This window comes from Cyanistes caeruleus, unplaced genomic scaffold (assembly GCF_971803275.1).
Source record: "Cyanistes caeruleus unplaced genomic scaffold, bCyaCae1.hap1.1 HAP1_SCAFFOLD_229, whole genome shotgun sequence".
Taxonomy (NCBI): domain Eukaryota; kingdom Metazoa; phylum Chordata; class Aves; order Passeriformes; family Paridae; genus Cyanistes; species Cyanistes caeruleus.
The window spans coordinates 30579-99120 of NW_028256012.1; the positions used below are offsets into that span (position 1 = coordinate 30579).

Genomic DNA, 68542 nt, shown 5'->3' on the forward strand with positions numbered 1-68542 from the left:
CCCCAGCCTGGCCTGAAACGCCCAAAAGGGACCTGAAATCACCCAAAAAGGGCTCGGTTCGAGCGGCACCGGGACTGGGAGCGAGACCGAGATCGAGACTGAGACCGGGACTGAGACCGGGCCTGAGACTGGGACTGAATCCGGCACCGGCACCGAGAGCGGCACCGCTCCGGGACCGGGACTGAGACCGGGACCGGCACCGCTCTGGGATTGAGATCGACACCGGGACCGGAATCGGCTCCGGGAGTGCCCCGGGACTGCTCCGAGACTGAGAGCGAGGCCAGCACAGGGACTGGGATCAACACCAGGAGTGATCCGAGACCGAGACTGAGACCAGAACCGGGATCAGCTCCGGGATCACTCCTGGAGCAGCACTGGGATCAGCACCGGGATCACTCCTGGAGCAGCACTGGGATCAGCACCGGGATCACTCCTGGAGCAGCACTGGGATCAGCACCGGGATCACTCCTGGAGCAGCACTGGGATCAGCACCGGGATCACTCCAGGACCAGCACTGGGATCAGCACCGGGATTGCTCCAGGACCAGCACTGGGATCAGCACCGGGATCACTCCTGGAGCAGCACTGGGATCAGCACTGGGATCACTCCTGGAGCAGCACTGGGATCAGCACCGGGATCACTCCAGGACCAGCACTGGGATCAGCACCAGGATCACTCCTGGAGCAGCACTGACACTGGGACAGGAACTGCTCCGAGGCCCAGACTGAGACCAGGACTGAAACCAGCACTGGCACCAGCACTGAGACCGGCACCGCTCTGGGACCGAGACCGGGACTGAGAGTGAGATGGAGACAAAGACTGGGACTGGGAGCGCTCTGGGTCCGACACTTGGGACCACCACAGCTCCGGGACAGAGATCGACACCGGGACCGGAATCAGCTCTGGGATCGCTCCAGGACCACCGCGTTCACTCCGGGCAGTTTTGGCCCTGCCCCCAGGTGAGACTGGGGAGGGCTGGGAGGGATTGGGAGAGAACTGGGAGGGAACTGGGAGGGAGCCCTGGGCAAGGCGGGACCGCCTTGGTTCGCATCATTCCAGTGCAGCCATCCCGGTCCATGTGATCCCAATCCCTGGTGCTGATCCATACGGTCCCGGTCTGTGCAATCCCAGTCTGGGCAATCCCAGTCTGTGCAATCCCAATCTGTGCAATCCCAGCCCATGGATCCCAGTCTGTGTGGTCCTGCATGGCACACACTCCAAGAGTCTGGAATTCCAGTTGCCAGCAAGGAAAAGATGTTCCTGCCCTTGAAGGCAAAGCTCTTGAGAAAGGGCCGAGAGCCAAGTGCAGCAAGATCTTACAGTGACATTTCCCTGCCAGCCCCCAGAACTTCACTCATGCTTGTTGTAGCTCCTGGATTGGGAATTAAATCAGGGCAGGGTCTCTGGTGGGAGCTGCCCTGGGTGCAGGGAGACACTGATGTCAGCGTTCAGGAACACACATAATCACAGATTGATTATATGCAGGTGCTTTATTGAAGCACACGGGAACTCGAGGTATCAGCAACCCAAATCTAGCTCCATCATCTTTGTCCAAAGTGCACATATTTATACAATTTCAGCTGTAGCAGTAATCACTGTAACAACCTTATCAATATTGCCTCATTAATATTGCTTGATTAGCTTTATCAATATTGCTTCATGAGAGTTAGCTCGTCCTTGTACGAACATGTACGAATCTTATCTCTGGGTGGGTATCTTGGAATCCCCAAGTACCAGTTCCTGTTACCGTAAACATTTCAGCTTGTTAGACCATCCCCAATACCAGACATTCTTGTGGCCTACTTCTACATGGTTTTAAGAAACATTTTCAGAAACATTTAACCCCAGAGTAACAAGGGTTTCACTGCTGTGGTGTCACAGAGAGGGGAACACTGGGGCTGTCACTGCTGTGGTGTGTGATAGATTGACATTTAAGAAAAAAAGACGAACAGCTAAGGATGTTAAGGTTGCTGGAGGCTGATGGGAGTTTTTTCTCCTGGCCTATAACTGGTCATTTCCAAGAACTGACAGTAGTTTTGCCCATTGAAAAGTGACATCAACCTGTGAACATCACCCTTTAAATCTTAAGCCTGGGAATTTCTCTTTCTCTTTGGTTTCTGGCTTTTGAAGAGGTAACAGGGCTCTGGTTCATCCTCTTCCCCCGGAACAGGACAAGGCCGCAGGGGGAGCGGGGCTGGCCTGAGTTCTGCGGTTCCTGGCAGGGGATGGAGACTGTGAAGTGACAGGAGCCCCTTCCCAGAGGGAAGTACTCCCATCTGTCCTACTGGTCTGGCCTTAATGTAAATCTTTGAGTTGATCAAAGGGTCATTGCTAAACAAAACCTTGGTTTTGCCTGCTGACATTGCTGGTCAGGCAGTGTCCCAGGAGATGCTCTTGATGGTTGCCTCTTTTCCTGGGCATGGCACTGGAGGAGGTCCAGGCCCAGGTGATGCCACTGAAGGAAATGTGCCCTCAGCCCAGGGATGCTCAACACAGACTCCCCCAGCCCCTCGGGGCCCTGCCTCTGGTCACAGCAGCCCCTGCCTGGCTCCTGCCACCCACACTCTGGTCAGCCCTGCCTGCTCCTGGACATGGAGCTCAGCCAGGGCTGGTGCTGTGTGGGCTTTGCTGGTGGTACCAGCCGGACACTGGGGTGAGAGCTCCATCTCTTTATTGGAACAGAAGAGCTGTGCTGGGCCCTGCCCTGGCAGGAGGGACCCACCTTCAGTCCAGGCCACAGAGCAGGGCGGGTCCCTTCAGGGACACAGGGCCGTGCTTTGGGTGGTGGCAGCATCTGCACAGCAGCAAGCTGGTAATGCAGCTGTGACAGGGACATCACGTATGGGCATGGAGATGTGAAATGTGTGGTGCAGGTGTCCCTGAGGGAGGTGTTTGGCCTTTCCTGTGAAGCTGCAGAGGGGAACCTGTTGAGAGAGGAGATGGCTGAGGCCCCAGCTGCAGCTGGCACACAGGGACCCTCCTGCACACTGCGAGATTCTCACTGTGCTCAAAGTTTCCCTCTGAAGACTGGGAGGTGAATGTGGATGGGCTTAGCAGCTGATCTGCAGGCCAAACAATTGAGGTAGCAAAAGGAGAAGTTGAGAAAATACAAGTTTATCCATAGCAAGGAAGAAAGCAAGGCAGTTAGCATGGAAACCAATAAAAAGGGATATAAGGGGTATTTGCAGTTGTAATAAATGGAATTGGTTTGTGCTAACTAAATTGTAACTGTTATTAAAGTTATTATTAGAAACAATCAAGAATCAGTGTTACAAAGCAGATGTACCCCTTTACAGATGTTACATGTCAAAATTAAGGTACAGGATGTAGTTTAGAAGATAAATGGTGTCTCAAGACCAAAACTGCCTTGAGATGGACCAAAATTAGAACAAATTTAGGCATTGGGCCTAAAGATTAGTAAACATAAAGCTAATTAATAGACTTACATAACACAATGCTCAGTATGTATGCACAAACCTGTAAGGTTATCCAAAGGACAACAAGGAAGAGGAGAAGCCTTCACCAAAAGACCACCAAAAGAAGACTGAAGACCCCCCTAACAACAACTGAGGCATGTGCTGTGAAGAAAAGTGATGTAAAGTCAGAAAAACTTAAAATAGGAGGGAACTTAGAGGAAACATTAAGGAATATGTATAAGCATACAGTATATAAGTTTAGCTTGAAGTGCTTTGTTTTGAACTTGAGGCAGGGTGGGAAGCCTCTGTACCCTGGTCAGTTTTGCTTATGCTTTAATCATACTTAATTACTAGCAGATTATTTATATAAATTTTAATTTTTATTAAACTGTATTATTTTACTAAACTGTATTCTTTTATAACACATTACTATTCAATTTAGTAAATTGTATTCATTTTTAATTAAACTGCCATTAACCCAAGGGACCTAGTTGTCAAAATTCTAATTTCATTTATAACAATATTTTAACAAAGAAGGCTGTTACAACAACATTTGTATTTACCAAACATGACACAACATGAGCTATATTAACAAAGAAGGCCCCTTACGGTGACAACATTCTACTGCTCAAACTGTAAAACATCTTTGTGTACTGATCAGGGGGTAACGATTTACTCTTTACAATCCTGATGCTGAATGTCTCCTGAGGAGGTCTGGTCAGGGAGAAGAATGAGCCCCTTGTGGGCTGCCCCTGTTTGGACAACCTGCTCCTCACCCCGAGCCTCAGCATGTCTGACATCGCCCAGCTGGGACTGACATCCCAAAACATTGAAAACATTTCTCTTTATAATTTTTCTTTATAATTAAAATCTAATTAATTAATAAAAATAAAATTTTATTTTTATAATACTATTATTCTGTATTTTTATAACCTAATTTTTATATTTATATAAAAGAATTGCTACGTTTTTAGCAACTAAAAACATTATCGGTCCTTGGTTCAAAGTAGCACATTTCCTTTCATTAATTAATTGACCACTATTTCTCCCTCTTTATGCTAATTACACATATTTTTAGTCCTTTGATCATCATTTTTATCATTTTCTCAGACAGGGTAAAAGGGGCCACTTTGGGGTCCATGGGGACTTTTCTGAGGAACATTTGGGGCAGTTTTGGGTCGGGGGACGGAACTTAGAGAGAACTTGGGGGTCTGGAGGACACATGGGGAGCCGGGAGGGCATTTGGAGCGGCATTTAGGGATTCTGTGAGACAATTCGGCGTTCGGGGGAGCACTTGGAGGTCCAGGGGGGCACTTGGAGGTCAGGGAGGGGAATCTGGGGGCCCTTCGGGGTCCGGGCGGGCACTTGCGGGGCTGTAACGGGGAATCTCTGGGTCGCGGGGGATGATGGGAGTTGTAGGCGCCGGTATAATGAGGCTTAATGGCGCCGCGGAGCATCACGGGAGTTATAGGCGCAGCTCCAATAGGTTCCGGTAAGGCGCGGGGCATGACGGGAGATGAAGTCCCGCCCGGAATAGCGCTCTATGGGCGCCGCGGAGCATGATGGGAGCTGTAGTCCCGGAAGTGGCTCCGAAGGCGCGTTCGGCGGTGTGGGGAAGCGCTTGGAGAAGACTTCTGCGTCCGAGCTGCAGGTGCTCTGGGCGAATGTACACGGCTCGGGAGCACTTGGGGGGAACCTGGGGAGCTGTGACCGGGCTCTTTAGGGCGCGGGGCACGGCAGGAGGTTTGGGCGCGGAACTGTGTTGTGGGATGATGGGAGATGAATTCCCAGGAGTGGCTGGAAGGGGAATCTGTGGGGTCGGGAGCATTCAGCGATCCAGGGACACTTTGGGGGGCCTCGAACGGGCACTGAGGGGGCACTCGGGGATCCTGAAGGGTCTGGGGGACACATGGGACATATGGGGGGCGATCCCGGGGTTCTGGGGAGTGCAGGGCATATTCGCAGTTCCTCACAGCCTGGTCTCAATTGCCCCCTGGAGGCTCCTACTGACTGCCAGTCTGATCCCAGTCTGATCCCAGTATGATCCCAGTATGATGTCAGTACACAGCCAGTGCAATCTCAGCCACTGCCAGGATGATCCCAGTCCAAACCAGTCCCTGCCAGTGCTGCCACTCCTGGGATCCCCCAGCCCTCTCTGCGTTCCCCTCTCCCACATCTCCCCAGAGGAGCCCCAAGGGCTGGCAGTCCCCAGCCAGGGTCCCCAGCCAGCCCCAGGTTGGATCTGCAGCCCCCAATTTTCCCAGTTTCCCTCTCCTTTTCCCCGGGCCGGGTTCCCCCCGTCCCCAGCGGGTGGGAGCAGCGGAGAGCCCCGCGCTGCCCATCCCGACCTGTCCCGGCTCCATCCCCGCTCCTGCCGTGGGCTGTGAGGGGTTTGGGAACGGGGCACCGAGGGTGTCACTGCTCCTGGGGGAGGAGGAGGAGGGATGGAAGAGGAGGGATGAAGAAGGAGAGTGAGAGGGGATGGAAGTAGGAGCACGAGGTGGGGTTAGGGAGGAGGCGGATGAGGAGGGATGGAAGAGGAGGGACAAAGGAAGATCATAGAAAGGAGGAGGAAGCACGAGGTTGAGCACTCCCTGAATTCACAGCCCCCCAACCGTGGGATCATCACCCCCCATCCCAGAAATGACAGGAGAGGGGGAGCTTGGCCCAGATAACCTGGAGGGTTCCTGGGTTGGGTTTTTTCGTGGGTGATGTTTGAAGAATGAAGAACTAAAAAGCTGAGTGGAAAATGCCCCTTGGGGGGACACTGGGGGGTCCCAGCATCCCTAAGTGGGGAGGTCGAAACGGGAGGAACTTTTTGGATTCCTGGCACTTTCAGCAGGCTGGGGAGGGAAGGGACCGAGTAAACGGGGAACCCCCAGTACAAGCGTGACCCCCAGCAGCTGGGACAGGGGGGAACCCCTGAACACCAAAGGGGAGAGAGCAGAGACAGGGAACTCCTGGGAGATATTTTCAGGGCTGAATCTTGGTGTTTGAGGGGTTTATATGGGCACCAGCTGCCCAGTGACTTCTAAAGGTGGACTTGGAGAGAAGAAACCCCTTAATCGTATGTGCTTATGAATTGTATTTTTCCCCAAACCAGGATTTCCCATTCCCAGACCTTGGCCAGATGGAGAAGGAGGCTGTGAGGAAGAGGAAGATGTCCCAGGACACCCAGGCAGGTGAGGAGGAAGTCAGTGCCCCTTTCCCCCTCTCTCCTGCTCCATCTCCCAGCCCAGCCTGGCCCCCGGCTGCAGGACAACCCCGCTGCCGACGCCGTCCTGCCGGGGACGCATTGGGGGGATCTCCTTCCCCTTCCCTCTGGCACGGAGACAAATCCCATCCTCTCCTTGTCCTTCCTCCCCCAGACCAGGAGCTGAGGATGGAGACCAGAGAGGACAAATCCCCACGGCAGAACCTCATGGAAGAGGCCACTGTGAGCAGCTCTACGGTGCCGGAATCCAATGGGGAGGAAAATCCCCGGAGATCCCGCAGGAGGAGGGGCTCCAAACCCATCCCAGGGTGCTCTGAGGAGGAAAGACCCACCCTGTGCCGGGAAGGCGGCCAGAGATCCAGCCAGGGCTCTGAGCTGGTGGTCCATGAGCAGCTTCAGGATGGGGAGAAGCCCTACAAGTGCTTGGAGTGTGGGAAGAGCTTCAGCCAGAGCAACAGCCTGATCCGCCACCAGATGATCCACACTGGGGAATGGGCCTACGAGTGTGGGGAATGTGGGAAGGGCTTCTACTGCAGCTCCCAACTCGTCCGTCACCAGCGCATCCGCACTGGGGAGAGGCCCTATGAGTGTCCTGAGTGTGGGAAGAGTTTTCACAGCAGCTCCAAACTTGTCCTGCACCAGCGGATTCACACGGATGAGAGGCCCTTCTGCTGCCCCGACTGTGGGGAAGGCTTCAAGCAAAACTCCAACCTCATCACCCACCGGCGCATCCACACTGGGGAGAGGCCCTACAAGTGTGGGGAATGTGGGAAGAGCTTCAGAAACAGCTCTAACTTGATCATCCACCAGAGGATCCACACTGGGGAACGTCCCTATGAGTGTGGGGAGTGTGGAATGACCTTCAGCCAGAGGTCCCATCTGACCAAGCACCAGATGATCCACACTGGGGTGAGGCCCTATGAGTGTCCTGAATGCAGGAAGAGGTTTCAGACCAGCTCAGATCTCCTCGTGCACCAGCGGATTCACACGGATGAGAGGCCCTTCCGCTGCCCTGAGTGCAGGAAGGGCTTCAAGCACAACTCCACCCTCATCAGGCACCAGCGCATCCACACTGGGGAGAGGCCCTACGAGTGTCCCCAGTGTGGGAAGAGCTTCACCCAGAGATCTCACATGACCGAACACCAGCAGAGGCACCGGTAAGGGAAGCCCTGCGAGTGCCCCAAGTGCAGGTAGAGCTTCGTGCACTGCCCCAGCTCCATCCCCATCAGAGGACCCACGTTGGGCAGAGCTCTGATGACCCACGTTCCCAGTGATCTGTGTTGGGAACACACTGGGCTGGTGGACATTTTATTTTAGTTCTGTCTCTTGATTCATCTTCATCCCTATAAAAGAGACAAAATTTGGGTAGAAGTCTACAAATTCGTCAAAGGCATCTAAAGCCTCACTTTTTAGCAGTGCTTTAAGGGAATTTGGGATTCAAGTAGATACTTGGGAGGACTTGGGGATTGTGGGGGTATCTGTTGTAGTTTTCTCCATTTCTTGTCACTCAAAGAGATGAGAGGGTTCAATCTGTCACCTCAAAACCACTCAATGCCACTGAATTCTACTCATTCCCACCCAGAATTCCTGGATTCCACAGCTTTTCAGGGTATGATGTCTTAAGTTTTAGCTTTCATATTTTTCATATTCTGCACTGCCTTGGATTGTAGTTTTGAACTTCCTATTAAGTGTTAGTGAGCTCTCTTCACAGAGTAGGTAGACAAAACAATTCCTTTTCTAGCTTCATACCAAGGACAGTTGTTACAAGTTCCATGCCCAAGAGCATGAACAAGGGTGGACTGAAGAGAGAAAACAGGAAGGATGTGACTTCATCATCTGAAGCTGTAACTGGACAATGAACCCAAATATGCAGATGGACCTAAACTTCTGAAAATGTGAGACCTTGTGATCGCTTGTCCTGGCCTGGCTCTTGTACTGCCTATGGTGTATTTAAATCCTTCTAATAAACTTTATTCTTAACTCTCTTTGGGCTGTTCTAGGCCAGCCTTCTGAAGGCATCAGGTGGAATGGGGTTGGAAGGGGATTGGGTGAAGTGGGATGCAGATCAGGAGGGGTGAGATGGGCATTGGGTGGGGCAGGATGGGTGGGATGGAATTTAGGAGGTGTGAAATGTGGGAAATAGAGCTTGGGAAGGCATTTTGCTGTCCAGCAGGGATGGGATGGGTTGGGGTTGGGATTGGGGAGGTGGGGTGCGGTCTGCAAATGAGACAGCCGAAATTTGGGGATGAGAAATGGACAGGGTGCCCATTACTGAGTGAGGTTTTGTGTGAGGTGCCCCTGCCCAGGGAGGCAAGGATTGAGTTTCAAATGAACACTATTAAAGTGAGAGGTGTGGGCAAGAGTGAATTCCATCCCTCTGCCTCAGAGGATGGGCCCTGTGAGCCCAGGAAGAAACTCCACCCTGGACCCCTCGTGGGGTGGCAGCCCAGGGATTTCTGATTGGGTTTGGGCCCCTGGGGTTTTTCCCTTGCTGTGTTCCCAGTGGTTCCTGACCTTGAACTCCACCCTGGTTGTCAAACCCCATCTCCCTGCCTCTGTTTGGGGCTGTCTCTGGATCTGAGTTTGTTCCTGAGCTGAATAAATGGTTTCCTGAGCAGAATCCCGTCTTGTTGGTGTCCCATGCCTGTTCCTGGCAACTGTGGCTTCCCTGGACATGATCCTGCAGCCTGGCCCCAGAATGCAAGACCTCACAAAATCAAGACCCCCCAGACCCCCCCAAAAATCAAAAAATTCCCTAAAATTTGCCAAATCCCCCGAAATTCCCTTAATTTCCATAAAATGCCCTTCTATTCACCCTCCGCTGCCTCCGCAGACGGTGCCTTGGGGACACCTCAAGGAATTTAGAGGGGGTCTCTCCTCCCCCGCCACCCCGAAAAACCTGCTGCTTTTGGGAAAAAAATTCCCCAAAATCCTTTGGATTTGTCATGGGGTAGCTTTACCTTTAAGACAGCTTAGAAAGAGGGGAAGTTGAAGCTGCTGGTGGCTGATGCGAGTTTTTCCTCCTGACCAATTATCAGTCATTTCCAAAAATTGACAGCAGATCTGACCATTAAAAAGTGAATTCAGCTTGTAAACACCTCCTTAAGAAGTACAGACAGAATTCTCTTGCCCTCTCTGGTTTCCGGCGTTTGAAGAGGTAACAGGCTCTGTCTCGGCCTCCTCCCCCCTCTCCAGGCCGACAAGGCCACGGGGTGGAGGGGGGGAGGGGGAAGAGAAGCAGCGCTGGTCAGCCGAGCTTGGTTTTCAGTTTTTGCTGCTAGACTGAAACTTAACACCATGAACTCTTGCAGTTTTCTTAAAGCTTTTAATTCTTTTACTACCTGGATAAACATACAGATTACTCCTTTTCTCAGAAAGACAGAGAGAGAGACAATCAACATAGAGGAGACATCATAGAACTACCAAAAACAGTGAAGAAAAGAGTTAAGTTTAAATAAGAAAGAGAGAATAAGGAGATGCTTTACAGCTGAAATATCTTTCTGTTAAAGCTATGGAGATGGACAATAATAGTATAAAAGACTCCTTTAATTCATGATAAGAGTATTAGGAGGAATGAGATATTCAAAGTGTAACTTTTGAGCAAAAGAGAGAGAGTACTTGTGATACTGTGAGTTGCTGGAATTGAGTGAAGATTTTGAAGCTTTGGGGGGCAAAGAGAAAACTGTTTTCCAGGAAGGCTCACAGAGACAAATGAAGAAGACTTCTGCCTTTGAATAACTTATCCTTAAAAATAAGATTCCTAAACTCTGTGACCCATACACACCTCGGAGATGTGAAATGGGAGGAGAAGATCTAATGACAGATTTCCGGGCAGCTGGCATTAGAGAAATAGAAAACTATGACAAAAAATAGTTTTCTCGTGAGAAACTCTGTAAGTTAACAGAAAGAGACTTCTGTTTCTCTACAAAGACTGATGAAAAGACTGTAACCAGAATTGAGACTGTTTTTAACCACCAAAGTTCTAAAGTTATTTGTCTCTATGTTGTCATGTGTACAGAGAAATAGTTAAGATGTGGAAGATAAGGAGGTTTTCTGAAAGTTTATTCTGGTGTTCTTATTCGTGTAGTTTGTTAATAAACTGTCTTTATTCCTTTTAAGTTTTAAGCCTGTTTTGCTCTTGTTCTAATCCATATCTCACAACAAGAAATAAGTAATTTTTTTAGTTACTGGTTTAAAACCACGACACAGGGCCAGGCTGCAGGATCATGACCAGGGAAGCCACAGTTGCCAGGAACAGGCATGGGACACCAACAAGATGGGATTCTGCTCAGGAAACCATTTATTCAGCTCAGGAACAAACTCAGATCCAGAGACAGCCCCAAACAGAGGCAGGGAGATGGGGTTTGACAACCAGGGTGGAGTTCAAGGTCAGGAACCACTGGGAACACAGCAAGGGAGAAACCCCAGGGGCCCAAACCCAATCAGAAATCCCTGGGCTGCCACCCCACGAGGGGTCCAGGGTGGAGTTTCTTCCTGGGCTCACAGGGCCCATCCTCTGAGGCAGAGGGATGGAATTCCCTCTTGCCCACACCTCTCACTTTAATGATATTCATTTGAAACTCAATCCTTGCCTCCCTGGGCAGGGGCACCTCACAGAAAAACTCACTCAGTAATGGGCACCCTGTCCATTTCTCATCCCCAGATTTCGGCTGTCTCATTTGTAGACCCCACCCCACCTCCCCAGTCCCAACCCCAACCCATCCCATCCCTGCTGGACATCAAGACCCCCTTCCCAAGCTCTATTTCCCACATTTCACACCTCCCAAACTCCATCCCACCCATCCTGCCCCACCCAATGCCCATCTCACCCCTCCTGATTTGCATCCCACTTCACCCAATCCCCTTCCAACCCCATTCCACCTGATGCCTTCAGAAGGCTGGCCTAGAACAGCCCAAAGAGAGTTAAGAATAAAGTTTATTAGAAGGATTTAAATACACCATGGGCAGTAAAAGAGCCAGGCCAGGACAAGCGATCACAAGGTCTCACATTTTTAGAAGTTTAGGTCCATCTGGATATTGGGGTTCATTGTCCCGTTACAGCTTCAGATGATGAAGTCACATCCTTCTTGTTTTCTCTCTTCAGTCCACCCTTGTTTATGCTTTTGGGCTTGAAACTTCTAACAATTGTCCTTGGTATCAAGCTAGAAAAGGAATTGTTTTGTCTACCTACCCTGTGAAGAGAGCTCACTAACACTTAATAGGAAGTTCAAAACTAAAATCCAAGGCAGTGCAGAATATGAAAAATATGAAAGTTAAAACTTAAGACATCATACCCTGAGGAGCTGTGGAATCCAGGAATTCTGGGTGGGAATGAGTAGTTTTCAGTGGCATTGAGTGGTTTTGAGGTGACGGATTGAACCCTCTCATCTCTTTGAGTGACAAGAAATGGAGAAAACTACAACAGATACCCCCACAATCCCCAAGTCCTCCCAAGTATCTACTTGAATCCCGAATTCCCTTAAAGCACTGGTAAAAAGTGAGGCTTTAGATGCCTTTGATGAATTTGTAGACTTTTACCCCAATTTTGTCTCTTTTATAGGGATGAAGATGAATCAAGAGATAGAACCAAAATAAAATGACCACCAGCCCAGTGTGTTCCCAACACAGATCACTGGGAACGTGGGTCATCAGAGCTCTGCCCAACGTGGGTCCTCTGATGGGGGATGGAGCTGGGGCAGTGCACGAAGCTCTTCCTGCACTGGGGGCACTCACAGGGCTCCGCTTACCGGTGCCTCTGCTGGTGTTCGGTCATGTGAGATCTCTGGGTGAAGCTCTTCCCACACTGGGGACACTCGTAGGGCCTCTCCCCAGTGTGGATGCGCCGGTGCCTGATGAGGGTGGAGTTTCGGTTGAAGCCCTTCCTGCACTCAGGGCAGCGGAAGGGCCTCTCATCCGTGTGAATCCGCTGGTGCACGAGGAGATCTGAGCTGGTCTGAAACCTCTTCCCACACTCAGGACATTCATAGGGCCTCTCCCCAGTGTGGATCATCTGGTGGTTGGTCAGATGGGACCTCTGGCTGAAGGTCATCCCACATTCCCCACACTCATAGGGACGCTCCCCAGTGTGGATCCTCTGGTGGATGATCAAGTTAGAGCTGTTTCTGAAGCTCTTCCCACATTCCCAACACTCATAGGGCTTCTCCCCAGTGTGGATGCGCAGATGGGTGACGAGGGCGGAGTTTTGCTTGAAGCCCTCCCCACAGTCAGGGCAGCGGAAGGGCCTCTCATCTGTGTGAATCCGCTGGTGCAGGACGAGATTGGAGCTGCTGTGAAACCTCTTCCCACACTCGGGACACTCGTAGGCCCATTCCCCAGTGTGGATCATCTGGTGGCGGATCAGGCTGTTGCTCTGGCTGAAGCTCTTCCCACACTCCAAGCACTTGTAGGGCTTCTCCCCATCCTGAAGCTGCTCATGGACCACCAGCTCAGAGCCCTGGCTGGATCTCTGGCCGCCTTCCCGGCACAGGGTGGGTCTTTCCTCCTCAGAGCACCCTGGGATGGGTTTGGAGCCCCTCCTCCTGCAGGATCTCCTGGGATTTTCCTCCCCATTGGATTCCTGCATTGTGGTGCTGCTCAAAACGGCCTCTTCCACGAGGTTCTGCCGTGGGGATTTGTCCTCCCTGCTCTCCATCCTCAGCTCCTTGTCTGGGGGAGGAAGGACAAGGAGAGGATGGGATTTGCCTCCGTGCCAGAGGGAAGGGGAAGGAGATCCCCCCAGTGCGTCCCCGGCAGGACGGCGTCGGCAGCGGGGTTGTCCTGCAGCCGGGGGCCAGGCTGGGCTGGGAGATGGAGCAGGAGAGAGGGGGAAAGGGGCACTGACTTCCTCCTCACCTGCCTGGGTGTCCTGGGACGTCTTCCTCTTCCTCACAGCCTCCTTCTCCATCTGGCCAAGGTCTGGGAATGGGAAATCCTGGTTTGGGGAAAAATACAATTCATAAGCACATACGATTAAGGGGTTTCCTCTCTCCAAGTCCACCTTTAGAAGTCACTGGGCAGCTGGTGCCCATATAAACCCCTCAAACACCAAGATTCACCCCTGTAAATGTCTCCCAGGAGTTCCCCATCTCTGCTCTCTCCCCTTTGGTGTTCAGGGGTTCCCCCCTGTCCCAGCTGCTGGGGGTCACACTTGTACTGGGGGTTCCCCGTTTACTCAGTCCCTTCCCTCCCCAGCCTGCTGGAAGTGCCAGGAATCCAAAAAGTTCCTCCCGTTTCGATCTCCCCACTTAGGGATGCTGGGACCTCCCAGTGTCCCCCCAAGGGGCATTTGTTGCTCAGCTTTGGAGTTCTTCATTCTCCAAACATCCCCCCAAAAAACCCAACCCAGGCACCCCCCAGGATATCTGGGCCGAGCTCCCCCTCCCTGGGCACCTGTGGGATGGGGGGTGGATGATCCCACGGGTGGGGGGCTCTGAATTCAGGGAGTGCTGGACTGGGATATACTGGGCATGACTGAGGTCATACTGGGATAACAAGCACCTGACTGGGATCACTGGGAGTGTCTGGGAATGCCTATGGACATGCTGAGGGCAACTGGGATATACTGGGAGTGTCTGTAACCATACTTGGGATGACTGGGAACACACTGGGAACAACAGGAACCATGCTGGGGACAACTGGGAGCGAGTGGGAGTGACTGGGACTAAACTGGGGGCAACTGGGAGGAACAGGGAGCAACTGGAATCAGCCTGAGGGTAACTGGGATCACAGTGGCAGCAGCTGGGCCATGCTGGGCAAGACTGGGAGCATACTGGCAACAACTGGGACTGCACTCAGGGTGACTGGGGGTGGCTGGAAGCAACTGGGATCAGGCTGGAAGCACCTGAGGAGTGACTGAGAGCAACTGGGATATACTGGGAGAGACTGAAACCACAGTGCAGGTAAATGGGAGCAACTGGAACCACACTGGATAATCCTGGGAGCAGCTGTGCCCATGCTGGGGTCATACTGGGATCCTACTGGAACTAGCTGGGATCATACTGGGGGTGACTGCAAAGGGGCTGGCTGTGACTGGAACCATACTGGAGGTGACTGGGAGCAACTGGGCCCATCCTGGGAGTGACAGGGAGTCACTCTGGCCATGACTGGAATCATGCTGGAAGGATCTGGGAGTGACTGGAACCATACTGGGGGTGGCTGGGTGCAACAGCTCATACTGGGAGTGACTGCGATTGTAGTGGGAGTGACTGGGATCATCCTGGAAGTGACTGGAACCATACTGGGAGTGACAATGGCTCCTACAGGGATAGCACTGGGAACCACTGGGATTACAGTGGGTGCGAATGGAACCTGACTGGGGGTTACTGGGAGCTACTGGGCCCATGCTGGGAGGAAAATGTGGACACATTGGGAGCAACTGGGATCAACTGGAAGGTACTGGAACCATGTTGAGGGGACTGAGACCACAGGTGGAATCATACTGGGAGGAAGTGGGAAAGACTGGGATCATTCTGAGGTAACCAGAACCTTACTGGGGCAACTGGGATATACTGGGAGTGTCTATAACCATACTGGGAACAACTGGAACCACAGTGGGAGAAACTGGGAGTGGGACTGTGCTGAGATGGACTGGGACTATTCCAGGGACAACTGGGATCACACTGATAGGAACTGGGAACAATTACAACCATTCTGGGATCACACTCAACTGGGATCATACTGGGATCACAGTGGGAGCAGCTGGGTCCATGCTGGCTGAGACTGGGATCCCACTGAGGGTGACTGGAATCATACTGGGATTGACTGGGAGTGGCTGGGAACAACTGGGATCATGCTGAGAGCAACTGGGAGGAGCTGGGAATGACTGGGAGCGTGCTGGGGCTGACTGGGATATACTGGGAGAGACAGGGAGTCCCAGGGATCACACTGGAGGCTACTGGGGTCACACTGGCACTGCCAGGGAGCAACTGGGGCCACTGGCCTCATACTGGGAGTGACTGGGATCAGACTGGGTGTTACTGGGATTAGACTGGGAGTTACTGGGATGATACTGGGAGTGGGAAAGAAACTGGAAAATTGGGGAAAAATGGAAAAAAACCCAGGATAAATTCAAGGAAAATGGAAGGGAAAATTCAGGGAAAAAGAAAAATATCAAGGTGAAATCAAAAAAAATTAAGGAAAAATCAGGAAAAAATTGGGAAAAATTTGGGAAAAACAGGGGAAAATTTGACAAAAAATTGGGGAAAACCAGGAAAAATTTGGGAAAAAAAAAGAGGAAACTGAAGAAAAAATTGTGAAAAATCAAGGAAAAAAAACAAGAAAAGAAAGTGCAAAAAAATGGGAAAAATCAGAAAAAAAATCAGGAAAAAATGGGGAAAAATCAGGAAAAAATAGGAAAATAAGGAAAAATCTGGAAAACACAGGAAAAATATAGGAAAAATATGGGGAAAACCAGGAATAAAACTGGGAAATAACTGGGAAAGGTCAGGAAAAAAATCAAGAAAACAAAGAGGAATAAAATCTAGGAAAAAATGGGAAATAATTAAAAAAAATTGGAAAAAAACCAGGAAAAAGCAGGGAAATTTGAGAAGAAATTGGGAGAACGCTAGGAAAAATTTGAGAAAAGAAGAGGGAAATATCAGGAAAAAGAAGGAAAAAATGGGAAAAGCATGAAAAAAATTGGGGAAAATTTGATAAAAATAAGGGAAAATATCAGGAAAAGAAAGACAAAAATCCCTGGGAAAAAAATCAGGAAAAAATTTGGAAAAATCAAAGAACAAACAGAAATACTTGAGAAAAATGTTGGAAAAAATCAGAAAAAAATTGTGAAAAAAGAAGAAAAATCAAAGGAAATAAGGGAAAAAAATCTGGAACAAAAAAAATCATAAAAAAACAATGAAAAAGAATCAGGAAAAAACTGGGAAAACCAGAAAAATTTGGGAAAGGAAAAGGGAAAAATCAGGGGGAAAAATGGGCAAAAAAACGGGAAAAACTGCAAAAATCAAGGAAAATTTTGAGAAAAGATTGGGAAAAAACTGAAAAAAAAATCAGGAAAAGAAAGAGAAAATATCAGGAAAAAAATCAGGAAAAATCAGGAACAAAATTTGAAAAATTGAGAAGTAAGAGGAAAGAAACCTAAAAAAATCACGAAAAATCAGTAAAAAAACTAGAAAATACAGGGAAATAATCAGGGAAAAACTATAAAAAAATTGGGGACTAACCAGGAAACAATTGGGAAAAGAAGAGGGGAAATCAGGAAAAAATGGGGGAAGAAATAGGGAAAAAATGGGTAAAAATGTGGAAAAAAAAGAGGAAGAAGACTGGGAAAAATTTGGGAAAAATTAAGGAAAAAATCAGGGAAAAAATGAGGAAAAGAGAACAGGGAAAAAAACCCCACAGATAAATGGGAAAAAACTGGGAAAAAGCCAGGAAATATTTAGAAAAAAAAGGCAAAAGTCAGGAAAAATTAGAAAAAAATGGGGGGAAATTGGGACAAATCAGAGGGAAAATTCAGGAAAAAAATGGGAAAAAAATTTGAAAAAAATTATGAAAAATGAGAGAAAGATCAGGAAAAGAAAAAGTAAATGAAAACTGGAAAAATCAGAAAAAATAATGAAAAAAATTGTGGGAAAATCAGGGAAAAATTTGGGAAAAATCAGGGGAAAAAACAGAAAATGAGGGGAAAATTTAAGAAAAAGTAGGGGAAAATCCAGAAAAATTTGGGAAAAGAAGAGGGAAAAATCAAGGGAAATCAGGAAAAAATCAGGAAAATTTGAGAAAGAACTGGAAAAAAAAACAGGAAAAAAATTGGGAAAAAAAGAGGGGAAAATCAGGAAAAATGGGAAAAAAAGGAAAGAAAAAATTGGGAAAAAATTGGGAAAATATTAGGAAAATATTGGGAAAAATCGGGGGAAAAGTGAGGAATATAAAGAGGAAAATCTGGAAAGATCAGGAAAAAACAGGAAAAAAGGGGACAAAAACTGGGAAAAAAATAGGAAAAATCAGGAAAAAACCAGGATGGAATCCAACTATCCCATTTTTCCATGGAATTTTGGGAATTGCCTGCCTGGGAGGTTATGGAAGAATTTCCAGACCTGAGAATCCGGGGAGTGGGGAAAGGTGGAATTGCACCTTTGAGTGCTCCAGGTTTTTTGGAAGACTGATGGCTTGGTCCTCTTCCAGCTTCCAGAATATTGGAATGAATCCCACACCTCCTTCTGGCTGGAAATCATGGAAAAATCATGGAAAAATAATGGGAAAGCTGTGATTTAAATTCATGGAATTTTGCCACCAAAGCACCTTTTTTCCCACCAAAATTTCTATTTTTTTTCCCCAAATTTCAATTTTTGGGATAATTAAATGGGGAAGATAAGGAGAAATCGAGAAAAATAGGATAGAAATGGAGGAAGAACGTGGAAAAGTCGGGGGAAACTACAAAAATATGGGGGGAAACCTGAGAAAAATGACAGGAAAAATGGAGCAAAAATGGGGGAAAATGGAGCCAAAATTAGGGAAAAAATTGGAAAAAAATAGGGAAAAATTGGGGAAAATGGGATGGAAATGGAGGAAAAATTGGGAAAAATGGGAGAAAGAAATGGAAAAAAATTGGGATAAAATTGTGGAAAAATGAGATAAAACCAGGATAAAAATGGGGAAAATAATGGGGAAAACTGAGGTAAAAATAGGAATAAAAATGGTAAAAATATTGCAAGAATGGTGGAAAATATGGAAGAAAATGGGGAAAACAGGAGAGAACATGGGGAAAAATGGAGCAAAAATATGGTAAAATGGGGAAATGGGGAAAAAAAATAGATTAAAAATGGAAAAAAATTGGGGGGAAAATAGGAAAACATGGGGAAAAAACTGAATAAGAGTGGAGGAAAAATAGGAAAAAAAAAAGGAAACAATAGAGAAAACTGCGGAAAAATGAGATAAAAAAGGCAGAAATGGAGGAAAAAGGAAAAAAAATGAGGGAAAAGTTGGTGAAAAATAAAAAATAGGATAAAAATGACGAAAACTATATGGAAATAGGATAAAAATTAGGAAAATAGAGCAAAAATGGGATAAAAATGGGGAAAATTGGATAAAAATGTGGAAAAATGTGATAAAATGGAGACAAATTGTACTCTAATAGGGAATGACTGGGAGTGATTTGGCTTATCGTGGGGCGCAGAGGAAACTGGAGCCACACGGGGGGAGCAACTGGGCAATGCTGGGAGCAGCCACTGCCGGCACCGGGAGCCCCGAACCCCTTTCCCGGCCATGCCGGACCCGCATCCCCCCGGCCCCTTTGCCGGGGCTCTGCCGCCACCGCCACCGGGACCCCCCAAAAACACCTCCCGGGGACCCCCGGGGTGCCCCCGAGGGGCATCTGCGGCTCGGCTCTGGAGCCCTGCCATCCCCAAACATCCCCCCCAAAAACCCCAAAGCCAGGGAGCCCCGGGGTATTTGGGGCGAGCTCCCCCTCCCCGGGCACCTGCGGGATGGGGGGCGATGGTCCCGAAGGAGCTGCAGATGCAGAGAGCGGGGAGCGCAGGTGGAGCCTCCTCTGCCTGCTCCAGCTCTTCCTCCTCCTGCTCCTCCTCTTCCTCCTCCTCTGTCCCTCCTCTGTCCCTGTGCGTGGTTCGGAGCCCTCGGGTGAGCGGGGCCGGGCCGGGACACGATGGGAAAGGGCTGGGTCCCCCCCAAACCGAGCTGGGGGCAGCGGAGCTTTGGGGGAACAATGGGAACGGGGCGGGACAGGGGAACAGGGGGAGGTGGGAGCACTGAGGGTCCCCCAGTTCACCCCAGGAGCCCCAAGCCCCGTCCCAGCTCCCCCAGTTCCCCCCGCAGCCCCGGCTGAGGGGGGCTCAGCCCAGGAGCCGCCGTCGTTCGGGGCTCCCCCGAGTGCAGGAACGGGAGAGTTCCCGGCTCGGGGAGGCCCCAGCACAGGAGGGGATCTTGTCCCTCTTCCAGGGCCTTTCAGGGTCTTCAGGCCCCTCTCAAGAGGAGATTTTCTCTTTTTCAGGTTTTTTGGGGGGGATCCCACCACTACAGGGGTGTTTTTTCCTCCCCATTTTAGGGTGTTTGTGCGACCGCAGCCCCACAAGCCCCTTTTGAGGGGGGATCATGACGGCTTTAAGTGACATTTTTAGGGGTGTCCCCACCCCAAGCCCCTGTAGGGGATGTTTTGTCCGCCAGGGTGGATTTTGGGGGTTCTCTCTACCATGGCCGCTTTAAGGGCCCCCGGTGTTGTCGGGTCCCACTGTAACTCCTCTTAAAAGGGCAACACCGCTCCCGTTGGTTCCGGCAGTGGAGCCCGGGAGGGGTTGGGGGTCCCGGGAGGGGTTTGGGGGTACCTGGGTGATGCCGATGAAGGTGATGGGGTCCCCATGCTGGGTATAAACCTTGGTGAGGGTTTCCTGGGGGTTTTCGGAAGTTCTGTGTGTTTTTGGGGCCATGGTGTTTTTTGGGGGTTCCCAAGGGGGTTTACAGGAGTCCCGATGAGGGAATTTGGGCGATCCCGGGGGTGGAATTTGGGATCTCAAGGCTGTTTTGGGGTTGCTGCTGGTGATGGAGATAGGGACCCCATGACAGGTATGAACCTTCTCAATGTCTGTATGGGGTTTTGCGGTTTTGGGGAGTTTTTGGAGCATCCAGGGATGTGTTTGGGATCAGGGGAGGTTGGGGTGTCCCAGGGGGTTTGGGGGTTCTCGGCAGGTTTGGGGGTACCTGGGCAATGCGGGTGGCAGTGCTGGGGACCCCGTGCCGGGTTTGAACCTTCTCACTGCGCACGGGCAGCGTCAGCGTGTTCAGGGAGATCCTGGGGGGCCCGGGGGGTCACCCCAAATCCCAGGGACCCCAAATGCTGAGGGACCCCCCGAACTGCCCTCACCGCTGGATCTGCTGCAGGCAGGGGGGCACCAGCACTCGGCCCCCACCCTCCACCATCACAGGGGGGCTGTGGAAGAAATCTGGGGGTGCACGGACAGGTCGGGTGGGACCCCCAAAGTCCTTGGGGAGGGGACACAGGGGGACTCCCTTGAATTCCCATTGTGAGGGGATGAGGGGGGACCCAGGAAGAGTTTGGGGGGCTGGCTGGGTCATGGGGAGACCGCCAGGAATCTTGTGGGGGTGGGGATGGCAAGGACCAGGGTGATCCCCAGGATGGGGTTGGGGGGAAACCGGACTGGGGCTCTCATGGCAATGGGATGGGAAGATCTGCCCATGGAATTCCATGGGAATGGCATGGCAGTGAGATACATCTACAGAGTTCCCATGGGAATGGGATGTCTGAGATCCATCCATGGAATTTCCATGGGAATTCCCACGTTCCCAAAATTTGCCCTCCCAAATCCCACATTCCCATTCCCATATTCCCATGGGAATTCTGCCCTCCCCACCTTTACACTGTAGCACCTCCCGCCCATATCTGACATATTTCCGGAGACATTCCCTGCAGCTGTGAGCCAGGGAATTTGTTAATCCCTCAGCCTGGATCTCAGGGATCCCCATGGCGGTGCCACCGTTGCCATCACAGCCCCACAGATCCCCCAGCCCCGGCTCCCCCCGCTCAGCCCCGCTCTGGCTGTGCCGCTCCTGCAGCATCTGCAGCTCCGCGCTGGCCCCGTGCCGGTGCCGCTCCTTGTGCCGGCTCTGCCTATCCCAATATCCCAGCCCTGGCTATCCCAATATCCCCCAGCCCTGGCTATCCCAATATCCCCCAGCCCTGGCTATCCCAATATCCCAGCCCTGGCTATCCCAATATCCCCCAGCCCTGGCTATCCCAATATCCCAGCTCTGGCTATCCCAATATCCCAGCCCTGGCTATCCCAATATCCCCCAGCCCTGGCTATCCCAATATCCCAGCCCTGGCTATCCCAATATCCCAGCCCTGGCTATCCCAATATCCCAGCTCTGGCTATCCCAATATCCCAGCCCTGGCTATCCCAATATCCCAGCCCTGGCTATCCCAATATCCCAGCTCTGGCTATCCCAATATCCCAGCCCTGGCTATCCCAAGATCCCAGCCCTGGCTATCCCAATATCCCAGCCCTGGCTATCCCAATATCCCAGCCCTGGCTATCCCAATATCCCAGCCCTGGCTATCCCAAGATCCCGGCTCGGCTCCGCCCGGCCCCGCTCGCTACGGCGGCGCTGGAAGGGGATCCCAGCCAGGGACCCCATGGACATGGACTGCGGGAAGCCCGGGCCGGGCTCCGACAGCGCCGCGTGCAGGGAACGCAGGGAGAGGAGAACTGGGGGGACATTTGGAGATTTGGGATCGGGGGGGTCACGGCTGAAGGAAAGGGGGAACGGGGAGAGCCGGGAAGGGCATTTGGGGATGCCAGGAGTGACAAGAGGGGAGGCTAGGGCTGGCTAGATGTGGCATGGCTGGAGTTCAGGGCGTTCCTGTACCCAGGAAAGGGAGCTCCAAGGGTCCCCGCTGTCCCCATTGCCAGGACAGGGCAGGGAAAGCCGGGATGGCTGGGAATAGGGGTCCCGGGTGTCCTGAGTGCTGAGGAAAGGAGGGGCTGGCTGCTGGGAGAGGCAGGAATAGGGGTCCGGGGGGTAAATGGGTCAAGGAGAAGGGGGCTCTGGGGGCTGCGAGAGGCGGGATGGCCGGGAAAGGGGTGCAGGCGTTCCTGGTGCCGGATAAGGGGGTGCAGGGTGGGACCCACGGCCGGGAATGGGGGTTCGGTGGGATGGCGGCACCCAGGAATGGGGGTATAGGGGCCCCTCAACGCTCCGAAATGGGCGATCAAAGAGTTCCGGTGCCGGGGGTCCCCCTCACCTCTCGCCGCCCCCCGGGAGCGCCCCCGGCCCCAGCGCTGGAGCCATCGCGCTGCTCCGCTGCGGCCCCGCCCACAGCCCCGGCCCCGCCCCCAGAGCCGCCTCCGGCCCCGCCATTGGCGCCGCTCTTTGCTGCCCGCCAGTGACAGCCCGAGGCTGCAGTGACGTCACCGGTCGCCGGGCAGATCCCGGCGGCGCAGGGCGGCCAAGGCGGAAGCGAAAGTGCCCGAGGGAGCGCGGGGGGAGGGGACGCGGCAATTCCAGGGAATTCCCCTGGATCCCCTCCCGGGATCCCCCGGGACCCTCCTCGGCCGCGCACTGCGGGACCCCCGGGACAAACTGGGCTGAACTCCCGGGCCCTGCGCCCAAACTCTGCCTGGAACCCGCCGGCTTCGGCCCAAAGCGGGGGAAGCCCCGGCATCCGCGGATCCCATTTTTCCTGCGGCTGCGGCTCCCCAGCCCCGGCGGAGCAGGAGCGGGCGCTGGGAGCCCGAGCCCCGATTCCCGATCTCCTTCCCTCTCTCTCTGCTGCTCTCTCCCTCTCCTTTGGGTGATCAGAAATGCCAGAGCGGCTGGAGAGCCCCGTGCCCAGCTCGGCTTTCCCTGGAAAGGGAGGCCTGGGGGTGCGGTGCCCCGGGACGGCCGGGAATGGGGCTCCGGGGGTCCCCGGGCTGACGGAACCGGGGGATCCAGGGGCTGCCAGGGGAGGATCCCCGGGAAAGGGGGTGCAGGGCGCTGTTGGTGCAGGAGAAGGGGGTGCAGGGGGTCCCGGAGCTGGGGAAGGAGATGCGGGGGGGTCCCAGGGCCCAGGAATGGGGATCCAAGGGGGTCTGGAAAAGGCTGAGCAGGAAATCCAGGAGTGCAGACCTAATTCACATCAGAGACACAGAAATCCGGATGCAACAGGAAACCAAACACTAAGGACTCCACACCTTGGAAACAATGAACACTAAACTAATGAATTTCTATGGGTTCAGACTGTATAAAGTTTAGGAAACATCTAGTAAAACTCACATGTCATGGAATGATTTTCTCTGCACATGCAGACTGTGTGTGGCTGAAATGATTCTGTTCAGAATCAAGTCATGCTTTATTTCTCTAAAGACATTGTTGGAGAGTTTCTGCTTTTCACAGTTTCAGTGAATGGATTACACCATTAGAAGAATTTTTCGTAATAATTCTACTTTTCTGTTGTCAGTTCTGCTTGGGCCAGGGGTGTGAGAATCAGTTTTTAGTCAGAAGAGAAGAAAAAGAAAATACTTGATTTCTTTCTAATTTTTGTTTTTATATTTCTGCATGGCTCTTAGTGATGGCAACATTATGGTATGGGTTTTTCCATGTTCACCTTTAAGCTGCATTTTGAAAAGTAGAAGAGTTTGAAAAGAGGCCCTTTAAAAGCTAAACAGTTAATAGAAAATTGTATTAAAAAAAATAAATAAAAAAATTGTAAGGGGGGGGGGGGTGTTCTCCATGTGAGTCATCCCATGGCTGCCCTGGAAGAGGAGAAGCTTCATTCCAGGCAGCCAGCAGAGGAGCTTTAGAAATGCAAATTAACACCTCTGGGCCAAAGCCTGGACAATGTACCAGGGTGTTCCTGCCTGGGGGAGGAATTGGCCTGAGTTCCTCTGCCCCTCACCCCAAGCTCTGCCTGCTGGCACAGATGGAATTTGCACAGCTAAAGGCAGATCCCATGGTGAGGATATCTGACTCTGCAGCAGAAATTGGTTAAGCTAAAAAGGAAAACAGCTAATTGAGAATGTTGTGAAAACTTCACTATAAAAAATGGGGGGGAATCATCCGACTCCCCACCTCAACTTTTGCTCTCACTTTCTATGTTATCTAGGGTGAATTAGAGCACTGGGGTTTTTTTTCTGCCACAAGTTCAAGGAAATCAGTTGGGAATCCAAATATGTGCTGATTTAATTAGAGAAAAGCCAAAAATTGGTGCAGCCCTGGCTTGAGGGAGCACCCAAAAATGGGGAAAAGACGAACGGCCACCAGAACAAATCCTGCAACACCATGGACCAGCCCCTGGGAACCCTAACAAATTCATATCTGGAGCCAGAGAACTAATTTATCATTTCCATGGCATAATTAGATTACAGGATGTCTTCAAAATAATACCCAACCAGACAGCTCCAGTTCCTGACTTTCTTCCCAACCAATCCGCTCAGATGAGGAACACAACATTTCACCATGGGATAGAGTCAGATTATCTTTTAGCAGGAAAAGGAGGCAGCTTGTGGAAAGTTAAATGATGTTGTTGGCAAATAGATCGCAAAGGAAAAGTGGTGAAACAGATAACAAGGAAGTAAGAAAGCAGTGTACTGGTCCAAACATGGAACAGATGGGAATGGAACACATCTCCATGTTTGCCTGGCAGACCATGGGTTAAACAAATGCTGTTTCTCCTCTTATGTTCTACAGCAACTCTCATCTTTTCACCATGCACACACCTTGCTGAGTGCAGCTCATTCAGCAGCTGAGCAAGGGGATGCAGGGGGCAGCCAGGCCTCCTGAGCCACAAACGGCTACAAAAGGACAGCGAATGAGGGCACTGAGAGCAATCCCAAAATCAAAGAACACCCAGGAAGAAAAAACAGAGCCAATGAGTGAATCTGCTTACAGACAGGGCCACGGACTTGCACATAAGGAAACAATGGGAGAAAGCATCAGTTTCAGAAAATGTTACTAATTGACAAGGACCGCTGCTCTGACAAAGTCCCGCTAAATTCCTGAACTTCCAGAAGAACAAAGACTTAACAGAGCCATCAATATCGGATGTTATACAAAAGTGGTGGGTACATATTAACCGGGACATGCAGGAGGCAGATGGGGAAGTCTGAACCTTCCAAGCACCTCCGCCAGTGGGGAAAGGGACAGGGACACGCGGCCGGGAAAATCAGGACAAAAACGAGGCCGCGTCCTCCAGCAGCAGGAGAGAGCGCACGGCAAATGCCCCACGGCCTCTCCCTTTGGGCAGCAATAAAGTCACTCTCACACCGCTCCTCTGCCTCCTTTGGCCACACAAACCTCTGGCGCCGGGAATTTTCCCGCCCAGCCCCGGGCACAGCGCAGCCACCTCCGGGCTACCGACACGAACCGGGACGAGCCAGCGCTGCTCCGGCACCGGCTCCTGCCGAGGCCCCAGCGGGAAGGAGACCGCGGGCAGCCGCTCCCGCAGCGCCCTCACGCCAGGGCCAACACGGGCCGGCCACGGCACAACCCACCCGCCACAGCCCCCCGCCGCCCCCTCCCGGGCCCGCAGCGAGCCCCGAGCCCCCGCAGAACCGAGCGCGGCTCCCACCTGCGATGGCTGGGGCCGCCTCCGAGCTCCGCCGCCGCCTCACCGGGCTCCGGCCGCTGCCGCCGCTGCCGGGCCCGCACAGACGCTCCGGCAATGGCGGCTCTCCTGCCCCACGGCCGCCCTGGGGGCGCCAGCGGGGCCGGGCTTGTCCCCACTCTGCCCAATCAGCGCGCGCCAGAACCAAGAGTGACGGCAGCAGCAGCCAATCGCAGCCAGCGGCGGGCTCTGCACACGGCACAGCCCCGCCCCGCGCTCTCAGGGCCCCCCGGGCTGTGTGAGGGGAAGGGCGGAGATGAGGAACAGGCTTGGAACGGGCCCGGCCCGAGCCGCCATTGAGCTCCCAACACAAACAAAGTTCTCCGCAGTTCCCGGCCCGCCTTTCCCTGCCCTGGGTGTTCGGTGGCTCCGGCTCAGCGGGAAGCTCTGGAGCCTCACTTCTCTCACCTCTAATTAGGTGCCTCAGTGCATGGCTCGGATTTCCCCCAAAAAGGGAAAACTGCCTGAAGCCCCTGTGGATGAGTGGGGGAGGAGAGAGATTTCTGGCAGAAAACTCCAAAAACTCAGAGCAGGATCATGAGAAGTAAAGGAAGACCCTTAAAACCAGCTTCCCGGCACCCCTCCCTCCTCCCAGCTGTGCCTCCTCCCCCGGCAGTGCAGGGACACAGGGAATGGGGCCATGGTCACTCCATCCCCCGGGGCTTTTCCCGCTGCTCAGGGACAGGAGTCGTTCCCCTGCTGCACCCTGGGCTCTCTCCCACCGGAGACTTCTCCAGGAACTTCTCCAAGCTGAGTCCATCCCATGGGGAACAGCCCCTCACAGTGCTGCAGCGTGGGTCACTCTGCCACGGGGTCAGTCCTTCTGAAAAGAACAGGCAAGGAGAGCAGCTCCTTTTTAATGCATTTATTGAGGGCAGCTCTAGGTGGGGGAGCTCGACCACTGCTGCTCCCAATGGATGACCCAGAGGAGGAGATGTTCAGCTTTGCCACATGGCAGAACTGGGGGTTCTGCCTTCAGGAGAGTCTCTAGGAACAACCTGCCTCATTGCAAATCTAGTGTAGTCATGCATAGCAAATGTTCTCTAGTTACAGCGATGAGGTCCGGCACATCAGTCAGCTGCTCAATGTTCTCCCTTGCTCCTCAGTGTAGTTTGGAGTCTGGTTTGTGCCCTGGCTCACTGATTCTAGGGGTCTTTGGATGTTAATCCCACTGGGTGCTACCTCCCATGGGAGTTGGGCTCATCTACACACTGGGTGCTGTCATCGGTGCCATGGGGGGTGCCAGGAGCAGCAGAGGCAATAGACAAGGCCAGGTGGCATTAACAAGGCTGGTACAACAACATTGGTATTTACCAAACATGACACAACATGAGCTATATTAACAAAGAAGGCCCCTTACGGTGACAACATTCTACTGTTCAAACTGTAAAACATCTTTGTGTACTGATCAGGAGGTCACGATTTGCTCTTTACAATCCTGATGCTGAATGTCTCCTGAGGAGGTCTGGTCAGGGAGAAGAATGAGCCCCTTGTGGGCTGCCCCTGTTTGGACAACCTGCTCCTCACCCCGAGCCTCAGCATGTCTGACATCGCCCACCTGGGACTGACATCCCAAAACACTGAGAACATTTATCAATTTTTGTTTATCATTAAAATCTAATAAATTTATAAAAATAAAAATTTAATTTTTATAATAATATTATTCTCAATTCTTATAGCCATGTTTTTGCATTTATTTAAAAGAATTGATACCTTTTCAGGAACAAAAAACATTATTGTTCTCTGGCTCTAAGTACCACAATTGCCTTCATTAATTAGCTGACAACTATTTCTCACTCTTTATGCTAATTACACCTATTTTTAGTCCTTTTGTCATAATTTTGAAATTATTCTCAGACAGGGTAAAAGGGGCCACGTTGGGGTCCATGGAGACTTTTCTGGGGAACATTTGGGGCAGTTTCAGGTCTGGGAAGGGAATTTAGGGAGAATTTGGGGGATCTGGAGGACACTTGGGGGAGTCGGGTGCGCACTTGGAGGGGCACTTGGGGACTCTGTGGGACAATTCGGGGTCCGGGGGAGCACCTGGGGGTCCAGGGGGGCACTTGGAGGTCAGGGAGGGGAATCTAGGGGCCCTTCGGGGTCCCGGCGGGCACTTGGGGGGCTGTAACAGGGAATCTCTAGGCCGCGGGGGATGATGGGAGTTGTGGTCGCCGGTATAATACGGTTTAATGAGGCCGCGGAGCATCACGGGAGTTGTAGGCTCAGCTCCAATGGGTTCCGGTGAGGCGCGGGGCATGACGGGAGATGAAGTCCCGCCCGGAATAGCGCTCTATGGGCGCCGCGGAGCATGATGGGAGCTGTGGTCCCGGAAGTGGCTCAGAAGGCGCGTTTGGCAGTGTGGGGAAGCGCTTGGAGAAGACTTTTGCATCCGAGCCGTGGCTGCAGGTGCTCGGGGCGAATGTACACGGCTCGGGAGCACTTGGGGGAACCTGCGGAGCTGTGACCGGGCTCTTTAGGGCGGGGAGCACGGCAGGAGGTTTGGGCACGGAGCTGTGTTCTGAGTGGCTCAAATAGCGTGGGGGATTGAGCGGGAGGTGAGGTTAGGGAAGAGATGGAGGAGGGAGGAAGAGGAGGAGCAAGAGGAAGAGGAGAGACAAAGGAGAATCAGGGAAAGGAGAAGGGGCCACGAGGTGCAGCACTCCCTGAATTCACAGCCCCCCCCATGGATGGGATCATCATCCCCCCATCCCACAGGTGACCGGGGAGGGGGAGCTTTGCCCAGATATCCTGAGGAGTCCCTGGTTTGGGCTTTTTGAGGGGACGTTTGGAGAATGAAGAACTCCAAACCTGAGCAGAAAATACCCCTTGGGGGTAAATTGGGGGGTCCCAGAATCCCTAAGTGGGGAGCTGGTAACCGGGGAAACTTTTTGGATTCCTGGCACTCCCAGCAGCCTGGAGTGGGCAGGTATAGACAGAGCAGACAGGGGACCCCCAGTGCAAGAGTGACCCCCAGCAGCTGGGACAGGGAGGAACCCCTGAACATCAAAGTGGACAGACCAGAGACGGGAAACTCCTGGGAGATATTTTCAGGGCTGAATCTTGGTGTTTGAGAGATTTTTATGGACTCCAGATGCCGGGTGACTTCTGGAGATGGACTTGGGTAGAGGGACCTTCAAATTCAATGTGCTCATCCCCTGTTTTCCCCAGACCAGGGTTTCCCATTCTCAAAATTAGGCTGCATGCAGAAGAAGGCTGTGAGGAAGAGGAAGATGCCCCAGGACACCCAGGCAGGTGAGCAGGAAGTCAGTGCCCCTTTCCCCCTCTCTCCTGCTCCATCTCCCAGCCCAGCCTGGCCCCCGGCTGCAGGACAACCCCGCTGCCGACGCCGTCCTGCCGGGGACACACTGGGGGGATCTCCTTCCCCTTCCCTCTGGCACGGAGGCAAATCCCATCCTCTCCTTGTCCTTCCTCCCCCAGACAAGGAGTTGAGGATGGGGACCAGGGAGGTCAAATCCCCACGGCAGAACCTCATGGAAGAGGCTGATTTGAGCAGCTCCACAGCACAGGAATCCAATGGGGAGGAAAATCCCCAGAGATCCCGCAGGAGGAGGGGCTCCAAACCCATCCCAGGGTGCTGTGAGGAGGAAAGACCCACCCTGTGCCGGGAAGGCGGCCGGAGATCCAGCCAGGGCTCTGAGCTGGTGGTCCATGAGCAGCTTCAGGATGGGGAGAAGCGCTACAAGTGCTTGGAGTGTGGGAAGAGCTTCAGCCAGAGCAACAGCCTGATCTGCCACCAGATGATCCACACTGGGGAATGGGCCTACGAGTGTGGGGAATGTGGGAAGGGCTTCAGCTGGAGCTCCGAACTCATCATCCACCAGCGCATCCACACTGGGGAGAGGCCCTATGAGTGTCCCGAGTGTGGGAAAAGGTTTCAGAGGAGCTCCAATCTCCTCCTGCACCAGCGGATTCACACGGATGAGAGGCCCTTCCGCTGCCCCGACTGTGGGGAGGGCTTCAAGCACAACACCCACCTCATCAGGCACCAGCGCATCCACACTGGGGAGAGGCCCTACAAGTGTGGGGAATGTGGGAAGAGCTTCAGCCACAGCTCTAACCTGACCATCCACCAGAGGAGACACACTGGGGAACGTCCCTATGAGTGTGAGGAATGTGGGATGACCTACAGCCGGAGGTCCCAGCTGACCATCCACCAGATGATCCACACTGGGGAGAGGCCCTACGAGTGTCTCCAGTGTGGGAAGAGGTTTCAGACCAGCTCCAGCCTCCTCCAGCACCAGCTGATTCACACAGATGAGAGGCCCTTCCACTGCCCTGACTGCAGGAAGGGCTTCAAGCACAACTCCAACCTCATCAAGCACTGGCGTATCCACACTGGGGAGAGGCCCTATGAGTGTCCCCAGTGTGGGAAGAGTTTCAGCCACAGCTCTCACTTGACCCAACACCAACGGATGCACCGGTAAGGGAAGCCCTGTGAGTGCCCCAAGTGCAGGAAGGTGTCCATGTGCTGCTCCGGCTCCATCCCCCATCAGAGGACCCACGCTGGGCAGGACCTGATGACCCACGTTCCCAGTGATCTGTGTTGGGAACACACTGGGCTGGTGGTCATTTTGATTTGGCCCTAATTTTCTTTTGATTCATCTTCATCCCTTTAAAACAGACAAAATTGGAGTAAAAGTCTACAGATTCATCAAAGGCATCTAAAACATCTCTTTTACTAGTGCTTGAAGGGAATCTGGTATTCAGGGAGGTAATGGGGAGGGTTTTGGGGGTATTTGGTGTATTTGTCTCCATCTCTTGGCACTCAAGGAGATGAGCGAGTTCTATCTGTCACCTCAAAACCACTCAGTGCCATTGAAATCTACTCAATCCCACCCAAAATTACTGGATTCCACAGTCCCTCAGGGTGTGTTGCCTTAAATTTTAGCTTTCATATTTTTCAAATTCTGCACTGCCTAGGTTTGTAGTTTTGAACTTCCTATTAAGTGCTAGTGAGCTCTCTTCAGAGAGTAGGTAGACAAAACAATTCCTTTTCTAGCTTGATACCAAGGACAATTGTTACAAGTTCCATGCCCAGAAGCATGAACAAGGGTGGACTGAAGAGAGAAAACAAGGATGGGACTTCCTCATCTGAAGCTGTAATTGGAAATGAATCCAAATATGCAGATGGACCTAAACTTCTAAAAATGTGAGACCTCATGATCACTTGTCCATTTTTGTGACCATTTCTGGTCCATTTTGGGTGTAGCCCTGTCCAGGTTCTTGTACTGCCCAAGGTGTATCCTTTAAGGCCTTTTAATAAACTTTATTCTTAACTCTGTGCAGCCTCTGTTCTAGGTCAGCCTTCTGAAGGCATCAGGTGGAATGGGGTTGGAAGGGGATTGGGTGAAGTGGGATGCAGATCAGGAGGGGTGAGATGGGCATTGGGTGGGGCAGGATGGGTGGGATGGAGTTTGGGAGGTGTGAAATGAGGGAAATTGGGCTTGGGAAGGGGGTCTTGATGTCAGCAGGGATGGGATGGGTTGGGGTTTGGATTGGGGAGGTGGGGTGGGGTCTGCAATGAGACAGCCAAAGTTTGGGGATGATGAAGGGAGGGGGAGGCCATTACTGAGTGAGTTTTTGGATATTCAACGTTCCTGAAGAGATTTTGGGGTATCTCACGTTTCTGAGGCAGTTTTGGGGCACTCCCCAACTCTTGGGGTGTTCCTGAGAGCAGCTCCATGGAGCCCCATTGCCAGGGCTGGTTGCCATGGGCACAAGCTCAGAGCTGTAGCCAGAGTGCGTTGCCTCAGTGCTGGAGAGCAGAGAAATGATGAATGGCCCCAGACATCTCCAGGGTGTGTTTGGGGGCAGAGCAAGTTCTGCCTGTGTGGGGCGGTCACTGCCCCAGCCCAGCCACTGCAGCCTCTGCTCCAGCCCCAAAGTGGCTGCCAAGCCCCTGGCACCCCAAAAACCCCAGCTGGGAGAGGGAGCAGAGCAGGTGAGGCTGTGACACGGGTGTGAAACTGACATGTGCCACGGCCCTGGAGCTCACAGCAGCTGAGATGGCGCTGGATCCAAGGCTGACTGTGGATCTCTGTCCCTCTCTCGCTTCTCCTGACTTCAGTTTTCAAAATCTGGATAGCTTGAAGTTGGATGGGTTGGACGAGTTGGCTCAGTCAGTGCTTAATGAAGTGATTTCCTCTAATTGCATGCAGCTTTATGATTTTCCGAGGACCTCATTCTCTAAAGTTTGCAGCTGAAAGTTTGTTCCCCATCCTCCTGAGAAGTTTGTTGTTTTCTCCCATGCACTGCCTGAGGGGATGGAGGTACCTCAGGTCCCTTTCCAGCAGGGCCCGAGCGAGCTTGGGGCACAGCACAGGAACTGCAATGCTGAGCCAGGCCTGGCTGGGTTGGAGGAAGCAGAAAGGCCAAGCCCTGAGCCCAGGCCTGGCCCAGCAGGGCCTGTCCCTCACGGGTGGCTCGGGGCTCTTTGTGGGGCAGTGGGATGTGAGGGGCAGCAAGGACAAATGCCATAAACCTGCGAGCGCTGCCAGCCTCCTCAGGGAGGGCCGAGGGAGGAGCAAAGACCTTCCTGGGGCTGTGCCCTGGGCCAGGAGGGATTGTGCCAGTGGAGTTGACCCTAAATTTCTTCTCCCAGGCAGCTTTAGGACACGAACATGAAGAAGCCAGAGCCAACTCTCAGCTTTCAACAGTCCTCCAGTAGAATCCAGTGTGGGGAGCAGCCTGGGAGCAGGGTTTGTGTGTCAGGGGAGGGGAATTCAGAGCCCTTTTCTCCCCCATGGCCTGAGGGTCTGCATTTTCAATGGCCCTGCAGCTGCCAAAGGGGCCTTTTTCACCCAGCTGAGAACAGTTCTGCTGATAGCCTGTCCTAAACCTGATTTTCCTGCAAATTTGCCAATGAAGCCTAATATTTTGTAGCCCCAGGTCTTGTGTGCATGCAGGTGTCTCAGCTGAAGGGTGGAACAGCTCTGCCAGGTAAGAGTTCTCTTTTTCATGGTGGATTTTTGGGGTTTTTTTTTAAATTAACTGCCCCTGTGAGCTGTGGGCAGAGCTCTGTAACTGTGTGTGACACTTGTCTGTGGCACTGTGGGGGTGGCCAAGGGCACCTTCCCCGAGCTGTGTGCAGAGGAATCCACAGCAGCCCAGGCCGGGGGTGCTCAGTGGCCGCTCAGTTCCGCTGACTGGACGCGGCTCTGGCCGCTTCCCTTGGAGCGTCTCCAGGGAGGGAACGCTGGGGCTGCTGGCCCGGCTGTGCTGTCACTGCCAGGGGAACGCTGGGGCTGCTGGCCCGGCTGTGCTGGCACTGCCAGGGGAACGCTGGGGCTGCTGGCCCGGCTGTGCTGTCACTGCCAGGGGAACGCTGGGGCTGCTGGCCCGGCTGTGCTGGCACTGCCAGGGGAACGCTGGGGATGCTGGCCCGGCTGTGCTGTCACTGCCAGGGGAACGCTGGGGCTGCTGGCCCGGCTGTGCTGGCACTGCCAGGGGAACGCTGGGGCTGCCCCGCTCCTGCCCCACCCCATCAGCTCTGCCAGCGCCTCCAGGGGACACAAAGGCTGAGCCCAAGGGTGAGAGTTGCACAAGGGGCTGAGCTGGCATCTGGGACCCATTGGGATCATGGAGTGCAGCCCCCGGCCCTGCACAGACACCCCAACAATCGCAGCCTGTGCATCCCTGGCAGCGCTGGCCAAAGGCTCCTGGAGCTGCGGCAGCCTCGGGGCCGTGCCCATTCCCTGGGGAGCCTGGGCACTGCCCCAGCCCCCTGGGGGGGAAGAAGCTTTTGCTCATCTCCAGCCCAGCCCTGCCCTGGCCCAGCTCCAGCCGTTCCCTCGGCTCCTGTCCCTGCTCACCTGGGCAGAGATCAGAGCTTGCCCAGAGAAGCTGTGGCTGCCCCTGGATCCCTGGAAGTGTCCAAGGCCAGGCTGGATGGGGCTTGGAGCAGCCTGGGATAGTGGAAGGTGTCCCTGCCATGGCAGGGGGTGGAATGAGATGAACTTTAAGGTCTCTTCCAAGCCAAGGCATTCTGTGATTCTGTGATTTTGGGGGAGATGCTGAAGCTCTGGCTCAGCTTTATCTCAGCAAATGTCTGGAGCCAGCAGCAGCCATGGGTGGGATCATCTCCTCCTCCCTCTCGCTGTGGCTGTAACTCACCCAAGGGAAGTGTCATAAATGAAATAGAAATTTGGACAGCTAGGGCTATTAAATTAACAGCAGTTTAATAACAGGAAAAAAAATTATACCATTTAGTGAATTGAATACAAGAATACAATTTAATAAAAGAATACAATTTAGTGGATTAAATAGCAATTTGATATAGAAAGAATACAATTTAGTAAAAGAGTACAATTTAGAGAATATATTCATATATATATACATATATATATATATGAAAATATATATATACATATATATGAATATAGCTTGCCAGTAATTAAGTATGATTAAAGCATAAGCAAGACTGACCGGGGTACAGGGAGGGCTTCTCACCCTGCCTCAGGTACAAAACAAAGCAATTCAAACTAAACTTATATACTGTATGCTTATATTCATTCATGTTTCCAGTAAGTCTCCTCCAATTTATGATGCTTTAATTTTACATTACTATTCTTCATGGTGCATGTTTCACTTGTTGCTAGGGGGTCTTCAGTCTTCTTTTGGTGGTCTATTGATGAAGGCTTACACACATCCTCGTTGTCCTCTGGATAATCTTACAGGCTGTGTGTGCATACTAAACATTGTGTTATGTAAGTGAGCATCGTGCTCCACTAATTAATCTTACCCTTCATAATGTTCAGGTCCTGTGCCTAAAGTCATTCCAACTTTATCCATCTCATGGTCAATTTTCTCTTGGGACATTACTTATCTCAAAACTACATCCTCTATCTTAATTTTAACATGTAACATCTGTAGAGGGGTACATCTGCCTTGTAACACTAATTCCCTTGATTGCTTCTAATAATAACTAATTTCAAATAATAACTTTCCAAACAGTTACAATTTAGTTAGCACAAATCATTTCCATTTATCACAAGGGGATTCACGGAGCTCATCCTGATGGATGAGGAAAAGGGAGTGGGAACTCAGCAGTGAGGAGACCGGAGGGCTGGAGAGCAGCTCTGAAAGACACTAAACTCCCACCAGACTTCTGAAACATTGCTGCTCTTCAGCCAGTGACAGGATGAGTCCCTGAGACTGGGGCTTGGCCTTCCTCGTGGTGAGGGGCATCAAGGAAGGCTGCAGTGTGATGGAGACTGTGATGGGCTGGGAACTCACTGGGGGAAAGGAGGGAGCAGTTGTGAAGTAAAAGGCAGATGTGGGACAGAACTGTTCAGAAAAGGGCTGAGCTAGAGCTTGAGCAAGATGAAAAATGTCATTTGGGGTCATCCCAGATGGATTTCATTTCAGAAATCATGGAACAAGTTTAATTTTTGGGGGGTGTCATGTTTTCCCTTGGAGGTGGACACTCTGCAGACTTGAGCTGCATTGCCAAAATGCTCAGGTCTCTGCTGCAGGTCACAGCGTTTCTTCTTTGGCTGATCCCGGCCCGGTGCTGAGCCCAGCAGAGCCCTGGCAGAGCCCAGAGCAGCCTCAGCATCCGCAGAGCCCGGCTGCAAGGAGAGAAAGCAGAAACCGCCCGTCAGCTGAAGGCTCCTGTCCCCTTGTCCCAGCCAGCCGCGGTGCCCAGGCCATGCTGGCCGTGCTCAGAGCTGGGCCCAAAGCTGCCCATCACTGCTGCCTTGGGGAGCAGAGCAGGAGGGCAGGACATGTGCCCAGCCTGCAGCCAGCCACGGCAGATCCAGCCCCTCAGCAGCTGCCCAGAGCGGGATGCTCCTGTGCCCGCTGCCATCTCCCAAAAGCTCTTGTCCCAGCCATGCCAAGGAGATGAGGACCCACCTCACACCATCCGCTGCCACAAGAAAAGCTGGTCCCAAACGATGTCCTCAGTCTTCTCCAAGGGCACGGCCCATCCACGCCACAGCTGGTCCCAAGCACTTCCTGATCCAGACTGGACCCCACCTGGAATGCTTCCTTTAGAAAAACAAACAACAAATTAATGAAAATAGGTTACAGACAAAAAGGGGAAACAAGAAAAATGGTAAAAAATCTTATGTCTGTCAGGAGCTTGAGGAAGGCCCAACGCCTACATTCTGGGGAAAAACCCACCCATGGGTGAGGGAAGCCCATGCTTTCTCCCTTCCCCCTGCACTGTCCCCCAAAATCACGGTGATCCCAAAGCAAAGCAGGGGAGTGGAGCAGCCCAAGCCCTTCCTTGCCTGCACAGCAAAGCAGCCGTGCTCAGGTTCTGGAGTCCCACCTGTGCTCCTGCCATGGGGGTTTGTTTGTGTCGGGCTGGCTGCCCCAGCCCCAGCCCGGGGCACGGTGGGTGCTGGGGGCTGTTGGCAGGGCCAGGATCCCACTCCCATTTCGTAACCACCCCAGCCCACGTCCCCAGCCCTGCCAAAAACCAGCTGGGCAGCCACTGAGGAATCAGTTGCATCTGCCCCAGCAAAGGGGAAGCCTTTGGTTCCCAGCCAATGCACAAATGTGGGAGCATCCCCCTGGGTCTGGACTTACCTGAAAATTCTCTGTGGAGCCTGGCTTTGAAGAAGGTGCCAGAATCAAAGTCCATCATCGCCAGCTCCCGCTGGCCAGGTGGAGGAAGAGGTTGTCATCCTTGCTGTTGTCCTCCATGTCTCCAGCAGCAGCAGCAGCAGCCCCACCTGGTACAGCTTCTCCAGGGGCTCCTTCTTCCCTGGGGTGACACCAGGCTGTCAGGGTTCTGCCCAGGGCCCGGCTGTCAGTGAAGCAGGACAAGCAAAACCAGCTCAGATGGTGCCCACCAGTGCTGGGCAGAGCAGCTCAGCTCCAGCACAAGGGCTGTGTGTTCCCATTCGATGACCCCAGTGCAGTGACACAGGCAGGACAAAAAAGTCTGGGTTTCTTTGCTGCTGATTGCCAGGGCATGTGTGGAGCTGTAACTTACCAGGTCCCTGCATCACTGTGCCCGTGGCTCTCTCCCTTCTTCTAGGGCTGATGAATATCCTGCATCCAGGGATCACAGGACAGGTCTTCTAATGAGGGCCTGTCCAAGGAGTTCAGGGATAAACACCACCTGATCAGAATCTGGCAGTCTGGGGAGAGAAACCACAAACCACTGGTCAGTTGGAGAAGGCTCCTGTCGGCTTTGCCCCACTATTCCCGTGCCCAGGCCACGCTGGATGTGCTCAGAGCTGAGCCTAAACTTTCCTATCAATTCTTTGTTATGGAGGAGAGCAGGAGAGCAGGACATGTGCCACCTCCTCAGCAGCTGCCAGAGCGGGATGCTCACGAGCCCGCTGCTGTCTCCCAACACTGGTGTTCCCCCCGTGCCCAGAGATGAGGATCCACCTTGGGAGAGCCGTTGTGGCAGCGGGAGCTGGCCCCATCTGATGTTCCTGCCCCTTCTGAAAGGGTGCTCCCCGCAGACCATCTCGTGCAGCAGGATGCCCAGGGACCAGACGGTCGCTGCCTCGCCATGGTACCAGCCGAAGTCGTTCCATTCCGGGGGGCTGTATGACGGTGTTCCTATGGAATATGGATGGAGCTCATCAGGGGGATGCTGCTGCTCCCAGAGCCTGGCCCCAGCATCCCTGGGCATGTGGGGGCTGCCCCAGTGGCCCATGGGGTGACCTGCTGCCCTCTCGCCAGCACCTGGGACTTGGGTACAAACTTGGGGTTGGAAAAGAAGCCACTGGTGCTGGAAGAGGGCAGCAGAAACCCTGGCAAGGCCTGACCATGACACACAAAGGGAAATACCCACTCAGTGCTGGGGAAAAACCATACCCACATCCTCCCTGCTGGCATTGCCCAAAAAATATCTTGAACCAAGGCAAATCAGGTGAGCAGAGCAGTCCAAGCCCATTCTCACCTGCACACCAAACCAGCAGGTGCACAGGTTCTGGCTCCCCCTCTCTGCTATCCCCACCCACGGGGGATTTTGTCAGTCTGGCTGCCCCAGCCCCAGCCCCAGTCCTGGGAGAATCCTTCCTGCCACACCCTGGTTGGGCCAGGAGATGTTGGGCCAGGAGATGCCAGGACCAGGATCACCACCCCTGTGTGGGCTCACCTGCAAATTGAGTGTAGGCTGTGTCCTGCAGGTAGGTGCCACAGCCGAAGTCGATCAGTTTTGCCTCGCCGGTGTCCAGGTCTACCAAGACGTTCTCAGGTTTGATATCTCGGTGCAGGACCCCGCAGCTGGTGCAGTGCCGCACGGCCGCCAGCACCTGCTGGAACAGCTCCCGCGCCTCTTCCTCGGACAGGAACCTCCGTGCCCGAATGAAACGTCGCAGGTCCTGACACCGCTCCGGGCGCTCCAGCACCATCACGATGGTGTTGGGGAGCTCAAACCATTCCAGCAGCTGCACCACACCGGGGAAGCCTGTGGACACCTTGTCCAGCAGCACTATCTCCAGGGGTGCGCTGGTGCCGTCGGGCTGCGGGAGGAGCACGGTGCCGTCAGTGGGGCTGAGGCCGTGCCAGGGCTCGGGAAGCCCTCAGCCAGCCCGGGATGCTCTGTGCCCTCCGCTGGCCCCACGCCCGCTCTCCCTCCAGGTGTCCTGGCGGCTCCCACCCTGCCGGGCCCCGGCTCATCCCCGCCCGGCACGGCCCGGCTTCTGCCGCCGGCCCCGCTCACTCACCAGCTCGCCCCAGTGCCGGACGCGGTTCCGTGGCACCTTTTTGATGGCCACCTGCAAGCCAAAGGGAACAGCGGATTCAGCTCACCGCCCACCGTGTCCAGCCCCATCCTCCTCCTCCGCCCCCTCCTCCTCCTCCGCCCGCCGCCGGCCCCTCTGCTCACCGGGAGTCCGTCCGAGAGCCGAGTGGCCGCAAAAACTCTGCCAAAGCCGCCGCGCCCCAGCAGTGACCCCACTCGGTAGCGCTGCTGCAGGGCCTGCTGCGCCTTCCCTGGGGAAGAGACGCGGCCGTCAGTGCTCGGCCCGGGGCCAGGAACGGCCCCCGAGCGCTCCCCGAGCTCCCCGGGCCGGGCACCCGCAGGCGTTCCCTCATTGGAACGCGACAGCGGCGGAGCTCGGGCCGGGGAAGCCGCAGCGGAGGCGGCGGCAGCGGCCGCACCGCCTGTGTCCTCCGCGGGCCCCGGGAGGAGCCGGGGCCGGGGCCGGGGCCGGGGCCGGGGCCGGGGCCGGGGCCGGGGCCGGGGTCGGCCCAGGCGGAGCCAGAGGGCGGTAATGCCGCCCCAGCCCCTGGCACTGATGCCCGCCCAGCACAGCCAGAGCCAGGCGAAGAGGAGACCTCGGCGGGATGGGCGGGGACGGGGCCGGGGCCGGGGCAGCCCCGCCCGGGGCCGGGGGCGGACCGGGGGCATGGCCCGGGCGGGCACGGGGAGAGGGAAACTGGACGAAAAGGGGACACAGGAAAAGGGAGACCGGGAGAAGATGAGGGACAGTGGGAGAGGGAGAGGAGACACAGAAAATGGATAAAATCGCTTCTTTCGCTGCTGCCGCCGCTGCTGCCGCTGCTGCTGCTGCCGCCGCTGCCGCTGCAACTGAAGCACCGGGGCCGTTTGTCCCCGTGTCCGTTTGTCCGTTGCCCGCTCGGCCCCGCCCCGAGCCCCGCGCTCCCCGGGCAGCCCCTGAGCCTGGCCAAACACGGCAACTTTGCCCTGCTGAGCCAAGAGCCAGAGTCTGGACTCCTGCACAGGGGCACAGCAATGCCCTTGGCTGCTGCTGTGCCTTGTCCCTGCCGAGGCTCAGACACCGTCTGAGCACATTCCCTGAATGCAGAATTTGTACCTGAGCCAAGCACTGCACTTGTGTCTCCAGCATTGCTTTCCAAGGAAAACAGGGCAAGGCAAACTGGCTATAGCTCAGGGTATTTTACAGTGTCTAAAACTTGCCAAGTCTCAGATCTTAGAGGTGAGAGCCATTTGGAATGAATGGGATGGAGAAACAGTGCAAGATGGAAAAGGGGAACATAAAAATAAATAGAGAAAAATAGTAAAAAAACTTAGTGGTTGTTTCTTTGGATTTTATTTTAATTTCTTCACAAAGCTATTTCAGTTTTCCCAGAATCTTCTCCCCAGTCCCATCTGTTCTTTCCAAAAACCTGTCCTGGAGAACAAGGCGCAGCTCCTGTCACAAGATGTGTCCCCAGCTGCAGCTTCTCTTGGCTTCCCACACTGTGAGTGCAGCACAACTCTTGCAGCAAAGCAGGACAAATGTTTGAAGAACTTGACAACTTGTTCTTTTCCTTGTGCACAGGGGAGTTGTGCCATTGGTAAGGTTTTCATTGTTCCTCTTCTACCCAAAGAAAACATGATGGGCTGCCAGGAATTGTTGGGGAATACAAGCCTGGCTGAATGTGGAGAAAGAATCTCCAGAGCCTGCAGCCAGCAGTGGAGAGCTCATCATTCCAACAGCCCCATGGACATCTGGAAAGTGATCTGGAACATGAAGATGGGCTGACAGAGGGAGTTTGTTTCTGTGTTCAGTTGAGATGATTCTACATCTCTTGCACTGGGAGAAATCAAGAGCACAATCAGTTGATGATAAGCAGCAGAACATGATAAGCTGGACCTGTCAGTGGATGAGAGAAAGAATGTGAAAAGGAGAAATGCAGGGAATGACTTGGTGAACTTTGTGTGTAAGAAGGGTCATTTTTTCCTAATAATTCCCAATTCATTCCCTTTGCTTTTATCCTTTTAACAAGGCCAATTGCATCTCAGATTCCCCAGGAAATGAGAACCCTGAGCTTGTGGAGCTGCCTGAAAGGTGCCCTGTTCCTTTTTCTTCTGCTGCTCAGAAGAAACAATGAAGCGAGTTGGGAAGTTCTGGTTTTTCTTTCTCCTGGTGGATTTTTTCATTTTATTTGCCACTGCAGAGGCAATTTCTGTGATGGCCTCTGTCAGTTGATTCTATTGCAGCAGCAGCAGCAGCAGCAGCAACAGGGCTGTGTTTGAGCACTGCAAATGTGACCTGTGTGGCTTTAATTCCCCTTGACTTAGTGCTCAGGGACTTGGGAGCATTTTGATCTGTACTGATCATGATGCCTGAAACAAAAATCCTGAGTTCCCTGTGACAAAAGCACAGTGGGTAGCACTGATTGAAAGAGGCAATTGCAGCTGTACTGCTAAAATTCAAGTGGCAAGTAGAAGAGGGGCAAGAGCAGCCAGGATCTACAATTGCCAAGGCCAAGGCACCAACAGCCTCCTGCTGTCGCCTCAGGGTGAGTAAAACAGGGCTGAAAACAGCGCTGGAGCCCGATCCTTTCTTCCTCTGAGGGCTGGCTGAGGGCAGCAGAGGCGGGCCCTGAGGAATCAGGGCTGTTTGCGGGGGATTGTTGCTGTAGGCCAGCATTGCCCTGGCAAAAGCCCTGGGAAGCCGAGGCAGGAGCAGGTGGGAAGGGCCGGCGCTGCTGCTGCTCCTGGCCGGGAGCCCCGGCCGGGCCGGGCCTGCGCCCGCTGCGCTGCGGCTGCTGCTGCTGCCAGAGCCGGGCGGGACTCGGGGACAGGGAATGGACACGGGGGGACAGCAAAGGCCTTGGGGGCTGCAGGGATGTTGGTGCTGGGGCCAGCGCCAGCACAGAGCTTCAGCCCGCAATGAAGCCCGAGGGAAACGCTGGGGAAAGGCTCCATTCAGCCTTTCTTTACTCGGCGCTGTGAAGGGACCGAAATAAAAGGAGAGTGAGCAGGGCCCGACCCCTTCTCCTTTGGGAGGAGCCCCTGGGGCTGTGAGGGGCCGTGAGGGGAAATGAGAGGTTCTATGGGGCTGTGAGGGGCTGTGAGGGGAAATGAGGGGCCATGAAGGGACATGAGGGGCTGTGAGAGGTTCTATGAGGCCATGAGACGTTCTGTGGGGCCATGAGAGTTTCTATGGGGCCATGAGGGGCTGTGAGGGGCCATGAGGAGCCTCAGCCCTGGCAGGAGGGGGTCCCACCATGTCCCCAGGGCAGGGCAGCCGTGAGGGGCCACAAGTGCAGACGTGGCAGCAGAGCGGGCTTGGGGCACCTCTGGGAAGGGATGAGACCCTTCCCCAGCTCCAAACCACTCTAACCCCACCATTAAAAGGATTTTCCATCTTTAGAATCCACTGGCAACTTGGAAATGACTGTACAGTTTAATCACAGTGGGAAAAGCAAGGGAAGTTTCCCAGTGAGTGACATCCAGCCATTTTTATTCATGTCTAAGATTTAAAAGTCTTGACAGTGAAAAGTAATACTAATAAATAATAATAACAACAAGAACAAGAAATAAAGCCCTGAATCCCAACAATCAGCTCAGAAACATGTTTTTGTTTGTAATAGATTAGTACTAAAGAAATAAATGAAATAGATTTAATTTGTAATTCAGACATGTTTCATCCTTTTCCCAGTTTCTGGTCCCCTTCCTCCAGGGTCATTTCCTTTACTCACCCACTTTCTAATAGGTAGAAGGGAGTTAAGCACACTGGAAAAGACAACAGCTCCTGTTTCCAAGGGAAGCAGCCACCACTCCAGGGAACCTGAATTGCCCCCAGGCACTTGTGTGCACTTGAAGGGTGAGCAGGTGTTGGGGACAGAGATCTCAAACTCCTTCTAAGGCTGTGAGAAACCCACAAGTGGCAAAGTATCATTGTGGGTCAGCTCCTGCTGAAATTCCATTCCCCCACACCCTCCAAATGGGCAGGCAGGGCTGGGCTCTGGCAGGGTTCAGTTTTGAGTGCCTTGTGCTCCCTGGCATGGAAGTGATCCTATGAACTCTGGTACTGATGGATTGTGGAATGGCTGCTGAAGGAGGAGGGGGAATCTCAGCAGACAGGAAAGTCTCTTCTTCTCCCTTCTCCCTGCAGAACCCCCTCTCCAAAGAGAAATGCCTGTGCTGGGTTTCCATGGCACCCCTTCCCTCAGCCCAGTGTCTGAGCCACTGTGTGCTCTGCAGGAGCCAAAGCCAGAGCAGTCCCAATATCAGTCACCCCACGGTCCCCACACAGCAGGAGAAAGCACTGCTTGCAGTGGGGCTGCTGATCTGTGACCCGTCCTGGTTCCATCCACCCCACTCCTCTCAGCCACAGGCACCAGAAGGATCCCAGGAAAGCCACAGTGCTCTACCAGATGCCAGGAGCACTCCCTGCTGTGGCCTCAGGGATGCTGGGTGACCTCGTGGATGAGGATCTGTGGCTGCTGATGGAATGTGTGGATGGAGGCCCTTGGCAGGAGGTTGTTGGAGACACGTGTGGGGCTGAAGGAGAGATGGCAGCTGTCAGTGGGGAGGGCAGGGACCCCGCTTGTGAGTCCATTGCCTTGGACACCCTCAGCCACAAGATGTCCAAGGAGTCACACAAGGCTTTGGCACTCTTAGCCTTCTTTCCCCCAAGTTCCTGCTTTCTGTACATTGACAGTAGAGAACCTTGCTTGTTTCTACAACTAGAATAAAGGTCCAAGATGGAACAAGCCTTGCTGGTTTTAGTCAGAAGCATCAGTGACCAAAAGTTGTATTTCCATTGGTTTGGTCACTTCTTTGTTCCTTCTCAGTGTTCAGGCTGGGCTGTGGGGTGTCCTCATTTGCTGCATTTTCTGAGTTCCTCTTGGATCCCTTGAGCACCAGGTTGTGCCCTCTGAGGATCCTCTGTGCTCCTTGGTGACCCAGGAGAACCTTCCAGGCGGTTTTTGGGGGAGCTGCTGCTGTGATGTCACAGGAACGTTGCTGTGTCCTTGTGGTGTTCCCGTTGCTGTGGGGCACAGAGGCCTCAGTGTCAGAGCGGCTCTGGGCACCTGCTCATTGCCTGAGGATCCTCCTGCCCGAGGCATTCTCAGCAGCCAGCCCAGCCCCTGACGGGTGTCCTTCTGTCCTGGCAGGGGGACAGACAGTCTGCAGACGTGTGCAGCACAGCCAAAATGATCCAGCAAGTGGTTGCTGCAGGTTGCACTCTGCACTCTGTGGCTTCTGATGGGTATTTTTTAACCCACTGGGCCCCTAAGTCGAGGATTTCCCCAGGTGCACCATATGTGCCTTTGGGATTGCTGTGGGCTTTGTGTTCTTCCTTTGGAACTGAGGTGATTTTGAATGAAAATTGCCATTAAGATGCCATTTATCTGGGAGAGCTCCTGCCAACAACTTCTTAGAAAGGGGTTGTTTGTAGCCAGCAGGGTGTGCACAGCATTTGGAATGGAGCCTGGGGGGGTTCTGTTCCCCAGAGAAGAGTCTGTGGCAGTGAACCCTGGCATTCCTCCCTCTGTTTGCTGGTCCAACCAAAAACTGGACACAGCCTTGTATTTTGTGCTGTTCTCTTGCTTGCTGTGTGATCCAAAAGGACTGTGGCTCCAGGAGGGAAGTTGTGAAAGCAAAATGCTCTCTTGGCATTGACTTGTTGTGTGGGATTTTCCAGCAGAGGCAGCTTTTTCTCCTAACAGCATCTGGTTCAGGTGAAGGTCCCCTCACACATGGACACTGCACAGCTCCTTCTTCAGTGAGCAGGAAAGGAACCTTTGGTGTTCAGAGATCCCAGTTGTTCCCTTTCAACACCATCATGAGCCCAGTAAGCTCCAGTATGATCCTTGTCACATGGCAGCACTCCCAGGATGGTCCCACTTGCCTCTGGCTAGATCAACCCAGTCAGTCCCAGTATGATGCCATTGGCTCCCAGCATGCTCCCAGTTGCTCCCAGTCACCCCCAGTATGGGGGATGATGTGCATGGTGTGTTCCCAGTCACTCTCAGATACTCCCAGTATGAGTCCAGTCACTCCCAGTATGATCCAAAATTGGATTGCTGGGAGTCCTCATGGAATCCTGGAGACCATTGTGACACTCTAGGGCCCCATGGAACCGTGGTGACACCAGGTTGGCTGGGAGTGTTGATGTGCTGCAGGGTAGGAGGGCTCTGCACAGGGACCTGGACAGGCTGGATCCAGGGCCCAAACCCAACAAGGTGAGGTTTAACAAGTCCAAGTGTCGTGTCCTGCACTTTGGCCCCAACAACCCCTGCAGTGCTCCAGGCTGGGGACAGAGTGGCTGGACAGCAGCCAGGCAGAAAGGGAGCTGGGGCACTGATGGACAGCAGGCTGGGCATGAGCCAGCAGTGTGCCCAGGTGGCCAAGGAGGCCAATGGCTCCTGGCCTGGATCAGGAACAGTGTGGCCAGCAGGAGCAGGGCAGGGATTCCTCCCCTCTACTCTGCACTGGTTGGGCAGCACCTCGAGTGCTGTGTCCAGTTCTGGGCCCCCAATTTAGGAAGGCCATGGAGGGGCTGGAGCATGTCCAGAGAAGGGCAACAAGGCTGGTGAGGGGTCTGGAGCACAAGTCCTGTAAGTGATAGTAAAAGGTCTCAAAATCTTAGAAAATTCAGGGACTTAGAAAGGAAGTTAGGTTTGGAAAGGCCTTGGAAAAGTAGGCCCTGGGAAATGTTAGGCCTTGTACTTGCTAAAGATCAGGTCAAACTGCACCTGTGTAGTCAGTAGATGATCATGATACAATTGTTAGATATAAATGGATATAATTATTGTTTAAAGAACATGAGGAACAATGTGAGGGGGCATGGGGGTATCACGAGAAATCCATGCTTAGGTAAAAACAATGCTTACAATAGAACAATGTAAGTTTAGTAATTAATATGTGAGTTATATAATGATAGAGTATAAAAGATGTTTAGTTCCAAACCAAGATGGGTCAGATTTGGGTCTGTGTACCCCTGACACCCAGAGCTCTTAATAAAGCACCTGCATATGATCATTTGTGATTATGTGTGTTCCTGAACACTAACCATTTCATCAGATTTTCCAGGAATTTTGTGAGATATTTGTGGGATGTTTCTGGAATTTGGTGGGATTTTGAGAAGATTTAGGGAATTTAGTGGAATGTTTCTGGAATTTTTTTGGATGTTTCTGGAATTTGGTAGGGTTTTGAGAAGACATGAAGAATTTTGAGGTATTTTTTAGATTGTGTGGAAATTCGTAATAGTTTTGTGGGATGTGTCCGGAATTTTGTGGGACTTCTTTGGAATGTTGTGGAATTTTCTTAAATTTTGTGGGATTTTGAGGAGACTTGAAGAATTTTGAGGGATTTTTCTTAGAATGTGTGGAAATTTGTGGAGATTTTGTGGGATGTTTCTGGAAATTGGTGGGGTTTTGAGAAGATTTCTGCAGTTTTGTGGTATTTTTTTCAGGAATTTTGAGGGATTTTGAGGAGACTTGAAGAATTTTGTGGGATATTTCTTAGATTTTGTGGAAATTTGTGGAGATTTTGTGGGATGTTTCTGGAATTTGGTGGGGTTTTCAGAAAATTTAGGGAATTGTGTGGGATTTTTCTGCAATTTAGTGGGATTTTTCTTGAATTTTGTAGGATATTTTGGAGATTTTCTGAGAGTTTTGTGGAATTTTGAGGAGACATGAAGAATTTTGAGGTATTTTCTTAGGTTTTTGTGGAAATGTGTGGGGATTTTGTGGGATGTTTCTGGAATTTGTTGGGCTTTTGAAAAGATTTCCATAATTTTCTGGGATTTTTCTGCAATTTTGTGTGATTTTGTGGAGACTTGAAGAATTTTGTGGGATGTTTCTGGAATTTTGTGGGACTTTTTTGGAATGTTGTGGAATTTTCTTGAATTTAGTGGGATTTTGAGGAGACTTGAAGAATTCTGAGGGATTTTTCTTAGAATGTGTGGAAATTTGTGGAGATTTTGTGGGATGTTTCTGGAATTTTTTAGGCTTTTGAGAAAATTTAGGGAATTTTGTGGGATGTTTCTAGAATTTTGTGGGATGTTTCAGGAATTTGGTAGGATTTCTGTGGTATTTTGTGGGATTTTTGTGGAATTTTGAGGGATTTTGAGGAGACTTGAAGAATTTTGAGGTATTTCTCTAGATTGTGTGGAAATTTGTAATAATTTTGTGGGATGTGTCTGGAATTTTGTGAAATATTGGGGAGACTTGAAAAATTTGGGGGTCCCACCTGACCTGTCCGTGCACCCCCAGATTTCTTCCACAGCCCCCCTGTGATGGTGGAGGGTGGGGGCCGAGTGCTGGTGCCCCCCTGCCTGCAGCAGATCCAGCGGTGAGGGCAGTTCGGGGGGTCCCTCAGCATTTGGGGTCCCTGGGATTTGGGGTGACTCCCCGGGCCCCCCAGGATCTCCCTGAACACGCTGACGCTGCCCGTGCGCAGTGAGAAGGTTCAAACCCGGCACGGGGTCCCCAGCACTGCCACCCGCATTGCCCAGGTACCCCCAAACCTGCCGAGAACCCCCAAACCCCCCGGGACACCCCAACCTCCCCTGATCCCAAACACAGCCCTGGATGCTCCAAAAACTCCCCAAAACCGTAAAACCCCATACAGACATTGAGAAGGTTCATACCTGGCATGGGGTCCTTATCTTCATCACCAGCAGGTTCCCCAAAACAGCATTGGGACCCCCAATTCCACCCCCGGGATCGCCCAAATTCCCCCATCAGGACCCCTGTAAACCCCCTTGAGAACTCCCAAGAAGCCACCATGGCCCCAAAAACACCCAGAACTTCTGAAAATCCCCAGGAACCCCTCACAAAGGTTTGCACCCAGCATGGCGACCCCATCGCCTTCATCGGCATCACCCAGGTACCCCCAAACCCCTCCCGGGACCCCCAACCCCTCCCGGGCTCCACTGCCGGAACCAACGGGAGCGGTGTTGCCCTTTTAAGAGGAGTTACAGTGGGACCCGACAACACCGGGGGCCCTTAAAGCGGCCATGGTAGAGAGAATCCCCAAAATCCACCCTGGGGGACAAAACATCCCCTACAGGGGCTTGGGGTGGGGACACCCCTAAAAATGTCACTTAAAGCCGTCATGATCCCCCCTCAAAAGGGGCTTGTGGGGCTGCAGCCGCACAAACACCCTAAAATGGGGAGGAAAAAACACCCCTGTAGTGGTGGGATCCCCCCAAAAAACCTGAAAAAGAGAAAAACTCCTCTTGAGAGGGGCCTGAAGACCCTGAAAGGCCCTGGAAGAGGGACAAGATCCCCTCCTGTGCTGGGGCCTCCCCGAGCCGGGAACTCTCCCGTTCCTGCACTCGGGGGAGCCCCGAACGACGGCGGCTCCTGGGCTGAGCCCCCCTCAGCCGGGGCTGCGGGGGGAACTGGGGGGCCTGGGACGGGGCTTGGGGCTCCTGGGGTGAACTGGGGGACCCTCAGTGCTCCCACCTCCCCCTGTTCCCCTGTCCCGCCCCGTTCCCATTGTTCCCCCAAAGCTCCGCTGCCCCCAGCTCGGTTTGGGGGGGACCCAGCCCTTTCCCATCGTGTCCCGGCCCGGCCCCGCTCACCCGAGGGCTCCGAACCACGCACAGGGACAGAGGAGGGACAGAGGAGGAGGAAGAGGAGGGACAGAGGAGGAGGAAGAGGAGGAGCAGGCAGAGGAGGCTCCACCTGCGCTCCCCGCTCTCTGCATCTGCAGCTCCTTCGGGACCATCGCCCCCCATCCCGCAGGTGCCTGGGGAGGGGGAGCTCGCCCCAAATCCCCCGGGGCTCCCTGGCTTTGGGGTTTTTGGGGGGGATGTTTGGGGATGGCAGGGCTCCAGAGCCGAGCCGCAGATGCCCCTCGGGGGCACCCCGGGGGTCCCCGGGAGGTGTTTTTGGGGGGTCCCGGTGGCGGTGGCGGCAGAGCCCCGGCAAAGGGGCCGGGGGGATGCGGGTCCGGCATGGCCGGGAAAGGGGTTCGGGGCTCCCGGTGCCGGCAGTGGCTGCTCCCAGCATTGCCCAGTTGCTCACCCCGTGTGGCTCCAGTTTCCTGTGCACCCCACTATAAGCCAAATCACTCCCAGTCATTCCCTATTAGAGTACAATTTGTCTCCATTTTATCCCATTTTTCCACATTTTTATCCAATTTTTCCCCATTTTTATCCCATTTCTTTCCCATTTTTGCTCTATTTTTTCTAATTTTTATCCCATTTTCATATAATTTTCCCCTATTTTAATCCTATTTCTTATTTTTCCCCAATTTTTTTTCCCATTTTTTTTCTTTTCCTCTCAATTTTCCCCTTTTTTATCTCATTTGTCCTCATTTTTTCCCATTTTTTTTCCTATTTTTCCTCCATTTTTACTCAAATCATCTCCCATGTTTTCCTATTTTTCCCATTCTTTCCATTTTTAATCTATTATTTCCCCATTTTATGCTATTTTTGCTCAATTTTCTCCCAGTTTTTTCCCCATTTTTACTCCTATTTTCCCCGATTTCTTCCAATTTTCCCCCATTTTTGCCTCATCTTTACCTTTTTTTTCCTACTTTTGTCCCAGTTTTCCCCATTTCCCCCCTCTCCCATTTTTATCCTGGTTTTATCTTACTTTTCCACAATTTTATCCCAATTTTCTTCCATTTCTTTCTCCTATTTTTCCCAATTTTTCCTCCATTTCCATCCCATTATCCCAAAATTTTCCCTATTTTTATCCCATTTTTTCCCATTTTTTCCCCCCATTTTGGCTCCATTTCTCCCCATTTTCCTCCATTTTTCCTGACATTTTTCTCACTTTTCCCCTATATTTTTGTAGTTTTCCCTAACTTTTCCCCATTCTTCCTCCATTTTTATCCTATTTTTCCCCATTTCCCCCTATCTTCCCCATTTAATTATCCCAAAAATTGAAATTTGGGGTAAAAAAAATAGAAATTTTGGTGGGAAAAAAGGGTGCTTTGGTGGCAAAATTTCATGAATTTAAATCACAGCTTTCCCATGATTTTTCCATGATTTCCAGCCAGAAGGAGGTGTGGGATTCATCCCAATGTTGTGGAAGCTGGAAGAGGACCAAGCCATCAGTCTTCCAAAAAACCTTGAGCAGCTCATCCGCAATTCCACCTTTCCCCAGTCCCTGGATTCTCAGGTCTGGAAATTCTTCTACGACCTCCCAGGTAGGCAATTCCTAAAATTCCATGGAAAAATGGGATAGGGGGATTTAATCCTGTTTTTTTTCCTGATTTTTCCCATTTTTTTCCCATTTTTTATCCCCATTTTATCCTGATTCTTCCAGATTATTTTCCTCTTTCTTTTCCTCGTTTTGTCCCAGATTTTCCCAATATTTTTTCAGATTTTTTCACTCTTTTTTCCCCCATTTTTTTCTGTTTTTTCCTAGTTTTTTCCTAATTTTCCCTTGCTTTTTTTCTGATTTTTTCCCTCCTTTTTCTCCCAAATTTTCCCATTTTTTTCCAGTTTTTTATCAAATTTTCCTGATTTTCCCCTGATTTTTCTCTCTTCTTTTCCCAAATTTTTTTATCTTTTCCCCAACTTTTTCTCAAATTTTTCCCTGATTTTTCTGTTTTTTCCCATTTTTTCCCTGATTTTTCCCAATTTTTTTCCTGATTTTTCCCCCAATTTTTTCAATTTTTTTCTGATTTTTTTCAGGTTTTATTCCCTTTTTCTTTTCCTGATTTTTCTCTCATTTTTCACATTTTTTTTTCCTGATTTTTCCCCCTGATCTGTCCCAATATTTCCCCATTTTTTCCAAATTTTTCCTAAATTATGCTTGTTCATTTCCTAAATATTTCCTGGCTTTTCCCCAATTTTTTTAACATTTTCCCAGGTTTTGTCCCCCAGGTTTTTTTCCTCATTTTTCCCTTGATTTTTTTTTCTCTGATTTTTCCCAATTTTTTCCACCATTTCTTTTCCTGATTTCCCCCCATTTTTCCCTGATTTTTCCCTGTATTTCCTAATTTTTTTACTGATTTTTCCTGGTTTTTTCCCAGGTTTCTTTTTTCTCTCTTTTCTTGATTTTACCCATTTTTTCCCAATTCTTTTCCAATTTTTTTCCCGATTTATCCCTTTTCCTTTCCCAATTTTTTCTGGCTTTCCCCATTTTCTTCCTGAAATTTTTCATTATTTTTTTCTGATTTTTTACAGATTTTTTAATCCTTTTCCTGTTTTTTTCCCTGATTTTCCCCTGATCTTTCTTTTTTTTTCACATTTTTTTTCTGATTTTTTTGCAAGCTTTCTCAAACATTTTTGTTTTTTCCTTGATTTTTCAATTTTTTTTCCGAATTTTTTCTTGATTTCGCCTGATTTTTCCCAGGGTCTTTTTGGCTTTCTTTTCCTGATAGTTCCCTGATTTTTCCCATTTTTTCACTTTTTTTTTTTCCATGCCTTTCCTATTTTTTCCTGATTTTTCTATCTTCCTTTCCCATTTTTTTTCTAGCTTTTTCCCAATTTCTTCTCAAATTTCCCTGAGTTTTCCCTGATTTTTTCCCAATTTTTTTCCCATTATTTTTCTACTATTTTTAGATTTTATGCCTCTTTATTTTCCTGGTTTTTCCAAGTTCTTTCCCAGTTTTTCTCCTGATTTTCTCAGTTTTTTCCAATTCTTCCTGATTTTTCCTTCTTTTCCTATTTTGTCCTGATTTTTTTCCCCATTTTTCCTGATTTTTTTCAAGATTTTTTCCACTTTCTTTTCCTGATTTTTTCCCCAATTTTTCCCATTTATTCCTTGACTTTTCTCTTTTTTTCCCAAATTTTTCCTGATTTTCCCTTTTTTTTTTTTTTTATTTCATCCTGTTTTTTTCTATTTTTTTCCCCTGATTTTTCCCTTCTATTTTCCTTTTATTGATCCTGCTTTTTTTCCCATTTTTTCCCCAATTTTCCAGTTTCCTTCACACTCCCAGTCTGATCTCAGATACTCCCAGTCTAATCCCAGTCACTCCCAGTCTGATCCCAGTCACTCCCAGTCTGATCCCAGTCACTCCCAGGATGAGGCCAGTGGCCCCCAGTTGCTCCCTGTCAGTGCCAGTGTGACCCCAGTAGCCTCCAGTGTGATCCCTGGGACTCCCTGTCTCTCCCAGTATATCCCAGTCAGCCCCAGCACGCTCCCAGTCATTCCCAGCTCCTCCCAGTTGCTCTCAGCATGATCCCAGTTGTTCCCAGCCACTCCCAGTCAATCCCAGTATGATTCCAGTCACCCTCAGTGGGATCCCAGTCTCAGCCAGCAGGGACCCAGCTGCTCCCACTGTGATCCCAGTATGATCCCAGTTGAGTATGATCCCAGAATAGTTGCAATTCTTCCCAGTTGCTACCAGTGTGATCCCAGTTGTCCCTGGAATAGTCCCAGTCCATCTCAGCATGGTCCCACTCACTCCCAGTTGCCCCCAGTGTGGTTCCAGCTGATCCCAGTTGCTCCCAGCCACTCCCAGTCACTCTTGAGTGCAGTCCCAGTTGCTGCCAGTATGGTCCCAGTCTTGCCCAGCATGGCCCAGCTGCTTCCACTGTGATCCCAGTTAGATCCCAGTTGCCCTCAGCGTGGTTCCAGTTGCTCCCTGTTTCTCCCAGTGTGATCCCAGTTGCACCCAGTAGCCCCAAGTATAGTCCCATCCCCTCCCAGCATGGTCCCAGTCACGCCCAGTTGCTTTCAGTTGTCCCCAGCATGGTTCCCGTTGTTCCCAGTGTGTTCCCAGTATATCCCAGTTGTTCTCAGCATGTCCATAGCCATTCCCAGACACTCCCAGTAACCCCAGTCAGGTGCTTGTTATCCCAGTATTATCTCAGTCACACCCAGTATATCCCAGTCCAGCATTCCCCAAATTCACAGTCCCCCACCCGTGGGATCATCACCCCCCCCATCCCAGCAATGACCAGGGAGGGGGAGCTCGTCCCAGATATCCTGGAGGGTCCCTGGGTTGGGTTTTTGGGGAGAATGTTCAACGAATGAAGAACTCCAAAGCTGAGCAGAAAATGCCCCTTGGGGGGTCCTGGTGGCAGCTGCTGGCAGAGGCAGCCTGGAGGAGCAGAGCCCTGTGTCCCCCAGGACCCCCAGAGAAGGGGAGCGCCACAATTCACAAGACCCTCAACAGCCTGGAGAGGGGTCAGGGGGGGTCTCCATGGACCACCTGCACCCCCAAGAAGAGAATAAGGGGAGAAGGGACCCTGGGATCCCAAAAACCTTCAACATCCCTAAATGCTGAGATAGAAATGAGAGGAACTTTTTGGATTCCTGGCACTCTCAGAAGCAAGGGGAGGGCAGGGACCAAGTAGATGGGGGACCCACAGTACAAGCGTGACCCCCAGCAGCTGGAACAGGGGGGAACCCATGAACAGCAAAGGGGAGAGACCAGATAAGGGGAACTCCTGGGAGGCGTTTTCAGGACTGAATCTTGGTGTTTAGGAGGTTTATATGGGCACAAGGTGCCCTGTGACTTCTAGAGAGGGCCTTGGGCAGGAGGAACCCCCTGTTCCAATGTGCTCACGAATTGTATTTTTCCCCAAACCAGGATTTCCCATTCCCAAACCTTGGCCAGATGGAGAAGCAGGCTGTGTGGAAGAGGAAGATGCCATGGGACACCCAGGCAGGTGAGGAGGAAGTCAGTGCCCCTTTCCCCCTCTCTCCTGCTCCATCTCCCAGCCCAGCCTGGCCCCCGGCTGCAGGACAACCCCGCTGCCGACGCCGTCCTGCCGGGGACGCACTGGGGGGATCTCCTTCCCCTTCCCTCTGGCATGGAGGCAAATCCCATCCTCTCCTTGTCCTTGCTCCCCCAGACAAGGAGCTGAGGATGGAGAGCAGGGAGGACAAATCCCCATGGCAGAACCTGGTGGAAGAGGCCGTTTTGAGCAGCTCCATGGCTCAGGAATCCAACAGGGAGGAAAATCCCCAGAGATCCTGCAGGAGGAGGGGCTCCAAACCCATCCCAGGGTGCTCTGAGGAGGAAAGACCCACCCTGTGCCAGGAAGGCGGCCGGAGATCCAGCCAGGGCTCTGAGCTGGTGGTCCATGAGCAGCTTCAGGATGGAGAGAAGCCCTACAAGTGCTTGGAGTGTGGGAAGAGCTTCAGCCAGAGCTCATTCCTGATCCGCCACCAGATGATCCACACTGGGGAATGGGCTTACGAGTGTGGGGAATGTGGGAAGGGCTTCAGCTGCAACTCCGAACTCATCATTCACCAGCGCATCCACACTGGGGAGAGGCCCTATGAGTGTCCTGAGTGTGGGAAGAGGTTTCAGAGCAGCTCCACTCTCCTCAGGCACCAGCGGATTCACACGGATGAGAGGCCCTTCCTCTGCCCTGACTGCAGGAAGGGGTTCAAGTACAACTCCACCCTTGTCAGGCACCGGCGTATCCACGCTGGAGATGGCCATACAGGTGTCCCCAGTGTGGGAAGAGCTTCACCCAGATCTCTAACTTGACCCAACAGCAACAGAGGCACTGGTAAGGGAAGCCTCTGCCTCGAAGGTTGGGCCCTGCGAGCCCAGGAAGAAACTCCATCCTGGGCCCCTCGTGAGGTGACAGCCCAGGGATTTCTGATTGGGTTTGGGCCCCTGGGGTTTTTCCCTTGCTGTGTTCCCAGTGGTCCCTGACCTTGAACTCCACCCTGGTTCTCAAACCCCATCTCCCTGCCTCTGTTTGGGGCTGTCTCTGGATCTGAGTTTGTTCCTGAGCTGAATAAATGTTTTCCTGAGCAGAATCCCATCTCGTTGGTGTCCCCGACTGGTTCCTGGTAAATGTGGCCTCCGTGGAGATGATGTTGCGGCCCCGGAACGCAAGACCCCAAAAAATTGAGACCTGCCCCCAGAGCCCCCCAAAATTCCCTAAAATTCACCCAAGTCCCCCAAAATTCCTTTAATTTCCTTAAAATGCCCTTTTTGTCCCCCTCCAGGACCAGGTGCCTCGGCTGGATCTCAGGGACAGCCCCAGGAATTTGGAGGGGGTCTCTCCTCCCCTGCCACTCCCAAGAACCTGCTGCTTTTGGGAAAAAAAAAAAAATTCTTTGGATTCAAGGAGGGGTTCCCCCATTTTTGTCACATTTTTTGGGGGTTCTCCCCCAAATTTTATCCTTTTTTGTTTTTTGGGTTTTTGTTTTTTTTTTTTTTTTCTATTTTTTGATGGCTTTGGCATTCTTCAAAGTGGGCTTTTTTTGGAGAGGGTTCCCACAATTTTTTTGAGGGGTCCCTCAATTTCTTTGGGGGGAATCACCCCCTCCCTCAATTTTTCCTCTGTCCCCCTTTCCCCAAAATGGGGTGGGGGTGGTCTTTTTTTTCTTTTTTTTTTTTATTTTTACCTTTTTTCCCTTTTTTTCCCCTCTTTTTATTTATGTGCATTTAATTTGGGGGGACTGGGGCAGGAATTTTGGAGAGGTGTCGCCAAGGGTGCTGGAAAAGTTGGGGGCACTCCCATCCCCAAAAAAATGGGAAAAATCCCAGGAAATCTGGGGTTTCCCCCCCTACCCAAAGTGTGAAAAATGTGAAATAAAAAATTTATGTTCTCAGCTTTTTGGTGATTTTTGAGGAAAGGAGTTGCAATTTTGGGGGGCTTCTTGGGAGGGGTCACTGTTTTTTGCAGGGGATCTCCTGAGTTTTGGGGTGGAATTTGGGAAATTGGGGGGAATTTGGGGGTTTGGGGGGGAAATTTGGTGTTTTGGGGAGAACTTCTGGTTTTTTAGGGGGAGGATTTGGGGTTTTGGGGGGGAAATTTGGGGGTTTTGGGGAAAAATTTAGGGGGTGGGGAGAATTTTGGGGGGAAAATTTGGGATTTTTGGGAAAATTTGGAGTTTTGTGGGAAATTTTTTAGTCTTGGGAGGATCTGGGACTTTTGAGGGTGTATGGGGGGTTTTCGGTTTTGGGGGGGATTTGTGAGGAATTTTGGGATTTTGGGGGAGGAATTTGGTGGTTTTAGGGGGAAATTCAGGGCTCCTGGGAGAGGTTCTGATTTTGGTAAGGGGGATTTGGGGAGAATTTTTTTGGTTTGGGGGAATTTCCATTGATGGGGAGGGGTCCTGCTCCCATTGAGGAGGGGCACTTTGGGGAGGCCTGAATTTGGGGAGGGGTCTCAGGGGGGGATTCCCGATTTTGGGGCAGGGTTTGGGTTGGATTTGGGGAGATTTTCCAGCGATGGGGAGGCATCTCAGGAGTGCGATTTGAGAAGAGGTCTCATCAGGGCACCATCCTGAGCTGGAAGCGAGGGGGATGTTGGGAGTGGAATCTGGGGAGGATCTGGGGGGAGATTTTCCAGCCATGGGGAAGGGTCCCGGTCCCGGGGCAGTTCCTGAATTTGGGGAGCAGTCTGGAATTTGGGAGGGGTCTCATTGGGGCAGCAGGAGGAGATGGAAGCGGGGCAGGATGTTGGCACAGCCGCTCTCCAGGGGGGCCGTGGGCAGCTCCTCGGGGGGTGCCGGGGGTCGCGGCCGCAGGCGCTGCAGCAGCGAGGTCAGGAACAGGAACAGCTCTGCCCGCACCAGCGCCTCCCCCAGGCACAGCTGCTGCCCTGTGGGGAGGGGGCGTCAGCACCGCCCCACCACAAAGGGTCCGGGGTCTCCAAAGGGGTGGGGGTCTCCAGAGGAGCTGGGGTCCCAAAGGGGCTGGGGGTCCCAAAAGGGGTGGGGGTGTCTAAAGGGTCAGGGGGTCCCAAAAGGAGCTGGGGGTCCCAAAAGGGTCAGGGCGTTTCAGGGGTTGGGGATACCAAAAGGGCCTAGGGGATTCCAAAGGGTCTGGGAGCTTCAGAGTCTGGGGGGTCCCTGAAGGGTCTGGGAGCTTTGGGATTGGGGTCCCCAAATGGTCTGGGGGTTTCAGGGATGGGGGTCCCAAATGGGTCTGGAGTACCCACCCCGAGGATTTATGGGATTTAGGGGATCCCAAAAGGATGTAGGGCCCCTCCACAAAGGATTTATGGGATTTTTGGGATTCCAAAAGAATTTAGGGCCCCACCCCAAAGGAATTTGGGGATTTTTGGGATTCCAGAAGGATTTAGAACCCCACCCCAAGGATTTATGGGATTTTTGGGGGTTTTGGGGTGCCCACCAGCTGAGAAGGTCTCATTATGCTGGAACCAACCCTGCTCGTCCAGGAAGTTCCCACGGTCAAACATTTGGGGATTTTTGAAGGATTCAGGGTTGTTTAGGACCAAGTTCAGCAAGGGGTAAATGTCCGTGCCCTGTGGGGTCAGCTGTGGGGTCATTTGGGTAATTTGGGGTCAGGTGAGGGGTCAGAGGGGTCCTTTAGAGTAATTTGGGGTTATTTGTGGTAATTTGGGTTCATTGGTGTCATTTGGGGTTACTAGGGTGTAAGAGACAGTCTGAAGTTTCCCTCATCTGCCTCACAACCATCACAAAAACAGAGACCAAGACCCTGAAGACCCCAAGGGACTTTGTGCAGGGGTTCTGGCCTGGTTGAGGTGGAAGCTTGCCAGGTGATGGTTTGCAGGTGTGCTTGTTGTGCTGTCAAGGTACACTGCCTTCATTCCTGCTGCTGAGCAGGGACTTGTAAGGAGCGGCCTGTTCTGTACCTTACACCTGCTTCCCAGAGCAAGGGGTCTCATCACAATAGCCTGGGAATTTCCCCACCTCTTGGCCAGCTGCCCCTTGCTTTGAAACAGACTGTAAAAGTGACTTATCCAAGTTACTTTCTTCGAGAGAGATCTCCCCATGGAAGAAGACACCAGTGACCCCGTCTCGTCTGTTGGTAACTATAACCACCTCTTTTCTCTCTTTACGTTGGCTCTTTACCCCTCTCTCCCTCTTTCCCTCTCTCCCTCTTTCTCTCCCCCTCTCATCTATCACACAACACATGTTGCTGGCACTAAAATAAAGGTGCATTATTGCTGTTGTGATTTAAACTGAAATCCCCTGGTGTCCTTTTTGCACTCTGAGCTCAAACGAACCTCTCACGACTCCCACTTGTGTTAGGGGATCGTGACACTCGGCAGCGGGGTGACCCAAGGTGCGGCTTAGAGCAAATGCTCCACGGCACAAGGATATTGGTAGGCACATGGTGGAGACAAGGATGAGGAGGAGACCTCCAGTATGGGTTCCAAAGGCTTTTACTCCACTGGAGGGTCCAGGGACTGAAGACTGAGAACACAACTTTGTGGGGGTTTTTATATGGGGGAGCCCAGAGGGCGGGTACAAAATTTTAACCAATAGGAAGAAGCTGTGGGAGGAGTGGAAGGTTCCATTCAACAATACAAGAGGGGAAACAAGGGGAGCAGAGTGGGTCACATGGGCCAATGGGGCATTGGAGATCAGGGGATTTCCAGAGGGGTGGCTCAGGTAGGAGGCTGGCCTAAGGGAAGACTGACAAATGGGTGTAATGACAGATGGGGAACATGAGAAAACAAGGGGTGGGCTTGAGGCAGGATTTGATAGGTCAGTAGGAGGATACAAACTAGGAGCAAACCAATGACTTAGGGGAATAATGGGAGAAACCATTCAAACAAAACACACCACAACAATAGAACTGTTAACCATTACTGGAGGTGGCATCTTCAGGAGGCAATGGATGTGAGTGAGCCCTTGCCACATTGACACTGATTGTTCTGTGTGGAAAGGGACACTGAGAACTTGCCTCCAGCATTCTCCATGGATCTCAAACTGCCATGTGCCAGGGCTTCCAGATAATCCATGTTCTGATCTCAATCTAGAAGGGAGAACAAATCAGAACCCTTTCCATGGTGCCCCCAGCAGAGCTGCATCCGCCTTTGTCTGTCAGGAAAAGGGATGCGGGAAAAGCGGGCAGGTGCCACCCTGCTCTATTTGTGTGCCAGACCTGAGCCTCAAATGTTTCTGGTTTCTTAGCTAATTTCTCCCTGCCTCCTCTTTAACATGAGCAAAAGAATAGCATCACACAGTCCAGTCTGGCAAATAAGTGAACAGCTGAGTGCTTCCACTAAATTAAAAACGCAATGTGCTTGAAAGCCGACCTTCTGTTCACTCAGGCCTCCTCACCTTTGTAGATTGGGTGAGTTTATAATACTGGTATGTGGGTTTTAGGAGTATGTGGGTTTTTATCTGTGATAGAGATGAGGAAGTGTTGAACTCGTTCCAATGAGCTGCCAAAAGCAGTGACTTTAGTCCGTCTTTGGCTGGGGAGTAGCACCGGCCTTGTTGAACGCCGGCAGCAGCACGAGCAGGACTCCTCCAGCAGCAGGGACACGCCACAAGCCAGCAGGGAACTGTGGCACCAGAGGGGACTGTGGCACCAGAGGGGACCGTGGCACCAGAGGGGACGGTGGCACCAGAGGGGACCGTGGCACCAGAGGGGACCGTGGCACCAGAGGGGACCATGGCACCAGCCATGCCCAAGGTCTGAACAGGGTGGCAAAGTCAGGTGGCGCTACCCGGCTGCATGAGCAGCCCAGGCAAGGCGTGGTGAGGAGCCAGGTCTGGGGGCCATCCAAGGAGTCCTGTCAAGAGCAAATGGTTCTAATATTCTCTCTGGGACAAAAAAGGAGCAATCTTTAGGGTGAACTCGTGCTAATAAATATTTGCTCACATATGGTGGGGTTTCTCTGCAAATGGGCTTTGATGGGAAATTTCTGACCACATTTAGTTTTACTCTTTAAGTCGAGCACCTGAGTAGCTTTGTTAAGGAATGGAGAATTGTTTGTAGCTCAGTATTTTCTCAGGAGGAGCCTTACATTTTAGCACAGGAGGAAGGTAAGGCAAAGTTTAAAAGCTTTCTCCTCCTGAAGTGACACACTTTCTGAGGAGTCTGTGAGGAGAATTCCCCTCAGCCGCTGCCAGGGCTGTTTGCCTCCTCTGCAGGCTCAGGATTCTGGGAGTTCCACGAGCCTCAGCTCCCACAGTATTTTCCTCTGAATATTTCTTGTTTTGCAGTACACAGGGAGAATTTTTTGTGCTAGATTCTCTTCTGGGTTTTGAGGTGAATCTTAGTAATTCTGTTGATTTTCCTGTCCAGACGAACTTTTGGTAGATAGGAAGGAAAAGGGAAGAAGTACCATGGAAAATCAATTGCTCAAAATCTGAGAGGCTCAACCACAGTAAAAATGAAGTCTAAATTGAGGAATTTTTTTATTTTTTTTTTTCCCTTGCTAGGTGGGGTAAAACATGAAGTGTTAATAAAGTTCTTTGAAAAGATTCAGCAAGCACCTAGCTATATGAAAATCAAAAGAGTGAAGGATGAGACGAGGCATGGGAAGAATCTTCAGCCCTTCCCTGTTGAAAGTAAAACAGTAGGAAAACTGCCTCTGGCTGTTACCCACAGGTAACGTGTTATTTGCAGCCAAGAGCAGATGGCCCAAGCTGTTGGTGGCCCAAGCCCTGCCGTGACTGGCCCACTTTCAGTCCTAACTGGACCAGGGTGGCCGGCTCGGGAGGGGAGGAGGTGGGGGGATCTCAGGGGGCTTCTGCTTCACAGCCGGGCTGGGGGGCCGTGGAGGAGGCACGGAGTGCTGGTGTTCTGCTTTCTGGAACGATTCCTCCTTCTGAGGCCACGTCTGAGAGCTGTCAAACCGGACAGTCTTTGGGCTCCCTGGGGGCGAGGGAGAGTCGTGCCTTCTTGGCCGGGAAGCTGGAGCTGCAGCAGGGCGACTGTGGAGAGAAGAGGTGGCTGAGGCCCCCAGCTGCCACTGGCACACAGGGACCCTCCTGCACAGCAGGGCCCAGAGCTGCCAAGGCTCCCCAGCACGGCTGGAGCTGCTGGCACAGCTTGGCCCAGCTGGACAGCTGCCCCTCAAGGCCCTGGAGAGCAGGGGATGGCTCTGGGCAGGGTCCCTGGCCAGGAGCGGGCCCCAGAGCACCTCTGCCTGTCAAGGGCAATCTCGTCCCTGCTCTTTCTCCTGCCCACCTTGCTTTGCCTCTGCCCGCTGCTCCTGGGGCTGCTCTTGGCCAGGCAGCCTCAGTGGCAGCCAGCACTGGCTGCAGCCCCAGCGGGCTCCCCAGGACAAGGCCCAGCAATTAAGAGGCCAATGAAAGGCCTGGGCAGCAGCAGAACTCTCAGCAGAGTGTTTTGGACAACCAAGGACTATCCACAAGTCCACAGCAGCCTCATTGGGAATGTCTCCTGACTATGAGCAGCCTTTCAAGAAGCTGGAGGGTGGGGATGAACAACAACTTACCGTTTCTTGTCCTTCCACCACCGGAATCCAACATAGCAGAGAACCATGGAAAGGGGCACTGTGAACAGTGTCACTACAGTGCCTATCATGCAGGACTTGCGCACATCCTGCGGGCAGAACACTCTTGGGGTGCTCGGTGCATTCTCAGCATTTATATTGGACTTGCCAAGAGCTTCTGTGGGAGCAATGTGCAGCATGAGCCTGTGCTGTGCTCCATGGCTGAGCTGGCAGCACACTGGATATGGCCAGGACATTCTCTGTTGCCCCCAGAGCTGGGGCCTGCAGGCACCTTGGCACCCCTTGGCACAGGCTGTGACACCCAACAAAGCCCAGAAGGCCAGGAGCAGAGCCCAGGGGCAGTGCAGCTGCTTGGGCAGTGGCTCCTTCCAGGGACACGGGCCAAACCCATCCCTGAGCAGCCACTGCCACCCCTGACCCTCCCTGCTCTGTGACAGCTCCCCCAGCCCAAGGGGACAGAGCCAGGCCCTGTCAGGGGCCAGTGCAGCCCCTGCCAAGTTGGGAGCCAGGGCTGGCTGTGGCCCTGGGCTCACAGCAGGGCTCCCACTCGGGGCTGCTCCTGTGCCTTGGGCCTCTGGATGCTTAGGGCCAGCTCCAGGAGCAGCTGCAGTGGGATGGATGTTGGTGAATGAGTCCCTTTTCCTAAGGGCTGGGAATGAGCTCCAGAGGCCTGGAAGCTGAGGCACCTCCAGCTTTGGCTGCTGCTCAGCCATGCAAGGGCCAGCCATGGGGGAAGAGTTGCTGGCACACAGCCCGGCCGAGGGAGAGCCCAGCACAGCAATTACCTCCTGTGCCTGGGCCTGGCATCTCCTCCTTTCCTGCATCAGGAGCTGGCACAGAGACATTGCTTCCTCTAGCATATGTCATTGTCTGCACAGACATTTCCTCCAGCACTTGAGAAAGGAAAAGGGACAGCTGGATAAGACAGAACTGTTTGCCATTAGGTGAGGTGGTATCTTCAGGAGGCAATACTTGTCAAATCATGGATAAGGATCAAGAGGAAAGGCCAGGTTATTTGGGCTGGGTCAGGGCCCTCCCTCCTCCAAACACCTGATCTAGCCCAAGACTGGGAAATTGCAGGGGATCTTAGGTTGTTTATGACCCATGGTGCAGTTTGGGATCCCTGTCAACTGATACCAAATGCCTTCCTGCAGAGGCTGGGGAGAAGCTGCAGCCAGGCCAGGCTGGGAAACAGCCCTGCAGGGCATGAAAGCAGCAGAGGGGCAGCGAGGCTGCCATGGATCCCTTCCTGCTGTGCTGGGCACTGTGTGTCCAGATGTGCAGAGAAAGCCCCCGGCTGCTGAGTCTCAGGAGAAGGCTGAGGGACATGGACCCACCATGGCGTCTCTCCAGATCACTCAGCATCTTGTCCAAAAGTTGGGATGCCTCCAGGGATTTCTTGTCTTCTGTGTCTTGGTTCTTCCATCTAGGAGGACCTTAATGGAAAGTAGTTCCATTTCTCCTTCAGGCCAGAGTGGCAGTGAGTGCACCTGGGTGACTGCTGCCCTCCAAGGCACTCCCTCCTCTCCACCTTCCACTCAGGAGCAGGAGCAGGGGGACCACGTGCCTGCAGTGGCCCCACAATGGGATGGAAGGAGCCCCTTGCATGGCAGTCAGGGGAGAAAGGACTCCCTGGAGCTGCCAGCAGCTCTGAACTGAGCCCCAGGCAGGGCCAGAGCTTGGCAGCTGGAGCAGGAGCATCTCAGATTCCCTGGGGCCAGAAATGAGCCACACAAGGCACAGCCCTGGGGCACAGCCCTGGGCCTGGCCCTTCCCTCTCTGCTCTTCTCCGTGGCTGCACAGGGCACACGGAAGGTGACATTGGCATTGCACAGTGGAAGAAGATTGACAGCTAAATGCTCCTTCCTCCCACTGACAGCAATGCTGTGGGATCACTCAGGGCTCCAGAAGGGAGCAGGGCGAGGTTTCCAGAATCCATCAACCTTCAGACTCTCAAGGGAAATGGCACGTGAGTGAGCTCTTGCCACCTTGACACTGATTATTCTGTGCAGAAAGGGACATTGAAAACTTGCCTCCAACATTCTCCATGGATCTCAAACCATTATGTGCCAGGGCTTTCAGGTACTCCATGTCACGATCCCAATCTAGAAGGGAGCACAGATCAGAACCATTCCATGCTGTGCTGGAATCCCATTCTGTTTTAGGGGACTGGACACTGCAAGGTGAATGGGTAAGGCTGTGGGAGCCAGATGTCAATGGACATGGCCAAAGCTGCAGAGTGGCCTGGGGAGCTCTGGGCTGGCTCTGGTCACTCTCCACCCTCTTTGCAGGCCCTGTGCAACATCCCTGGAGGGGCAGTGGGACCAGCCCAGGGCCCCTGAGGCCTCTGTCCCTCCCATAGAGGAAACCCTCCCTTAAGCCCTGGGGAAAACCATCCCCAACACCTCCCAGGGAGAAGGGAGCACTGTCCCGGGAAAGGGGACTGAGGCTGCAGGCTCACCTGCTCGCCCTGCTCGCCACGGAGCAGCCTGGGCAGCCCTGTCAGGCAGGGCCACTGCCAGGAGGAGCAGGAGGAGGGGGCGCAGAGCAAAGGCCATGGTGCCTTGCCCACTGCCAGTCCTGCAGCTCTTGCTGCCACCACTGTCCTGACACCGCTGTCCCAATGTCAGCACCGCTGCTGCCGCCGCCGCTGCTGCCACAACAGTCGTGGTCAAGGACTGACTGCTCGGTCCTTGTGGTGCTGTGCAACCACGGGGCTCTGGGACATCTGTGACCTCAGAGCCTGCTGTCACCTCAGCTACTGTCACCCCACAGGCTGCTGTGACCTCATGGCCAGGGTGGGATTGTGTGGGGAGTGGGATCTGCCTCCTTCACTAGGGAGCTCATCCTGCCCAGCAGCTCTGTCCAAGGGCTATGACAGGGTCCCAGCCCAGCTGATCTCACAGGCTGGGGGATGAAGGGATGGAGAGCAGCCCTGCTGAAAAGGACTTGTGGCTGCTGCAAGGTGAGAGGCTGGACATGAGCCAGCCATGTGCCCCCAAATGAGGGTGCCCAGCAGCTTGAAGGAGGTGATTCCACCACCCCTCTGCTCTGCTGCGAGCTCACCTGGAGTACTGCATCCACCTCTGGGTGCCCAGCATAGAAAGGACATGGTCCTGTTGGAGCTGGTCCAGAGGAGGGACAAAATGCTCTGAGGGCTGGAGCCCCTCTGCTTTGGAGACAGGCTGGGATAGCGGGGGGTGTTCAGCCTGGAAGGGAGAAGGCTCCACAGAGACCTGATTGCTCCCTTTCAGTACTTTAAGGGGGCTTGTAGAAAAGATGGGACAGAATTTTTAGTAGGGCCCATTGTGACAAGACTGAGGGGGAATGTTTTCAATCTAAAAGATGGTAGATTTGGACTAGACGTAAGAAAGACGTTTTTTACACTGTGGGTTTTGAAACCCTGGCACAGGTTGCCCAGAGAGGTGGGTATCCATCCCTGCTGACATTCAAGCTCATGCTCTGAGCAACCTGATCTAAAGGTGTCCCTGCTCTCTGCACTAGATGGCCTTTAAATGTCCAAGCCAAGCCATTCTATGTTCCTGTGCACCAGCAAAGCAGTGCTGGAATAATGCTGGGGTGATGATGCTGGCACCTGTGTTTTGGTAGTTGTGCCATTTAGCTGTTGGCCAAGAGAGGATTGATGGGCTGCACAGTGAAGTCTGCAAAGAACAGTGTGCTCAAGGAGAAACAGGAGAGGAACATGGCTTCCAGCTCAGATAAATGCCAGCATTTTGCTGCCCATTCCTTGTTAAGAAATAAAGGAATGTTCTGAAGATCCCTTCAATGTGGGTGCACTATTGGCTCTATCAGTACTTGTGTTCTGTAAAACAGGTGAGTTGTTACAACTTCTTGCCCCATTTATCACTGGATAAAACCCAAATACTGCATTGCTCCATGTCTACTTTCTTCCAAGTAAAGGCAGATTTTGTTCATTCTTGAGTGGGACATATTCATCTGTTGACAAGCAAATTCTTCTTGCCATTCACACCATGTTGATTTGCTCTAATCGGATTGTAATTAGGATCTACCACTCATTGTAATTAAGACTGATGGATTGTGAGGCAAAGTGTTGCATAATTTGCCCTGGAGAAAGTTTTTCTCTAATTCAATGATACATGAAGACAGGTGTAGCCTACCATACTTGTGGCATTAGTCTCCCGCTCTGTCCTTTCCTCTCACCCAAGGGGAGGATGGAGATCTGCAGGTCTCACCTGTGCACAGAAAGAGTTCATATCTCACCCAGACCTGCAGATGCTCATGATGGTTTCTGCCGGGCAGTGGCCGAAGCAGTCACGGTGATGGATTTCAGGCAGCGCTGGGGCTGTGCCAAGATCTCAGGGGGCCCGGCCAGAGCAGTCGTGGCTGTTCTGCCCACATGGCTGGTCCCAGGCCCCTGCTCCCTTCAATCCCAGCTGCGGGCCGATGGCTTCCCCTCCCTGTGCCCGGCAGCCGCTGGGGCCGTGCGGGCCGTGGTGAAGGGGCCTGGCCCAGCCCAGAGCCGCTCCCGGGGCCTGGCGGAGCCCGGCTCGGTGCAGGCCAGGCTGGAGCAGGGCCGGCCTGACCAGCACCCAGTTAACTCTTCACAGCTGGAAACAACAGAGAGCTTTCCTGGGCTTGCCTGTCTTTAAAATGTGGATTTCACACAGGAGGATACAGCTTCTAAATGGTTTAATAAGGTGTCAATTCTCAGAGCCAGCCAGCTATTGGTTTTGCTAAGCACTGAGGAAGATCTTAGCAGCCCCTTCCTAGAAAAATCATTTGCATGGGTGACTTCTTCCCTCCTCACCAAGTATCAACTAATACAAAACCAGCACAGACACTCAGGGTGTAATAGGAAGCAATTTTGAAGCAATTGTTTTAAAGCAAAAGCAGTTATTAAACAGAGATTGATGTCACTCCCCCAGACCACTGGAGAGGGACAGTGACCCTGTCACCTCCCCCTGGCCAGCCCATTCCAATTCCCAATCAGCCTTTCTGGAAAGAACTCCTTCCTATTGTCCAGCCTAAACCTGCCCTGGTGCAGCTCAAGGCTGTGTCTCCTTGTCCTGACCTCCAGCAGATCCCCACTCGCAGCCAGCTTGGTGTCATCTGCAATTTGTGAGTTTTGAGGGGCCTGGGAGAAGTCTCTGTCTCCCACCGATTTGGGGGGACTGGTGCAGGCTCCACCCCCCTCTGATTTTGAGGGACAACCTGGAGGAAAGGCACCAAAATCTTGACAAAGGCTGAAGGGAATGCTCTGATTACCCCTTTTGCCCAGAGGTTCCCTTAGCTGAAGTTGCTAACCAGGACAAAACTTCCAGGCCCGCAGTGGGTTTTGGGTTGTTTTATTTCCTGGGCCCTCAGTCCTGCGTGGGACACGGGAACTGGGTGCTGCAGAGGCTGCGCCAAGGCATCAGAAATGCCCGCCCAACACCCAAGGGTGGTAGAAGATCTGCTCTAGCACTGGCCAGTCCATGGGGTGCTTGGACAAACAGCAGCGGATCAGATGTTGGCACTCTGGGGAGAGAAGGCAGAAAGCGGCGCTCACTTGCAGAAGGCTCCTGCCCAGCTGCTCCCGGCGCCTGCAGAAGCCGGGCCACGCTGCGTGTGCTGGGAGCTGCCCTTGGCGGGAGAGCGGCACGGCAGGACAAGCGTCCCCTCCTTCAGCCAAGCGTGCCACACCCAGCCTGCCACGGGCCACCTGCTGCAGCCGGCCCTTGAGGGCACATGGACGTCCCACGCAGCTGCGGGAGTGCCGGGCTGGGCTGCGCGGTGCCACCTGCCAAAGCCTGCCTGCTTCAGGCCGCGTACCAACCTGGAGAGACCTCCTGCGGGAAGAAGAGCTGCCCCAACACGGTGTCACGCTCGTTCTCGAAGGGCAGGAACCCGCACACCATCTCCAACAGCCGGCTGAATGCCGCACCCCGCGGCCCAGGAGGGAATGGGGCTGTGCAGTGCCTGGCACTGGGAGCAGGGCCCGCGCTCTGGGCTCACTGGCAAACTGTGTGAAGGCCCGCTCCTGGAGGAAGGTGCCGCAACCGAAGTCGATCAGCTTCAGGTCGCCAGTCTCCAGGTTGACGAGGAGGTTCTCTGGCTTGATGTCCCGGTGCAGGACACCGCAGGCGGTGCAGTGCCACACGGCCTCCAGCACCTGCCAGAAAAGCCAGTGCGCCACCTCCTCCCTCAGGAACTCTTGCTCCAGCAGGATGTGCAAGAGATCCCGAGATTGCTCCAGATGCTCCATCACCAGGATGAAGCTGTCAGGCAGCTGGAACCAGTCGAGGAGCTGGATGATTCTGCGGCAGCCAGAGCCCACCTTCAGCATCAGCACGATCTCCAGTGGAACACAGGTGCCATCGGGCTGTGAGGAGGAGACAATGCCTCCATCACAGGGCCTGATGATCCCAGGAACCCCCCGAGTGCCCACCAGTGCAGCGGCCACAGCCAGCGCCGCCACCTTGCTCTGACCTGCTTCTAGGCTGTGCTCAGAAGCCCTGGCCTGGCCTGGGAATGCCCCTCCAGAGCCCCTTGGGAGCCTCAGTCAGCTCCTCAGGTCTCACCTGCTGGTACGGAAGACTTGTTGGTAGTTGGTGGCTGTATGGGAGCAGCTTCCTGGAGATGGAGGAAACTCCCTGGTCCCTTGGGAATTGTCTCCTCCACCAGGCACGGGCTGTTGCCAGCTGGCACATCCAGCACCGTCACCTGGGAGCTGTGGTCCGGCAGCTGCTGGCTCCAGGACACTTGCTGCTCCTCCACCTGCTCCTGAGATGGCTCCCCTGGATCAGGCTAGGCTTCCACTTGGACCTGTGGGCTTTCCCTGGCCATGTCAGTGCTCAGGGATGCGCCCGTATTGTCGAAGACCAAGGGTCCGAGGGAGCTGGGAGACCTGTCCCTGGGCTCTGCACCTTCTGCAGGCTGACAGGTCTGGCTGAGCCTCTCCGAGCGATGGAGGCTGTCAGAGATAGCGGAGGCTCCTGGCACCATGGACGTTCTCTGACAGCCTGAGCTTCTTGCACGGATGGCGGGTCTTCTCTGCTGTGCCATCCTTGCAAGGCTTGAGGCTCTCCCACCGATGGCCAATCTTGCTGGGAGCAGCCTCCTGAAGGGATGGCGGCTTCTGGAGAAGCTGGGAGAGCCACAGCAGGGCAGGTGGCCTCACCTCATCAGCTTCTCCAGTTCTTTCCACAACGCCTGCCACATCCCAAAGAAGAGCGGCACAGATGTCCCATTGCGTGCCCAGTGCCGGATCATCACTTCCTGCAGCTCTTGGGCCACTGCCATGCAGGGACCGCAGCTGCAGGAGCTCTCCAGAGGGCTTGCGGGAGCACCTGGCCGCCGGCGAGGGGTGGCCCGAGGCCTGGAGAACCTGGGAGCCTCAGGGGCTGCTCCGTTCCTCCATGGGCCTCTGGGCCTAACCCTGGGGCACTTCCTCGTCTGCCGCCTCCGTGGTTGCCAGTGGCCACCGGCCCAGCAGACAGCCACAGTGGCCAGCAGCAGGACAAGGGCAGCCATCAGGACGCCACCGTCACCCATGGCTACGGCACGTCCCATGGTGACTGCACTGGCAGCTGCGGGGGCTGGCCTGGTTTATATAGGGCTGGCGCGGTGATGTCACAGTGCTGTGGCCAGGACAGCTGTGTGACATCACAGCCCTGCATCACACCAGAGCACTCAGCCCCTTTGTGACATCACGGCCCCACCCAATTCAGGGATCACAGCCCTGGCTCATCCCTGAACATGAACATGGCCTGGAAAAGCCTGGAAATCAGAACCGGACCTCAGCCCCTTGCAATGAATCCTTCCCTGGAGCAAGCGGCAGCACATCAGGAAGAGTGCTGCTGCCACCAGTGTCAAGCCCCGGCTCCGAGGACTCTGCAGTGGCACCAACTTCAAACAACCACTACCCTGTGCCAGAGAAGATCCCCCAGAGACAAAGGGAGGGGAAGTTCCTCTGTCTCTGGGGAGCTCTCCTGAAATGGTGGTGAGGACTGCAAGAGTTTTCTCTTAGCAGCTCACCAACTTCCGCAGAGTCTCCATTCTAAATAAATCTGGATATTCCAAAGAGCGCTCATGCTTGTCCCACTGCTCTGGTTTTGACTGCCATGGGGTTCCTCTCTTCCCA

General features: G+C 52.9%; 4 protein-coding genes across 5 annotated transcripts; 1 reads left to right on the plus strand and 3 right to left on the minus strand.

Annotated features, from left to right (window-relative positions):
• Nucleotides 1-11548: 11548 nt before the first annotated feature.
• Nucleotides 11549-20822, minus strand: LOC111944301 (uncharacterized). Its single transcript, XM_086874462.1, has 3 exons — nucleotides 19064-20822; nucleotides 13483-13561; nucleotides 11549-13296 (listed from the first exon to the last, which is right to left on the minus strand). The coding sequence occupies exons 2-3, from the start codon at nucleotides 13532-13534 to the stop codon at nucleotides 12374-12376; spliced, it is 975 nt and encodes a 324-aa protein (XP_086730588.1). The 5' UTR covers nucleotides 13535-13561; nucleotides 19064-20822; the 3' UTR covers nucleotides 11549-12373.
• Nucleotides 20823-30327: 9505 nt separating this feature from the next.
• Nucleotides 30328-47201, minus strand: LOC147645562 (serine/threonine-protein kinase pim-1-like). Its single transcript, XM_086874460.1, has 6 exons — nucleotides 47183-47201; nucleotides 38523-38629; nucleotides 38362-38412; nucleotides 37791-38157; nucleotides 37014-37249; nucleotides 30328-30333 (listed from the first exon to the last, which is right to left on the minus strand). Exons 1-6 carry the CDS (start codon nucleotides 47199-47201, stop codon nucleotides 30328-30330), a joined length of 786 nt encoding a protein of 261 aa, XP_086730586.1.
• Nucleotides 46691-54838, plus strand: LOC111944894 (uncharacterized). 2 transcript variants are annotated; one of them, XM_086874463.1, is made up of 4 exons: nucleotides 46691-48097; nucleotides 49358-49511; nucleotides 52851-52929; nucleotides 53116-54838. In XM_086874463.1, the coding sequence occupies exons 1-4, from the start codon at nucleotides 47445-47447 to the stop codon at nucleotides 53757-53759; spliced, it is 1530 nt and encodes a 509-aa protein (XP_086730589.1). In that variant the 5' UTR covers nucleotides 46691-47444; the 3' UTR covers nucleotides 53760-54838. The 2 variants fall into 2 exon arrangements, with proteins under 2 accessions (XP_086730589.1, XP_086730591.1); XM_086874465.1 differs by lacking the exon at nucleotides 46691-48097 and having other exon boundaries at nucleotides 49381-49511.
• Nucleotides 54839-63642: 8804 nt separating this feature from the next.
• Nucleotides 63643-67109, minus strand: LOC147645563 (serine/threonine-protein kinase pim-1-like). The gene is made up of 3 exons (XM_086874466.1): nucleotides 66981-67109; nucleotides 66415-66781; nucleotides 63643-63647 (listed from the first exon to the last, which is right to left on the minus strand). The coding sequence occupies exons 1-3, from the start codon at nucleotides 67107-67109 to the stop codon at nucleotides 63643-63645; spliced, it is 501 nt and encodes a 166-aa protein (XP_086730592.1).
• Nucleotides 67110-68542: the final 1433 nt, after the last annotated feature.

What these genes read in the sequence shown, in the direction of transcription:
- LOC111944301 (XM_086874462.1), bottom strand. Translation starts at nt 13,534, where the DNA reads ATGGAGAAGGAGGCTGTGAGGAAGAGGAAGACGTCCCAGGACACCCAG. An exon ending in GTCCCAGGACACCCAGGCAG is followed by an intron (nt 13,297 to 13,482) that starts GTGAGGAGGAAG and finishes TTCCTCCCCCAG; the next exon opens with ACAAGGAGCTGAGGATGGAG.
- LOC147645562 (XM_086874460.1), bottom strand. An exon ending in GGCTCTCGGACGGACTCCCG is followed by an intron (nt 38,413 to 38,522) that starts GTGAGCAGAGGG and finishes TTTGGCTTGCAG; the next exon opens with GTGGCCATCAAAAAGGTGCC. An exon ending in AGCCTACACTCAATTTGCAG is followed by an intron (nt 37,250 to 37,790) that starts GTGAGCCCACAC and finishes CATATTCCATAG; the next exon opens with GAACACCGTCATACAGCCCC.
- LOC111944894 (XM_086874463.1), top strand. Translation starts at nt 47,445, where the DNA reads ATGTCACTTAAAGCCGTCATGATCCCCCCTCAAAAGGGGCTTGTGGGG. An exon ending in CATCGCCCCCCATCCCGCAG is followed by an intron (nt 48,098 to 49,357) that starts GTGCCTGGGGAG and finishes CATGATTTCCAG; the next exon opens with CCAGAAGGAGGTGTGGGATT. An exon ending in ATTCTTCTACGACCTCCCAG is followed by an intron (nt 49,512 to 52,850) that starts GTAGGCAATTCC and finishes TCCCCAAACCAG; the next exon opens with GATTTCCCATTCCCAAACCT.
- LOC147645563 (XM_086874466.1), bottom strand. Translation starts at nt 67,109, where the DNA reads ATGTGCCAGCTGGCAACAGCCCGTGCCTGGTGGAGGAGACAATTCCCA. An exon ending in CAAGTCTTCCGTACCAGCAG is followed by an intron (nt 66,782 to 66,980) that starts GTGAGACCTGAG and finishes TCCTCCTCACAG; the next exon opens with CCCGATGGCACCTGTGTTCC.